The sequence below is a fragment of the Oryctolagus cuniculus genome, chromosome 1 (assembly GCF_964237555.1).
Source record: "Oryctolagus cuniculus chromosome 1, mOryCun1.1, whole genome shotgun sequence".
Taxonomy (NCBI): Eukaryota; Metazoa; Chordata; class Mammalia; order Lagomorpha; family Leporidae; genus Oryctolagus; species Oryctolagus cuniculus.
In genome coordinates, this window is record NC_091432.1 from 86364079 (window position 1) to 86425026 (window position 60948).

A 60948-nucleotide genomic window follows, 5' to 3' on the forward strand; every position below is an offset into this window, starting at 1 on the left:
CCCAAGAGGCGGCTGTTGTCCCCCTCTGCACACACCGATGCTGGCGCCGAGGCTCCGCCCCTGCCCAGTGATGGGGCTTCAGAGGTCAGTGCTACTCAGAGCCCTGAACGCCCGTTTCCTGCCAAGGCTTCGGGATGTTGCTGCGCCCCGGATCTTCAACCCTTGGGGCCCCCGCTGGATCCCGATGCACCCGGGCCCCTGCCTGCTCTCCTTGGACAGCATCACCGTGGGTCTCCCTGACGTGGTGCCGCTGACTCCTCCCAGCACCAGCGTGCAGCCATTCAGAAGCTTCTGCAGGGACACTGCTGGGGACTGGGCGTCTCCTGGGAATCAGGCAGAGGAGGGGGTGGTGCGCCGCACTTGCGCCTCCAGAACCTTGGCTGCGTCTGTGCTTGCCCCCGGCCCTGGTGTGCCTGATGCTAGTCCCCTCTGGCTCAAGCCACAGGGAGGCGCTTTCTGGTGGCATGAGCCAAGTTCAGCACCAGTGAACGCTCTTCAGCCCCTGAGCCCTTGACCATCTGCTCTGTGACTGTGCAGCGGCCCCTGACCCTCAGAACCTGTAAAGTTCCCAGCCACGGGAGCATTCGTCCTGGCCTGTCCCCACTGGAGACCTAGTACCTGACTGGCATTTCTGATTTCTGCCTGTTATGCATTCCTCGTGCAAAGAGAAACGAGAACTCCTTGGCGTGTTTTTCAACTTAAATTGTATATGAAGCAGAGTAGATGAAAGGTAGTCAATGATTGTATTTTTGTATTCTTGTTGCTGAAGTTGTTTTAATTGCTCAAATAAACTTCACTGAATGAATTTAGTCTAAGTTTTTTCTCTAAGCTGGTTTAAAAAAGAAAATGTAGGAATAAGCTTATCTTAGCAATGCAGTCAGAACAAAAGGGATAGGATCAAGTACTCATGAATGCCAATGGCAGCTGACAAAATTCAAGCCTAGGTAGGCCTTGTTTCAAAACATACCACCACGAGGAAGCTGCATACCCTCTGAAGATGCAGACTTTTTATTTAGTTACTATTTAGTACCAAAGTCAGCATTTTACTGAAGAAGAAATACTTGATACATGTCTAGCAAAATATATAGAATTTAGAGGCATCCCTAATACAAAATGAAGGTTATATGTGCAGGAAGGCAGGTGGCAAAATGTATTTTATTGTTGCAGTTGGTAGAAACGGAATAGCAGGACAACCCGGGGTGGGGAGAGTCTCGTCTTCCTTTTCTCCCCTGATCTTCACCCTAAGAGGGATTCTTGGCTGCCCAGAATTACAGCCCCAGACTCTTTAGTAAAATGTTCACGGGCATGTCGGCCACGAGGAAGCAGATGATAAGTTTATTTTTTTTAAAGATTTAGTTATTTGCTTGAAAGTCAGTGTTAAACAGAGAGAGAAGGAGAGGCAGACAGAGAGACAGAGAGAGAGAGAGAGAGAGGTCTTCCATCTGCTGGTTTACTCCCCAATTGGCCACAAGGGCCAGAGCTGCGCCGCTCCAAAGCCAGGAGCCAGGAGACTCTTCCAGGTCTCCCACGGCTCCACGGCTACGCAGGGGCCCAAGCACTTGGGCCATCTTCACTGCTTTCCCAGGCCACAGCAGAGTGCAGGATTGGAAGTTTAGCACCCTGGACTCAATTGGCGCCCATATGGGATGCTTGCAGGACTGGCAGTGGCTTTCACCGGCTATGCCACAGCAGTGTCCCTGCATATGCAAATCGGAATGACATACCACTACACTCTCACTCGATTGGACAACACTCCAAAGTTGATACTCATCCAGAGCTTGACAAAGTGAAAAGTGTAAATTGTCCTCCTAGGCAGAGAGTGTTTCAACTGATACAAACTTGGGCAGAACAGTTTGAATGGTCAAGTGTGCATTCACATACACGTTTTCCAAGATGTGTCCTTCTCTTTTTGAAAGATGTATTCATGCATTCGAAAGGCAGAGTTAGAGAGAGGCAGTGATCCTCTGGTTCACTCCCTAATGGCCTCAACCTCCAGAGCTGAGACGATCCTAAGCCAGGAGCCAGGAGCCAGGAGCCAGGAGCTGCTTCTGCGTCTCCCATGTGGGTGCAGTCCTGGGGCCATCCTCTGTGGCATACCCAGGTACAATAACAGGGAGCTGGACCTGATGAGGAGTAGCCCGGACTGGAACCAGCACCCATGTGGGATGCTGGCCCCATAGGTCCTAGACATCGGCTTTACCCGCTGTGCCACAGCGCCGGCCCCTTCCACAGAGCTTTGAAGTACACTTGAATGAGGCTGCTGCCAGCACATGACATGCTGGTTGACAATACACATTTTTATGAATAGAATGAGCACACTGAAATTAGAATGAAAAATGAATACATACATTAGAAATAGTTGTTTATCGTCAAGTACTGCGTGCATAAGACACTATTTCAATGCGTTTTCATTAATTTAATAAGAATGTAGCGGATGTATCAAATTGCACATATTAATGTGATTCTGTGTGATGTCTTGATGCATGTGTACATTGTGTAATAGCTATTCATGGGACTGGTGCTATGGCCTAGCGGGCAACACCACCACCTGCAATGGCAGCATCCCATATGGGTGCCAGTTAGAGTCTCAGTGCTGGGTAGTTAGCCGCATACCATAATCACTTTTTGTCTTTTTTTTTTTTAAAAAAAAAAAAAACAGGTTTTTGGTATGTAGTCACATATACAACTTCTGTTTATTAAGTGGTGTTCTTTTAATTTATTTGAAAGGCAGAGTGACCGAGAGAGGGGAAGAAACAGAGCAAAGAGGAGATCTTCCAGGGAGGCTAGCAGGGAGCTGCACTGGAAACAGAGCAGCCAGGAGTCCCGCACAGCTGTGGGCTGCTGGAGCCCTAAGTGGAGGCAACACAGCCTCGGCTCCACCTTCTTCACTTTAGTCCTTTCCTACTGAACTCACTTGAATCCTTTCTACCGAATGCGTCTTTTTCTTAACTATGAAGGATCTTCTAAAAGTTGCTAGAAATGTATTAAGAGGCTGGCGCCGAGGCTCACTTGGCTAATCCTCTGCCTGTGGTGCTGGCAGCCCCGGTTCTAGTCCCAATTGGGGCGCCGGATTCTGTCCCAGTTGCTCATCTTCCAGTCCAGCTCTCTGCTGTGGCCCAGGAAGGCAATGGAGGATGGCCCAGGTCCTTGGGCCCTGCACCCACATGGGAGACCAGGAGGAGGCACCTGGCTCCTGGCTTGGGATCGGCACAATGTGCCAGCCGCAGCGGGATGGCCATGGCAGCCATTTGAGAGGTGAAACAACAGAAGGAAGACCTTTCTCTCTCTCTCTGTCTCTCTCTCTCTCTCTGTCTAACTGTGCCTGCCTTCCTATAAATAAATGAATAAAGAAAGAAAGAAAAAGAAAAAAAGGAAATGTATTAAGAAAATCCATGTTTCTATATCAATTTTAACACTAAAATAATTGTATTTTTAAAAGGAATTTTGCAAATCTTTGAAAAGGACTTTTGTGTAAAATGTCCCCTTAGGGGCCTGTAGGGTGAGAGAAAGGATTAGTTCACACCCTACAGGGCTGACCTCCCATAGTGCATGTTCTGGCCACTCCCCTTCCACTCCAGCTTTCTGCCACTGCACCTGGGAAAGCTGTGGGAATGGCCCAAGTACTCCAGCCCCTGCCCCTCTTGGGGGAGACCAGGATGGAATTCCTGGCTCCTGGGCTCAGCCTGGCCCAGCCCTGCCTGTGGCTCCCAGCTGGGGAGGGAGCCAGCAGATGCAAGACAGGTTGTTGTCACTCTTCCTTCCCAATGAAGCTTTTCACAAAGTACCCGCTCCATTCGTTTGATATTCGTGTTGCTCCCTGGGATTTCTTTGGTTGTATCTGTCAAGGTTGCCTGTCCCCAACACTTGATTTTCCACTCTGATGTTCCTTTGAGTTTGGCTACAAATGTCAACGCAAAGGGTGGGGCAAAATGAAGCTGGCCTGTCAGACAGAAACCCAGCTCTGGGATTTCCTGAGCTGAGGGCTGATTGGATTCGAACCTGGCCCAGGTATAAAGCCGGAAGGAAGCGCGGAGAGATGGAGCCTCCTTGCGACTGCAGCGGCCACGGGAAACCACCTCTCTCTGAGTCCTAGAGTGTGTTCACCTGGATCAGGATTTCGTCCACGGCAGGTAGCTCAATTTCTTATTCTGTTAGGCCATATTTGGTGCCTGTGCTTTTGAGAAAGTCCTTATGCCAAAAGCGTTGAAGACTCCATTTCAACTTTAAAAACGTCTTTGGGAGACGTTTATTAATGCCACCTATGTTATCCTAATATGCTTTATGTGCGTTGTCTCTCTGTTCTCTTCATGGTTCTCCATGTACTCTTCTGTAGGAGAATTCACAGATTTTTTCAAACATGTATTTATTTTTTGAGTGGCAGGGTTAAGACAGAGAGATGGAGAGACGGGGAAAGAGGTCTTCCCTCCTTGGGTTCTGCTATGACATTGACAAGCCTGGAAAAGAGACCTTCTCATTTCTCCACATTTCGATCTCTGTTAGGGCTTCCCATAGAAAGGAAACCACGTAGCAAATCAGCAGAGAGGGGCAGGCCGCTCTAGCTTAGGTGGTTAATCCTCCGCCTAGGGGCCAGCATCCCCAATGGGCTCTGATTGGAGTTCCAACGGCTCTGCTCTCAACCCTGCTCGCTGAGATGGCCTGGGAAAGCAGTGGAAGGAGATCCAAGTGCTCTGACCCACTGTACCCACGGGGGATGCAGAAGCAGCTCCAGGTTTGGATGGGCCCAGCTCTGGCTGTTGAGGCCATTTGGGGAGTGAACAGGCAGATGGAAGACCTCCCTCTCTCACTCTCTCTCTCTCTGTGTGTGTGTGTGTGTGTGTGTGTGTGTGATTCTGCCTGTGAAATGAATGAATCCATCTTTACTAAAGAGAGACTACGTAGAGAAGACCCTCTGGGGGAAATTCTAGGGGGACGATCTAGAACACACCTGGGGACTCAGAGTCGCCCACTTTCCTGTCTTGCAGCCATGACGCCTGAGAGCTCCGGCCCCCAGAACCCCAGCTGCCACATCATGACATTCTACCCAACCATGGAGGAGTTTATGGACTTCAACCAATTTATCGCTCAGATGGAATCTCAGGGTGCACACCGAGGAGGCCTGGCCAAGGTCATCCCACCCAAGGAGTGGAGGGCCAGACAGAGCTACGACGACATGGATGACATCTTGATAGCCCGCCCCCTCCAGCAGAAGGCCTATGGTGGGGCAGGTGTCTTCACTCAGTTCCACAGAAAGAGGAGAGCCATGAGCCTGAGACAGTATCGCCAGCTGGCCACCAGCACAAAATACCAGACCCCAGCGCACCTGACTTTCGAAGAGTTGGAGCAAAAGTACTGGAAGACCCGTGTCTACGATGCCCCGATCTACGGCGCTGGCATCAGCGGCTCTCTGTTTGATGAAAACACGGCACACTGGAACCTCAGGCGCCTGGGCTCGCCTCTGGACCTGCTGGCGCAGGAGTGCGGCGTCGTCATCGAGGGCGTCAACACGCCCTACCTGTACTTTGGCATGTGGAAGACCACGTTCGCCTGGCACACGGAGGACATGGACCTGTACAGCATCAACTACCTGCACTTCGGGGAGCCCAAGACGTGGTACGCGGTGCCCCCGGAGCACGGGCGGCGCCTGGAGCGCCTGGCCGGGCAGCTGTTCCCGGGCAGTTCCCGCAGCTGCCAGGCCTTCCTGCGGCACAAGGTGGCCCTCATCTCGCCCAGCGTCCTGCGGCAGAACGGCATCCCCTTCCGCCGCGTCACTCAGCAGGCTGGCGAGTTCATGGTGACCTTTCCTTACGGCTACCACGCGGGCTTCAACCACGGCTTCAACTGCGCCGAAGCCATCAATTTCGCCACCCCGCGCTGGATCGACTATGGCAAAGTGGCCTCCCAGTGCAGCTGCGGGGAGGCCAGGGTCACCTTTGACATGGACCCCTTCGTTCGTATCCTGCAACCCGAGCGCTACGAGCTGTGGAAACGCGGGCAAGACCGTGGCGCTGTGGCCCTCCCGGAGCCCATGGGCCAAACAAGCCAGGATCCACACACTAGCCGGGAGCCAGGCACCAGCCAGACGCTTCTCACCAGCCAGGGGCCAAGCCTCAGCCAGGAGCCACGCAGCAGTGAGGAACCTCACAGCAGCCAGGAGCTTCTCACCAGCCAGGGGCCAAGCCTCAGCCAGGAGCCAGGCACCAGTGAGGAGCCATGCAGCAGCCAGAAATCACGCCGCTGCCTGAAGCCGCGCCCCAGCCACGCGTTGTGCACCAGCCAGGAGCTGACGGCCTGTAGGCAGGATCGCGGGCTCTGGAGGGCTGCCCTGGGCCTCAGGCAGCTTTCCTCGCCCCAGGCTAGGTCCACTGGGCCTGTGCCGGCCTCTGGTAGCACCCGTCGAGCTGCTCCTGTGGGCCCCGGATCTCAGTTGGCTCTGGGCCGCAGCAGTGATGTCACACTGCACACTGACGTTCACAGGTCCAGGCAGCCCAGCCTGGCCTGGTTACCGACTCCAGCTCTGTCTGCCGAGGCTGTGCGCCTGTCAGCTGCCAGACCTAGTCGTGGTCGTGGTCGGCGTCCTCGGCCACTGGCAGCTGAGGAGCCCAGCCTGGAGGTTCCACCCAAGAGGCGGCTGTTGTCCCCCTCTGCACACACCGATGCTGGCGCCGAGGCTCCGCCCCTGCCCAATGATGGAGATTTGGAGGTCAACACTAAGTAGAGTCCTGAGTGCCCATTTCCTGCCAAGGCTTCGGGATGTTGCTGCGCCCCGGATCTTCAACCCTTGGGGCCCCCGCTGGATCCCCATGCCCCGATGCACCCGGGCCCCTGCCTGCTCTCCTTGGACAGCATCACCGTGGGTCTCCCTGACGTGGTGCCGCTGACTCCTCCCAGCACCAGCGTGCAGCCATTCAGAAGCTTCTGCAGGGACACTGCTGGGGACTGGGCGTCTCCTGGGAATCAGGCAGAGGAGGGGGTGGTGCGCCGCACTTGCGCCTCCAGAACCTTGGCTGCGTCTGTGCTTGCCCCCGGCCCTGGTGTTCCTGATGCTAGTCCCCTCTGGCTCAAGCCACAGGGAGGCGCTTTCTGGTGGCATGAGCCAAGTTCAGCACCAGTGAACGCTCTTCAGCCCCTGAGCCCTAGACCATCTGCTCTGTGACTGTGCAGCGGCCCCTGACCCTCAGAACCTGTAAAGTTCCCAGCCACGGGAGCATTCGTCCTGGCCTGTCCCCACTGGAGACCTAGTACCTGACTGGCATTTCTGATTTCTGCCTGTTATGCATTCCTCGTGCAAAGAGAAACGAGAACTCCTTGGCGTGTTTTTCAACTTAAATTGTATATGAAGCAGAGTAGATGAAAGGTAGTCAATGATTGTATTTTTGTATTCTTGTTGCTGAAGTTGTTTTAATTGCTCAAATAAACTTCACTGAATGAATTTAGTCTAAGTTTTTTCTCTAAGCTGGTTTAAAAAAGAAAATGTAGGAATAAGCTTATCTTAGCAATGCAGTCAGAACAAAAGGGATAGGATCAAGTACTCATGAATGCCAATGGCAGCTGACAAAATTCAAGCCTAGGTAGGCCTTGTTTCAAAACATACCACCACGAGGAAGCTGCATACCCTCTGAAGATGCAGACTTTTTATTTAGTTACTATTTAGTACCAAAGTCAGCATTTTACTGAAGAAGAAATACTTGATACATGTCTAGCAAAATATATAGAATTTAGAGGCATCCCTAATACAAAATGAAGGTTATATGTGCAGGAAGGCAGGTGGCAAAATGTATTTTATTGTTGCAGTTGGTAGAAACGGAATAGCAGGACAACCCGGGGTGGGGAGAGTCTCGTCTTCCTTTTCTCCCCTGATCTTCACCCTAAGAGGGATTCTTGGCTGCCCAGAATTACAGCCCCAGACTCTTTAGTAAAATGTTCACGGGCATGTCGGCCACGAGGAAGCAGATGATAAGTTTATTTTTTTTAAAGATTTAGTTATTTGCTTGAAAGTCAGTGTTAAACAGAGAGAGAAGGAGAGGCAGACAGAGAGACAGAGAGAGAGAGAGAGAGAGGTCTTCCATCTGCTGGTTTACTCCCCAATTGGCCACAAGGGCCAGAGCTGCGCCGCTCCAAAGCCAGGAGCCAGGAGACTCTTCCAGGTCTCCCACGGCTCCACGGCTACGCAGGGGCCCAAGCACTTGGGCCATCTTCACTGCTTTCCCAGGCCACAGCAGAGTGCAGGATTGGAAGTTTAGCACCCTGGACTCAATTGGCGCCCATATGGGATGCTTGCAGGACTGGCAGTGGCTTTCACCGGCTATGCCACAGCAGTGTCCCTGCATATGCAAATCGGAATGACATACCACTACACTCTCACTCGATTGGACAACACTCCAAAGTTGATACTCATCCAGAGCTTGACAAAGTGAAAAGTGTAAATTGTCCTCCTAGGCAGAGAGTGTTTCAACTGATACAAACTTGGGCAGAACAGTTTGAATGGTCAAGTGTGCATTCACATACACGTTTTCCAAGATGTGTCCTTCTCTTTTTGAAAGATGTATTCATGCATTCGAAAGGCAGAGTTAGAGAGAGGCAGTGATCCTCTGGTTCACTCCCTAATGGCCTCAACCTCCAGAGCTGAGACGATCCTAAGCCAGGAGCCAGGAGCCAGGAGCCAGGAGCTGCTTCTGCGTCTCCCATGTGGGTGCAGTCCTGGGGCCATCCTCTGTGGCATACCCAGGTACAATAACAGGGAGCTGGACCTGATGAGGAGTAGCCCGGACTGGAACCAGCACCCATGTGGGATGCTGGCCCCATAGGTCCTAGACATCGGCTTTACCCGCTGTGCCACAGCGCCGGCCCCTTCCACAGAGCTTTGAAGTACACTTGAATGAGGCTGCTGCCAGCACATGACATGCTGGTTGACAATACACATTTTTATGAATAGAATGAGCACACTGAAATTAGAATGAAAAATGAATACATACATTAGAAATAGTTGTTTATCGTCAAGTACTGCGTGCATAAGACACTATTTCAATGCGTTTTCATTAATTTAATAAGAATGTAGCGGATGTATCAAATTGCACATATTAATGTGATTCTGTGTGATGTCTTGATGCATGTGTACATTGTGTAATAGCTATTCATGGGACTGGTGCTATGGCCTAGCGGGCAACACCACCACCTGCAATGGCAGCATCCCATATGGGTGCCAGTTAGAGTCTCAGTGCTGGGTAGTTAGCCGCATACCATAATCACTTTTTGTCTTTTTTTTTTTTAAAAAAAAAAAAAACAGGTTTTTGGTATGTAGTCACATATACAACTTCTGTTTATTAAGTGGTGTTCTTTTAATTTATTTGAAAGGCAGAGTGACCGAGAGAGGGGAAGAAACAGAGCAAAGAGGAGATCTTCCAGGGAGGCTAGCAGGGAGCTGCACTGGAAACAGAGCAGCCAGGAGTCCCGCACAGCTGTGGGCTGCTGGAGCCCTAAGTGGAGGCAACACAGCCTCGGCTCCACCTTCTTCACTTTAGTCCTTTCCTACTGAACTCACTTGAATCCTTTCTACCGAATGCGTCTTTTTCTTAACTATGAAGGATCTTCTAAAAGTTGCTAGAAATGTATTAAGAGGCTGGCGCCGAGGCTCACTTGGCTAATCCTCTGCCTGTGGTGCTGGCAGCCCCGGTTCTAGTCCCAATTGGGGCGCCGGATTCTGTCCCAGTTGCTCATCTTCCAGTCCAGCTCTCTGCTGTGGCCCAGGAAGGCAATGGAGGATGGCCCAGGTCCTTGGGCCCTGCACCCACATGGGAGACCAGGAGGAGGCACCTGGCTCCTGGCTTGGGATCGGCACAATGTGCCAGCCGCAGCGGGATGGCCATGGCAGCCATTTGAGAGGTGAAACAACAGAAGGAAGACCTTTCTCTCTCTCTCTGTCTCTCTCTCTCTCTCTGTCTAACTGTGCCTGCCTTCCTATAAATAAATGAATAAAGAAAGAAAGAAAAAGAAAAAAAGGAAATGTATTAAGAAAATCCATGTTTCTATATCAATTTTAACACTAAAATAATTGTATTTTTAAAAGGAATTTTGCAAATCTTTGAAAAGGACTTTTGTGTAAAATGTCCCCTTAGGGGCCTGTAGGGTGAGAGAAAGGATTAGTTCACACCCTACAGGGCTGACCTCCCATAGTGCATGTTCTGGCCACTCCCCTTCCACTCCAGCTTTCTGCCACTGCACCTGGGAAAGCTGTGGGAATGGCCCAAGTACTCCAGCCCCTGCCCCTCTTGGGGGAGACCAGGATGGAATTCCTGGCTCCTGGGCTCAGCCTGGCCCAGCCCTGCCTGTGGCTCCCAGCTGGGGAGGGAGCCAGCAGATGCAAGACAGGTTGTTGTCACTCTTCCTTCCCAATGAAGCTTTTCACAAAGTACCCGCTCCATTCGTTTGATATTCGTGTTGCTCCCTGGGATTTCTTTGGTTGTATCTGTCAAGGTTGCCTGTCCCCAACACTTGATTTTCCACTCTGATGTTCCTTTGAGTTTGGCTACAAATGTCAACGCAAAGGGTGGGGCAAAATGAAGCTGGCCTGTCAGACAGAAACCCAGCTCTGGGATTTCCTGAGCTGAGGGCTGATTGGATTCGAACCTGGCCCAGGTATAAAGCCGGAAGGAAGCGCGGAGAGATGGAGCCTCCTTGCGACTGCAGCGGCCACGGGAAACCACCTCTCTCTGAGTCCTAGAGTGTGTTCACCTGGATCAGGATTTCGTCCACGGCAGGTAGCTCAATTTCTTATTCTGTTAGGCCATATTTGGTGCCTGTGCTTTTGAGAAAGTCCTTATGCCAAAAGCGTTGAAGACTCCATTTCAACTTTAAAAACGTCTTTGGGAGACGTTTATTAATGCCACCTATGTTATCCTAATATGCTTTATGTGCGTTGTCTCTCTGTTCTCTTCATGGTTCTCCATGTACTCTTCTGTAGGAGAATTCACAGATTTTTTCAAACATGTATTTATTTTTTGAGTGGCAGGGTTAAGACAGAGAGATGGAGAGACGGGGAAAGAGGTCTTCCCTCCTTGGGTTCTGCTATGACATTGACAAGCCTGGAAAAGAGACCTTCTCATTTCTCCACATTTCGATCTCTGTTAGGGCTTCCCATAGAAAGGAAACCACGTAGCAAATCAGCAGAGAGGGGCAGGCCGCTCTAGCTTAGGTGGTTAATCCTCCGCCTAGGGGCCAGCATCCCCAATGGGCTCTGATTGGAGTTCCAACGGCTCTGCTCTCAACCCTGCTCGCTGAGATGGCCTGGGAAAGCAGTGGAAGGAGATCCAAGTGCTCTGACCCACTGTACCCACGGGGGATGCAGAAGCAGCTCCAGGTTTGGATGGGCCCAGCTCTGGCTGTTGAGGCCATTTGGGGAGTGAACAGGCAGATGGAAGACCTCCCTCTCTCACTCTCTCTCTCTCTGTGTGTGTGTGTGTGTGTGTGTGTGTGTGATTCTGCCTGTGAAATGAATGAATCCATCTTTACTAAAGAGAGACTACGTAGAGAAGACCCTCTGGGGGAAATTCTAGGGGGACGATCTAGAACACACCTGGGGACTCAGAGTCGCCCACTTTCCTGTCTTGCAGCCATGACGCCTGAGAGCTCCGGCCCCCAGAACCCCAGCTGCCACATCATGACATTCTACCCAACCATGGAGGAGTTTATGGACTTCAACCAATTTATCGCTCAGATGGAATCTCAGGGTGCACACCGAGGAGGCCTGGCCAAGGTCATCCCACCCAAGGAGTGGAGGGCCAGACAGAGCTACGACGACATGGATGACATCTTGATAGCCCGCCCCCTCCAGCAGAAGGCCTATGGTGGGGCAGGTGTCTTCACTCAGTTCCACAGAAAGAGGAGAGCCATGAGCCTGAGACAGTATCGCCAGCTGGCCACCAGCACAAAATACCAGACCCCAGCGCACCTGACTTTCGAAGAGTTGGAGCAAAAGTACTGGAAGACCCGTGTCTACGATGCCCCGATCTACGGCGCTGGCATCAGCGGCTCTCTGTTTGATGAAAACACGGCACACTGGAACCTCAGGCGCCTGGGCTCGCCTCTGGACCTGCTGGCGCAGGAGTGCGGCGTCGTCATCGAGGGCGTCAACACGCCCTACCTGTACTTTGGCATGTGGAAGACCACGTTCGCCTGGCACACGGAGGACATGGACCTGTACAGCATCAACTACCTGCACTTCGGGGAGCCCAAGACGTGGTACGCGGTGCCCCCGGAGCACGGGCGGCGCCTGGAGCGCCTGGCCGGGCAGCTGTTCCCGGGCAGTTCCCGCAGCTGCCAGGCCTTCCTGCGGCACAAGGTGGCCCTCATCTCGCCCAGCGTCCTGCGGCAGAACGGCATCCCCTTCCGCCGCGTCACTCAGCAGGCTGGCGAGTTCATGGTGACCTTTCCTTACGGCTACCACGCGGGCTTCAACCACGGCTTCAACTGCGCCGAAGCCATCAATTTCGCCACCCCGCGCTGGATCGACTATGGCAAAGTGGCCTCCCAGTGCAGCTGCGGGGAGGCCAGGGTCACCTTTGACATGGACCCCTTCGTTCGTATCCTGCAACCCGAGCGCTACGAGCTGTGGAAACGCGGGCAAGACCGTGGCGCTGTGGCCCTCCCGGAGCCCATGGGCCAAACAAGCCAGGATCCACACACTAGCCGGGAGCCAGGCACCAGCCAGACGCTTCTCACCAGCCAGGGGCCAAGCCTCAGCCAGGAGCCACGCAGCAGTGAGGAACCTCACAGCAGCCAGGAGCTTCTCACCAGCCAGGGGCCAAGCCTCAGCCAGGAGCCAGGCACCAGTGAGGAGCCATGCAGCAGCCAGAAATCACGCCGCTGCCTGAAGCCGCGCCCCAGCCACGCGTTGTGCACCAGCCAGGAGCTGACGGCCTGTAGGCAGGATCGCGGGCTCTGGAGGGCTGCCCTGGGCCTCAGGCAGCTTTCCTCGCCCCAGGCTAGGTCCACTGGGCCTGTGCCGGCCTCTGGTAGCACCCGTCGAGCTGCTCCTGTGGGCCCCGGATCTCAGTTGGCTCTGGGCCGCAGCAGTGATGTCACACTGCACACTGACGTTCACAGGTCCAGGCAGCCCAGCCTGGCCTGGTTACCGACTCCAGCTCTGTCTGCCGAGGCTGTGCGCCTGTCAGCTGCCAGACCTAGTCGTGGTCGTGGTCGGCGTCCTCGGCCACTGGCAGCTGAGGAGCCCAGCCTGGAGGTTCCACCCAAGAGGCGGCTGTTGTCCCCCTCTGCACACACCGATGCTGGCGCCGAGGCTCCGCCCCTGCCCAATGATGGAGATTTGGAGGTCAACACTAAGTAGAGTCCTGAGTGCCCATTTCCTGCCAAGGCTTCGGGATGTTGCTGCGCCCCGGATCTTCAACCCTTGGGGCCCCCGCTGGATCCCCATGCCCCGATGCACCCGGGCCCCTGCCTGCTCTCCTTGGACAGCATCACCGTGGGTCTCCCTGACGTGGTGCCGCTGACTCCTCCCAGCACCAGCGTGCAGCCATTCAGAAGCTTCTGCAGGGACACTGCTGGGGACTGGGCGTCTCCTGGGAATCAGGCAGAGGAGGGGGTGGTGCGCCGCACTTGCGCCTCCAGAACCTTGGCTGCGTCTGTGCTTGCCCCCGGCCCTGGTGTTCCTGATGCTAGTCCCCTCTGGCTCAAGCCACAGGGAGGCGCTTTCTGGTGGCATGAGCCAAGTTCAGCACCAGTGAACGCTCTTCAGCCCCTGAGCCCTAGACCATCTGCTCTGTGACTGTGCAGCGGCCCCTGACCCTCAGAACCTGTAAAGTTCCCAGCCACGGGAGCATTCGTCCTGGCCTGTCCCCACTGGAGACCTAGTACCTGACTGGCATTTCTGATTTCTGCCTGTTATGCATTCCTCGTGCAAAGAGAAACGAGAACTCCTTGGCGTGTTTTTCAACTTAAATTGTATATGAAGCAGAGTAGATGAAAGGTAGTCAATGATTGTATTTTTGTATTCTTGTTGCTGAAGTTGTTTTAATTGCTCAAATAAACTTCACTGAATGAATTTAGTCTAAGTTTTTTCTCTAAGCTGGTTTAAAAAAGAAAATGTAGGAATAAGCTTATCTTAGCAATGCAGTCAGAACAAAAGGGATAGGATCAAGTACTCATGAATGCCAATGGCAGCTGACAAAATTCAAGCCTAGGTAGGCCTTGTTTCAAAACATACCACCACGAGGAAGCTGCATACCCTCTGAAGATGCAGACTTTTTATTTAGTTACTATTTAGTACCAAAGTCAGCATTTTACTGAAGAAGAAATACTTGATACATGTCTAGCAAAATATATAGAATTTAGAGGCATCCCTAATACAAAATGAAGGTTATATGTGCAGGAAGGCAGGTGGCAAAATGTATTTTATTGTTGCAGTTGGTAGAAACGGAATAGCAGGACAACCCGGGGTGGGGAGAGTCTCGTCTTCCTTTTCTCCCCTGATCTTCACCCTAAGAGGGATTCTTGGCTGCCCAGAATTACAGCCCCAGACTCTTTAGTAAAATGTTCACGGGCATGTCGGCCACGAGGAAGCAGATGATAAGTTTATTTTTTTTAAAGATTTAGTTATTTGCTTGAAAGTCAGTGTTAAACAGAGAGAGAAGGAGAGGCAGACAGAGAGACAGAGAGAGAGAGAGAGAGAGGTCTTCCATCTGCTGGTTTACTCCCCAATTGGCCACAAGGGCCAGAGCTGCGCCGCTCCAAAGCCAGGAGCCAGGAGACTCTTCCAGGTCTCCCACGGCTCCACGGCTACGCAGGGGCCCAAGCACTTGGGCCATCTTCACTGCTTTCCCAGGCCACAGCAGAGTGCAGGATTGGAAGTTTAGCACCCTGGACTCAATTGGCGCCCATATGGGATGCTTGCAGGACTGGCAGTGGCTTTCACCGGCTATGCCACAGCAGTGTCCCTGCATATGCAAATCGGAATGACATACCACTACACTCTCACTCGATTGGACAACACTCCAAAGTTGATACTCATCCAGAGCTTGACAAAGTGAAAAGTGTAAATTGTCCTCCTAGGCAGAGAGTGTTTCAACTGATACAAACTTGGGCAGAACAGTTTGAATGGTCAAGTGTGCATTCACATACACGTTTTCCAAGATCTGTTCTTCTCTTTTTGAAAGATGTATTCATGCATTCGAAAGGCAGAGTTAGAGAGAGGCAGTGATCCTCTGGTTCACTCCCTAATGGCCTCAACCTCCAGAGCTGAGACGATCCTAAGCCAGGAGCCAGGAGCCAGGAGCCAGGAGCTGCTTCTGCGTCTCCCATGTGGGTGCAGTCCTGGGGCCATCCTCTGTGGCATACCCAGGTACAATAACAGGGAGCTGGACCTGATGAGGAGTAGCCCGGACTGGAACCAGCACCCATGTGGGATGCTGGCCCCATAGGTCCTAGACATCGGCTTTACCCGCTGTGCCACAGCGCCGGCCCCTTCCACAGAGCTTTGAAGTACACTTGAATGAGGCTGCTGCCAGCACATGACATGCTGGTTGACAATACACATTTTTATGAATAGAATGAGCACACTGAAATTAGAATGAAAAATGAATACATACATTAGAAATAGTTGTTTATCGTCAAGTACTGCGTGCATAAGACACTATTTCAATGCGTTTTCATTAATTTAATAAGAATGTAGCGGATGTATCAAATTGCACATATTAATGTGATTCTGTGTGATGTCTTGATGCATGTGTACATTGTGTAATAGCTATTCATGGGACTGGTGCTATGGCCTAGCGGGCAACACCACCACCTGCAATGGCAGCATCCCATATGGGTGCCAGTTAGAGTCTCAGTGCTGGGTAGTTAGCCGCATACCATAATCACTTTTTGTCTTTTTTTTTTTTAAAAAAAAAAAAAACAGGTTTTTGGTATGTAGTCACATATACAACTTGTGTTTATTAAGTGGTGTTCTTTTAATTTATTTGAAAGGCAGAGTGACCGAGAGAGGGGAAGAAACAGAGCAAAGAGGAGATCTTCCAGGGAGGCTAGCAGGGAGCTGCATTGGAAACAGAGCAGCCAGGAGTCCCGCACAGCTGTGGGCTGCTGGAGCCCTAAGTGGAGGCAACACAGCCTCAGCTCCACCTTCTTCACTTTAGTCCTTTCCTACTGAACTCACTTGAATCCTTTCTACTGAATGCGTCTTTTTCTTAACTATGAAGGATCTTCTAAAAGTTGCTAGAAATGTATTAAGAGGCTGGCGCCGAGGCTCACTTGGCTAATCCTCTGCCTGTGGTGCTGGCAGCCCCGGTTCTAGTCCCAATTGGGGCGCTGGATTCTGTCCCAGTTGCTCATCTTCCAGTCCAGCTCTCTGCTGTGGCCCAGGAAGGCAATGGAGGATGGCCCAGGTCCTTGGGCCTGCACCCACATGGGAGACCAGGAGGAGGCACCTGGCTCCTGGCTTTGGATCGGCACAATGTGCCAGCCGCAGCGGGATGGCCATGGCAGCCATTTGAGAGGTGAAACAACAGAAGGAAGACCTTTCTCTCTCTCTCTGTCTCTCTCTCTCTCTCTGTCTAACCGTGCCTGCCTTCCTATAAATAAATGAATAAAGAAAGAAAGAAAGAAAAGAAAAAGAAAAAAAGGAAATGTATTAAGAAAATCCATGTTTCTATATCAATTTTTAACCCTAAAATAATTGTATTTTTAAAAGGAATTTTGCAAATCTTTGAAAAGGACTTTTGTGTAAAATGTCCCCTTAGGGGCCTATAGGGTGAGAGAAAGGATTAGTTCACACCCTACAGGGCTGACCTCCCATAGTGCATGTTCTGGCCACTCCCCTTCCACTCCAGCTTTCTGCCACTGCACCTGGGAAAGCTGTGGGAATGGCCCAAGTACTCCAGCCCCTGCCCCTCTTGGGGGAGACCAGGATGGAATTCCTGGCTCCTGGGCTCAGCCTGGCCCAGCCCTGCCTGTGGCTCCCAGCTGGGGAGGGAGCCAGCAGATGCAAGACAGGTTGTTGTCACTCTTCCTTCCCAATGAAGCTTTTCACAAAGTACCCACTCCATTCGTTTGATATTCGTGTTGCTCCCTGGGATTTCTTTGGTTGTATCTGTCAAGGTTGCCTGTCCCCAACACTTGATTTTCAACTCTGATGTTCCTTTGAGTTTGGCTACAAATGTCAACGCAAAGGGTGGGGCAAAATGAAGCTGGCTGTCAGACAGAAACCCAGCTCTGGGATTTCCTGAGCTGAGGGCTGATTGGATTCGAACCTGGCCCAGGTATAAAGCCAGAAGGAAGCGCGGAGAGATGGAGCCTCCTTGCGACTGCAGCGGCCACGGGAAACCACCTCTCTCTGAGTCCTAGAGTGTGTTCACCTGGATCAGGATTTCATCCACGGCAGGTAGCTCAATTTCTTATTCTGTTAGACCGTATTTGGTGCCTGTGCTTTTGAGAAAGTCCTTATGCCAAAAGCGTGAAGACTCCATTTCAACTTTAAAAACGTCTTTGGGAGACGTTTATTAATGCCACCTATGTTATCCTAATATGCTTTATGTGCGTTGTCTCTCTGTTCTCTTCGTGTTTCTCCATGTACTCTTCTGTAGGAGTATTCACGGATGTTTTCAAACATGTATTTATTTTTTGAGTGGCAGGGTTAAGACAGAGAGATGGAGAGACGGGGAAAGAGGTCTTCCCTCCTTGGGTTCTGCTATGACATTAACAAGCCTGGAAAAGAGACCTTCTCATTTCTCCACATTTCGATCTCTGTTAGGGCTTCCCATAGAAAGGAAACCACGTAGCAACTCAGCAGAGAGGGGCAGGCCGCTCTAGCTTAGGTGGTTAATCCTCCGCCTAGGGGCCAGCATCCCCAATGGGCTCTGATTGGAGTTCCAACGGCTCTGCTCTCAACCCTGCTCCCTGAGATGGCCTGGGAAAGCAGTGGAAGGAGATCCAAGTGCTCTGACCCACTGTACCCACGGGGGATGCAGAAGCAGCTCCAGGTTTGGATGGGCCCAGCTCTGGCTGTTGAGGCCATTTGGGGAGTGAACAGGCAGATGGAAGACCTCCCTCTCTCACTCTCTCTCTGTGTGTGTGTGTGTGTGTGTGTGCATGTGTGTGATTCTGCCTGTGAAATGAATGAATCCATTTTTACTAAAGAGAGACTACGTAGAGAAGATCCTCTGGGGGAAATTCTAGGGGGACGATCTAGAACACACCTGGGGACTCAGAGTCGCCCACTTTCCTGTCTTGCAGCCATGACGCCTGAGAGCTCCGGCCCCCAGAACCCCAGCTGCCACATCATGACATTCTACCCAACCATGGAGGAGTTTATGGACTTCAACCAATTTATCGCTCAGATGGAATCTCAGGGTGCACACCGAGGAGGCCTGGCCAAGGTCATCCCACCCAAGGAGTGGAGGGCCAGACAGAGCTACGACGACATGGATGACATCTTGATAGCCCGCCCCCTCCAGCAGAAGGCCTATGGCGGGGCAGGTGTCTTCACTCAGTTCCACAGAAAGAGGAGAGCCATGAGCCTGAGACAGTATCGCCAGCTGGCCACCAGCACAAAATACCAGACCCCAGCGCACCTGACTTTCGAAGAGTTGGAGCAAAAGTACTGGAAGACCCGTGTCTACGATGCCCCGATCTACGGCGCTGGCATCAGCGGCTCTCTGTTTGATGAAAACACGGCACACTGGAACCTCAGGCGCCTGGGCTCGCCTCTGGACCTGCTGGCGCAGGAGTGCGGCGTCGTCATCGAGGGCGTCAACACGCCCTACCTGTACTTTGGCATGTGGAAGACCACGTTCGCCTGGCACACGGAGGACATGGACCTGTACAGCATCAACTACCTGCACTTCGGGGAGCCCAAGACGTGGTACGCGGTGCCCCCGGAGCACGGGCGGCGCCTGGAGCGCCTGGCCGGGCAGCTGTTCCCGGGCAGTTCCCGCAGCTGCCAGGCCTTCCTGCGGCACAAGGTGGCCCTCATCTCGCCCAGCGTCCTGCGGCAGAACGGCATCCCCTTCCGCCGCGTCACTCAGCAGGCTGGCGAGTTCATGGTGACCTTTCCTTACGGCTACCACGCGGGCTTCAACCACGGCTTCAACTGCGCCGAAGCCATCAATTTCGCCACCCCGCGCTGGATCGACTATGGCAAAGTGGCCTCCCAGTGCAGCTGCGGGGAGGCCAGGGTCACCTTTGACATGGACCCCTTCGTTCGTATCCTGCAACCCGAGCGCTACGAGCTGTGGAAACGCGGGCAAGACCGTGGCGCTGTGGCCCTCCCGGAGCCCATGGGCCACACAAGCCAGGATCCACACACTAGCCGGGAGCCAGGCACCAGCCAGCCGCTTCTCACCAGCCAGGGGCCAAGCCTCAGCCAGGAGCCAGGCACCAGTGAGGAGCCATGCAGCAGCCAGAAATCACGCCGCTGCCTGAAGCCGCGCCCCAGCCACGCGTTGTGCACCAGCCAGGAGCTGACGGCCTGTAGGCAGGATCGCGGGCTCTGGAGGGCTGCCCTGGGCCTCAGGCAGCTTTCCTCGCCCCAGGCTAGGTCCACTGGGCCTGTGCCGGCCTCTGGTAGCACCCGTCGAGCTGCTCCTGTGGGCCCCGGATCTCAGTTGGCTCTGGGCCGCAGCAGTGATGTCACACTGCACACTGACGTTCGCAGGTCCAGGCAGCCCAGCCTGGCCTGGTTACCGACTCCAGCTCTGTCTGCCGAGGCTGTGCGCCTGTCAGCTGCCAGACCTGGTCGTGGTCATGGTCGGCGTCCTCGGCCACTGCCAGCTGAGGAGCCCAGCCTGGAGGTTCCACCCAAGAGGCGGCTGTTGTCCCCCTCTGCACACACCGATGCTGGCGCCGAGGCTCCGCCCCTGCCCAGTGATGGAGCTTCAGAGGTCAGTGCTACTCAGAGCCCTGAACGCCCGTTTCCTGCCAAGGCTTCGGGATGTTGCTGCGCCCCGGATCTTCAACCCTTGGGGCCCCCGCTGGATCCCCATGCCCCGATGCACCCGGGCCCCTGCCTGCTCTCCTTGGACAGCATCACCGTGGGTCTCCCTGACGTGGTGCCGCTGACTCCTCCCAGCACCAGCGTGCAGCCATTCAGAAGCTTCTGCAGGGACACTGCTGGGGACTGGGCGTCTCCTGGGAATCAGGCAGAGGATGGGGTGGTGCGCCGCACTTGCGCCTCCAGAACCTTGGCTGCGTCTGTGCTTGCCCCCGGCCCTGGGGTGCCTGATGCTAGTCCCCTCTGGCTCAAGCCACAGGGAGGCGCTTTCTGGTGGCATGAGCCAAGTTCAGCACCAGTGAACGCTCTTCAGCCCCTGAGCCCTTGACCATCTGCTCTGTGACTGTGCAGTGGCCCCTGACCCTCAGAACCTGTAAAGTTCCCAGCCACGGGAGCATTCGTCCTGGCCTGTCCCCACTGGAGACCTAGTACCTGACTGGCATTTCTGATTTCTGCCTGTTATGTATTCCTCGTGCAAAGAGAAACGAGAACTCCTTGGCGTGTTTTTAAACTTAAATTGTATATGAAGCAGAGTAGATGAAAGGTAGTCAATGATTGTATTTTTGTATTCTTGTTGCTGAAGTTGTTGTAATTGCTCAAATAAACTTCACTGAATGAATTTAGTGTAAGTTTTTTCTCTAAGCTGGTTTAAAAAAGAAAATGTAGGAATAAGCTTATCTTAGCAATGCCGTCAGAACAAAAGGGATAGGATCAAGTACTCATGAATGCCAATGGCAGCTGACAAAATTCAAGCCTAGGTAGGCCTTGTTTCAAAACATACCACCACGAGGAAGCTGCATACCCTCTGAAGATGCAGACTTTTTATTTAGTTACTATTTAGTACCAAAGTCAGCATTTTACTGAAGAAGAAATACTTGATACATGTCTAGCAAAATATATAGAATTTAGAGGCATCCCTAATACAAAATGAAGGTTATATGTGCAGGAAGGCAGGTGGCAAAATGTATTTTATTGTTGCAGTTGGTAGAAATGGAATAGCAGGACAACCCGGGGTGGGGAGAGTCTCGTCTTCCTTTTCTCCCCTGATCTTCACCCTAAGAGGGATTCTTGGCTGCCCAGAATTACAGCCCCAGACTCTTTAGTAAAATGTTCACGGGCATGTCGGCCACGAGGAAGCAGATGATAAGTTTATTTTTTTTAAAGATTTAGTTATTTGCTTGAAAGTCAGTGTTAAACAGAGAGAGAAGGAGAGGCAGACAGAGAGAGAGAGAGAGAGGTCTTCCATCTGCTGGTTCACTCCCCAATTGGCCACAAGGGCCAGAGCTGCGCCGCTCCAAAGCCAGGAGCCAGGAGACTCTTCCAGGTCTCCCACGGCTCCACGGCTACGCAGGGGCCCAAGCACTTGGGCCATCTTCACTGCTTTCCCAGGCCACAGCAGAGTGCAGGATTGGAAGTTTAGCACCCTGGACTCAATTGGCGCCCATATGGGATGCTTGCAGGACTGGCAGTGGCTTTCACCGGCTATGCCACAGCAGTGTCCCTGCATATGCAAATCGGAATGACATACCACTACACTCTCACTCGATTGGACAACACTCCAAAGTTGATACTCATCCAGAGCTTGACAAAGTGAAAAGTGTAAATTGTCCTCCTAGGCAGAGAGTGTTTCAACTGATACAAACTTGGGCAGAACAGTTTGAATGGTCAAGTGTGCATTCACAGACACGTTTTCCAAGATCTGTTCTTCTCTTTTTGAAAGATGTATTCATGCATTCGAAAGGCAGAGTTAGAGAGAGGCAGTGATCCTCTGGTTCACTCCCTAATGGCCTCAACCTCCAGAGCTGAGACGATCCTAAGCCAGGAGCCAGGAGCCAGGAGCCAGGAGCCAGGAGCCAGGAGCCAGGAGCCAGGAGCTGCTTCTGCGTCTCCCATGTGGGTGCAGTCCTGGGGCCATCCTCTGTGGCATACCCAGGTACAATAACAGGGAGCTGGACCTGATGAGGAGTAGCCCGGACTGGAACCAGCACCCATGTGGGATGCTGGCCCCATAGGTCCTAGACATCGGCTTTACCCGCTGTGCCACAGCGCCGGCCCCTTCCACAGAGCTTTGAAGTACACTTGAATGAGGCTGCTGCCAGCACATGACATGCTGCTTGACAATACACATTTTTATGAATAGAATGAGCACACTGAAATTAGAATGAACAATGAATACATACATTAGAAATAGTTGTTTATCGTCAAGTCCTGCGTGCATAAGACACTATTTCAATGCGTTTTCATTAATTTAATAAGAATGTAGCGGATGTATCAAATTGCACATATTAATGTGATTCTGTGTGATGTCTTGATGCATGTGTACATTGTGTAATAGCTATTCATGGGACTGGTGCTATGGCCTAGCGGGCAACACCACCACCTGCAATGGCAGCATCCCATATGGGTGCCAGTTAGAGTCTCAGTGCTGGGTAGTTAGCCGCATACCATAATCACTTTTTGTCTTTTTTTTTTTTTTTTTTTAAAAAAACAGGTTTTTGGTATGTAGTCACATATACAACTTGTGTTTATTAAGTGGTGTTCTTTTAATTTATTTGAAAGGCAGAGTGACCGAGAGAGGGGAAGAAACAGAGCAAAGAGGAGATCTTCCAGGGAGGCTAGCAGGGAGCTGCACTGGAAACAGAGCAGCCAGGAGTCCCGCACAGCTGTGGGCTGCTGGAGCCCTAAGTGGAGGCAACACAGCCTCGGCTCCACCTTCTTCACTTTAGTCCTTTCCTACTGAACTCACTTGAATCCTTTCTACCGAATGCGTCTTTTTCTTAACTATGAAGGATCTTCTAAAAGTTGCTAGAAATGTATTAAGAGGCTGGCGCCGAGGCTCACTTGGCTAATCCTCTGCCTGTGGCGCTGGCAGCCCCGGTTCTAGTCCCAATTGGGGCGCTGGATTCTGTCCCAGTTGCTCATCTTCCAGTCCAGCTCTCTGCTGTGGCCCAGGAAGGCAATGGAGGATGGCCCAGGTCCTTGGGCCTGCACCCACATGGGAGACCAGGAGGAGGCACCTGGCTCCTGGCTTTGGATCGGCACAATGTGCCAGCCGCAGCGGGATGGCCATGGCAGCCATTTGAGAGGTGAAACAACAGAAGGAAGACCTTTCTCTCTCTCTCTGTCTCTCTCTCTCTCTGTCTAACCGTGCCTGCCTTCCTATAAATAAATGAATAAAGAAAGAAAGAAAGAAAAGAAAAAGAAAAAAAGGAAATGTATTAAGAAAATCCATGTTTCTATATCAATTTTTAACCCTAAAATAATTGTATTTTTAAAAGGAATTTTGCAAATCTTTGAAAAGGACTTTTGTGTAAAATGTCCCCTTAGGGGCCTGTAGGGTGAGAGAAAGGACTAGTTCACACCCTACAGGGCTGACCTCCCATAGTGCATGTTCTGGCCACTCCCCTTCCACTCCAGCTTTCTGCCACTGCACCTGGGAAAGCTGTGGGAATGGCCCAAGTACTCCAGCCCCTGCCCCTCTTGGGGGAGACCAGGATGGAATTCCTGGCTCCTGGGCTCAGCCTGGCCCAGCCCTGCCTGTGGCTCCCAGCTGGGGAGGGAGCCAGCAGATGCAAGACAGGTTGTTGTCACTCTTCCTTCCCAATGAAGCTTTTCACAAAGTACCCGCTCCATTCGTTTGATATTCGTGTTGCTCCCTGGGATTTCTTTGGTTGTATCTGTCAAGGTTGCCTGTCCCCAACACTTGATTTTCAACTCTGATGTTCCTTTGAGTTTGGCTACAAATGTCAACGCAAAGGTGGGGCAAAATGAAGCTGGCTGTCAGACAGAAACCCAGCTCTGGGATTTCCTGAGCTGAGGGCTGATTGGATTCGAACCTGGCCCAGGTATAAAGCCGGAAGGAAGCGCGGAGAGATGGAGCCTCCTTGCGACTGCAGCGGCCACGGGAAACCACCTCTCTCTGAGTCTTAGAGTGTGTTCACCTGGATCAGGATTTCGTCCACGGCAGGTAGCTCAATTTCTTATTCTGTTAGGCCATATTTGGTGCCTGTGCTTTTGAGAAAGTCCTTATGCCAAAAGCGTTGAAGACTCCATTTCAACTTTAAAAACGTCTTTGGGAGACGTTTATTAATGCCACCTATGTTATCCTAATATGCTTTATGTGCGTTGTCTCTCTGTTCTCTTCGTGTTTCTCCATGTACTCTTCTGTAGGAGTATTCATGGATTTTTTCAAACATGTATTTATTTTTTGAGTGGCAGGGTTAAGACAGAGAGATGGAGAGACGGGGAAAGAGGTCTTCCCTCCTTGGGTTCTGCTATGACATTAACAAGCCTGCAAAAGAGACCTTCTCATTTCTCTACATTTCGATCTCTGTTAGGGCTTCCCATAGAAAGGAAACCACGTAGCAACTCAGCAGAGAGGGGCAGGCCGCTCTACTTAGGTGGTTAATCCTCCGCCTAGGGGCCAGCATCCCCAATGGGCTCTGATTGGAGTTCCAACAGCTCTGCTCTCAACCCTGCTCCCTGAGATGGCCTGGGAAAGCAGTGGAAGGAGATCCAAGTGCTCTGACCCACTGTACCCATGGGGGATGCAGAAGCAGCTCCAGGTTTGGATGGGCCCAGCTCTGGCTGTTGAGGCCATTTGGGGAGTGAACAGGCAGATGGAAGACCTCCCTCTCTCACTCTCTGTGTGTGTGTGTGTGTGTGTGTGTGTGATTCTGCCTGTGAAATGAATGAATCCATCTTTACTAAAGAGAGACTACGTAGAGAAGATCCTCTGGGGGAAATTCTAGGGGGACGATCTAGAACACACCTGGGGACTCAGAGTCGCCCACTTTCCTGTCTTGCAGCCATGACGCCTGAGAGCTCCGGCCCCCAGAACCCCAGCTGCCACATCATGACATTCTACCCAACCATGGAGGAGTTTATGGACTTCAACCAATTTATCGCTCAGATGGAATCTCAGGGTGCACACCGAGGAGGCCTGGCCAAGGTCATCCCACCCAAGGAGAGGAGGGCCAGACAGAGCTACGACGACATGGATGACATCTTGATAGCCCGCCCCCTCCAGCAGAAGGCCTATGGCGGGGCAGGTGTCTTCACTCAGTTCCACAGAAAGAGGAGAGCCATGAGCCTGAGACAGTATCGCCAGCTGGCCACCAGCACAAAATACCAGACCCCAGCGCACCTGACTTTCGAAGAGTTGGAGCAAAAGTACTGGAAGACCCGTGTCTACGATGCCCCGATCTACGGCGCTGGCATCAGCGGCTCTCTGTTTGATGAAAACACGGCACACTGGAACCTCAGGCGCCTGGGCTCGCCTCTGGACCTGCTGGCGCAGGAGTGCGGCGTCGTCATCGAGGGCGTCAACACGCCCTACCTGTACTTTGGCATGTGGAAGACCACGTTCGCCTGGCACACGGAGGACATGGACCTGTACAGCATCAACTACCTGCACTTCGGGGAGCCCAAGACGTGGTACGCGGTGCCCCCGGAGCACGGGCGGCGCCTGGAGCGCCTGGCCGGGCAGCTGTTCCCGGGCAGTTCCCGCAGCTGCCAGGCCTTCCTGCGGCACAAGGTGGCCCTCATCTCGCCCAGCGTCCTGCGGCAGAACGGCATCCCCTTCCGCCGCGTCACTCAGCAGGCTGGCGAGTTCATGGTGACCTTTCCTTACGGCTACCACGCGGGCTTCAACCACGGCTTCAACTGCGCCGAAGCCATCAATTTCGCCACCCCGCGCTGGATCGACTATGGCAAAGTGGCCTCCCAGTGCAGCTGCGGGGAGGCCAGGGTCACCTTTGACATGGACCCCTTCGTTCGTATCCTGCAACCCGAGCGCTACGAGCTGTGGAAACGCGGGCAAGACCGTGGCACTGTGGCCCTCCCGGAGCCCATGGGCCAAACAAGCCAGGATCCACACACTAGCCGGGAGCCAGGCACCAGCCAGACGCTTCTCACCAGCCAGGGGCCAAGCCTCAGCCAGGAGCCAGGCACCAGTGAGGAACCTCACAGCAGCCAGGAGCTTCTCACCAGCCAGGGGCCAAGCCTCAGCCAGGAGCCAGGCACCAGTGAGGAGCCATGCAGCAGCCAGAAATCACGCCGCTGCCTGAAGCCGCGCCCCAGCCACGCGTTGTGCACCAGCCAGGAGCTGACGGCCTGTAGGCAGGATCGCGGGCTCTGGAGGGCTGCCCTGGGCCTCAGGCAGCTTTCCTCGCCCCAGGCTAGGTCCACTGGGCCTGTGCCGGCCTCTGGTAGCACCCGTCGAGCTGCTCCTGTGGGCCCCGGATCTCAGTTGGCTCTGGGCCGCAGCAGTGATGTCACACTGCACACTGACGTTCGCAGGTCCAGGCAGCCCAGCCTGGCCTGGTTACCGACTCCAGCTCTGTCTGCCGAGGCTGTGCGCCTGTCAGCTGCCAGACCTGCTCGTGGTCGTGGTCTTGGTCGTAGTCGTGGTCGTGGTCGGCGTCCTCGGCCACTGCAAGCTGAGGAGCCCAGCCTGGAGGTTCCACCCAAGAGGCGGCTGTTGTCCCCCTCTGCACACACCGATGCTGGCGCCGAGGCTCCGCCCCTGCCCAGTGATGGAGCTTCAGAGGTCAGTGCTACTCAGAGCCCTGAACGCCCGTTTCCTGCCAAGGCTTCGGGATGTTGCTGCGCCCCGGATCTTCAACCCTTGGGGCCCCCGCTGGATCCCCATGCCCCGATGCACCCGGGCCCCTGCCTGCTCTCCTTGGACAGCATCACCGTGGGTCTCCCTGACGTGGTGCCGCTGACTCCTCCCAGCACCAGCGTGCAGCCATTCAGAAGCTTCTGCAGGGACACTGCTGGGGACTGGGCGTCTCCTGGGAATCAGGCAGAGGATGGGGTGGTGCGCCGCACTTGCGCCTCCAGAACCTTGGCTGCGTCTGTGCTTGCCCCCGGCCCTGGTGTGCCTGATGCTAGTCCCCTCTGGCTCAAGCCACAGGGAGGCGCTTTCTGGTGGCATGAGCCAAGTTCAGCACCAGTGAACGCTCTTCAGCCCCTGAGCCCTTGACCATCTGCTCTGTGACTGTGCAGCGGCCCCTGACCCTCAGAACCTGTAAAGTTCCCAGCCACGGGAGCATTCGTCCTGGCCTGTCCCCACTGGAGACCTAGTACCTGACTGGCATTTCTGATTTCTGCCTGTTATGTATTCCTCATGCAAAGAGAAACGAGAACTCCTTGGCGTGTTTTTAAACTTAAATTGTATATGAAGCAGAGTAGATGAAAGGTAGTCAATGATTGTATTTTTGTATTCTTGTTGCTGAAGTTGTTGTAATTGCTCAAATAAACTTCACTGAATGAATTTAGTGTAAGTTTTTTCTCTAAGCTGTTTTAAAAAAGAAAATGTAGGAATAAGCTTATCTTAGCAATGCCGTCAGAACAAAAGTGATAGGATCAAGTACTCATGAATGCCAATGGCAGCTGACAAAATTCAAGCCTAGGTAGGCCTTGTTTCAAAACATACCACCACGAGGAAGCTGCATACCCTCTGAAGATGCAGACTTTTTATTTAGTTACTATTTAGTACCAAAGTCAGCATTTTACTGAAGAAGAAATACTTGATACATGTCTAGCAAAATATATAGAATTTAGAGGCATCCCTAATACAAAATGAAGGTTATATGTGCAGGAAGGCAGGTGGCAAAATGTATTTTGTTGTTGCAGTTGGTAGAAACGGAATAGCAGGACAACCCGGGGTGGGGAGAGTCTCGTCTTCCTTTTCTCCCCTGATCTTCACCCTAAGAGGGATTCTTGGCTGCCCAGAATTACAGCCCCAGACTCTTTAGTAAAATGCTCACGGGCATGTCGGCCACGAGGAAGCAGATGATAAGTTTATTTTTTTTAAAGATTTAGTTATTTGCTTGAAAGTCAGTGTTAAACAGAGAGAGAAGGAGAGGCAGACAGAGAGAGAGAGAGAGAGGTCTTCCATCTGCTGGTTCACTCCCCAATTGGCCACAAGGGCCAGAGCTGCGCCGCTCCAAAGCCAGGAGCCAGGAGACTCTTCCAGGTCTCCCACGGCTCCACGGCTACGCAGGGGCCCAAGCACTTGGGCCATCTTCACTGCTTTCCCAGGCCACAGCAGAGTGCAGGATTGGAAGTTTAGCACCCTGGACTCAATTGGTGCCCATATGGGATGCTTGCAGGACTGGCAGTGGCTTTCACCGGCTATGCCACAGCAGTGTCCCTGCATATGCAAATCGGAATGACATACCACTACACTCTCACTCGATTGGACAACACTCAAAAGTTGATACTCATCCAGAGCTTGACAAAGTGAAAAGTGTAAATTGTCCTCCTAGGCAGAGAGTGTTTCAACTGATACAAACTTGGGCAGAACAGTTTGAATGGTCAAGTGTGCATTCACATACATGTTTTCCAAGATCTGTTCTTCTCTTTTTGAAAGATGTATTCATGCATTCGAAAGGCAGAGTTAGAGAGAGGCAGTGATCCTCTGGTTCACTCCCTAATGGCCTCAACCTCCAGAGCTGAGACGATCCTAAGCCAGGAGCCAGGAGCCAGGAGCCAGGAGCCAGGAGCCAGGAGCTGCTTCTGCATCTCCCATGTGGGTGCAGTCCTGGGGCCATCCTCTGTGGCATACCCAGGTACAATAACAGGGAGCTGGACCTGATGAGGAGTAGCCCGGACTGGAACCAGCACCCATGTGGGATGCTGGCCCCATAGGTCCTAGACATTGGCTTTACCCGCTGTGCCACAGCGCCGGCCCCTTCCACAGAGCTTTGAAGTACACTTGAATGAGGCTGCTGCCAGCACATGACATGCTGGTTGACAATACACATTTTTATGAATAGAATGAGCACACTGAAATTAGAATGAAAAATGAATACATACATTAGAAATAGTTGTTTATCGTCAAGTACTGCGTGCATAAGACACTATTTCAATGCGTTTTCATTAATTTAATAAGAATGTAGCGGATGTATCAAATTGCACATATTAATGTGATTCTGTGTGATGTCTTGATGCATGTGTACATTGTGTAATAGCTATTCATGGGACTGGTGCTATGGCCTAGCGGGCACACCACCACCTGCAATGGCAGCATCCCAAATGGGTGCCAGTTAGAGTCTCAGTGCTGGGTAGTTAGCCGCATACCATAATCACTTTTTGTCTTTTTTTTTAAAAAAAAAAAACAGGTTTTTGGTATGTAGTCACATATACAACTTGTGTTTATTAAGTGGTGTTCTTTTAATTTATTTGAAATGCAGAGTGACCGAGAGAGGGGAAGAAACAGAGCAAAGAGGAGATCTTCCAGGGAGGCTAGCAGGGAGCTGCATTGGAAACAGAGCAGCCAGGAGTCCCGCACAGCTGTGGGCTGCTGGAGCCCTAAGTGGAGGCAACACAGCCTCAGCTCCACCTTCTTCACTTTAGTCCTTTCCTACTGAACTCACTTGAATCCTTTCTACTGAATGCGTCTTTTTCTTAACTATGAAGGATCTTCTAAAAGTTGCTAGAAATGTATTAAGAGGCTGGCGCCGAGGCTCACTTGGCTAATCCTCTGCCTGTGGTGCTGGCAGCCCCGGTTCTAGTCCCAATTGGGGCGCTGGATTCTGTCCCAGTTGCTCATCTTCCAGTCCAGCTCTCTGCTGTGGCCCAGGAAGGCAATGGAGGATGGCCCAGGTCCTTGGGCCTGCACCCACATGGGAGACCAGGAGGAGGCACCTGGCTCCTGGCTTTGGATCGGCACAATGTGCCAGCCGCAGCGGGATGGCCATGGCAGCCATTTGAGAGGTGAAACAACAGAAGGAAGACCTTTCTCTCTCTCTCTGTCTCTCTCTCTCTCTCTGTCTAACCGTGCCTGCCTTCCTATAAATAAATGAATAAAGAAAGAAAGAAAGAAAGAAAGAAAAGAAAAAGAAAAAAAGGAAATGTATTAAGAAAATCCATGTTTCTATATCAATTTTTAACACTAAAATAATTGTATTTTTAAAAGGAATTTTGCAAATCTTTGAAAAGGACTTTTGTGTAAAATGTCCCCTTAGGGGCCTGTAGGGTGAGAGAAAGGATTAGTTCACACCCTACAGGGCTGACCTCCCATAGTGCATGTTCTGGCCACTCCCCTTCCACTCCAGCTTTCTGCCACTGCACCTGGGAAAGCTGTGGGAATGGCCCAAGTACTCCAGCCCCTGCCCCTCTTGGGGGAGACCAGGATGGAATTCCTGGCTCCTGGGCTCAGCCTGGCCCAGCCCTGCCTGTGGCTCCCAGCTGGGGAGGGAGCCAGCAGATGCAAGACAGGTTGTTGTCACTCTTCCTTCCCAATGAAGCTGTTCACAAAGTACCCGCTCCATTCGTTTGATATTCGTGTTGCTCCCTGGGATTTCTTTGGTTGTATCTGTCAAGGTTGCCTGTCCCCAACACTTGATTTTCAACTCTGATGTTCCTTTGAGTTTGGCTACAAATGTCAACGCAAAGGGTGGGGCAAAATGAAGCTGGGCTGTCAGACAGAAACCCAGCTCTGGGATTTCCTGAGCTGAGGGCTGATTGGATTCGAACCTGGCCCAGGTATAAAGCCGGAAGGAAGCGCGGAGAGATGGAGCCTCCTTGCGACTGCAGCGGCCACGGGAAACCACCTCTCTCTGAGTCCTAGAGTGTGTTCACCTGGATCAGGATTTCATCCACGGCAGGTAGCTCAATTTCTTATTCTGTTAGGCCATATTTGGTGCCTGTGCTTTTGAGAAAGTCCTTATGCCAAAAGCGTTGACGACTCCATTTCAACTTTAAAAACGTCTTTGGGAGACGTTTATTAATGCCACCTATGTTATCCTAATATGCTTTATGTGCGTTGTCTCTCTGTTCTCTTCGTGTTTCTCCATGTACTCTTCTGTAGGAGTATTCACGGATTTTTTCAAACATGTATTTATTTTTTGAGTGGCAGGGTTAAGACAGAGAGATGGAGAGACGGGGAAAGAGGTCTTCCCTCCTTGGGTTCTGCTATGACATTAACAAGCCTGCAAAAGAGACCTTCTCATTTCTCTACATTTCGATCTCTGTTAGGGCTTCACATAGAAAGGAAACCACGTAGCAAATCAGCAGAGAGGGGCAGGCCGCTCTAGCTTAGGTGGTTAATCCTCCGCCTAGGGGCCAGCATCCCCAATGGGCTCTGATTGGAGTTCCAACGGCTCTGCTCTCAACCCTGCTCCCTGAGATGGCCTGGGAAAGCAGTGGAAGGAGATCCAAGTGCTCTGACCCACTGTACCCACGGGGGATGCAGAAGCAGCTCCAGGTTTGGATGGGCCCAGCTCTGGCTGTTGAGGCCATTTGGGGAGTGAACAGGCAGATGGAAGACCTCCCTCTCTCACTCTGTGTGTGTGTGTGTGTGTGTGTGTGTGTGTGATTCTGCCTGTGAAATGAATGAATCCATCTTTACTAAAGAGAGACTACGTAGAGAAGATCCTCTGGGGGAAATTCTAGGGGGACGATCTAGAACACACCTGGGGACTCAGAGTCGCCCACTTTCCTGTCTTGCAGCCATGACGCCTGAGAGCTCCGGCCCCCAGAACCCCAGCTGCCACATCATGACCTTCTACCCAACCATGGAGGAGTTTATGGACTTCAACCAATTTATCGCTCAGATGGAATCTCAGGGTGCACACCGAGGAGGCCTGGCCAAGGTCATCCCACCCAAGGAGTGGAGGGCCAGACAGAGCTACGACGACATGGATGACATCTTGATAGCCCGCCCCCTCCAGCAGAAGGCCTATGGCGGGGCAGGTGTCTTCACTCAGTTCCACAGAAAGAGGAGAGCCATGAGCCTGAGACAGTATCGCCAGCTGGCCACCAGCACAAAATACCAGACCCCAGCGCACCTGACTTTCGAAGAGTTGGAGCAAAAGTACTGGAAGACCCGTGTCTACGATGCCCCGATCTACGGCGCTGGCATCAGCGGCTCTCTGTTTGATGAAAACACGGCACACTGGAACCTCAGGCGCCTGGGCTCGCCTCTGGACCTGCTGGCGCAGGAGTGCGGCGTCGTCATCGAGGGCGTCAACACGCCCTACCTGTACTTTGGCATGTGGAAGACCACGTTCGCCTGGCACACGGAGGACATGGACCTGTACAGCATCAACTACCTGCACTTCGGGGAGCCCAAGACGTGGTACGCGGTGCCCCCGGAGCACGGGCGGCGCCTGGAGCGCCTGGCCGGGCAGCTGTTCCCGGGCAGTTCCCGCAGCTGCCAGGCCTTCCTGCGGCACAAGGTGGCCCTCATCTCGCCCAGCGTCCTGCGGCAGAACGGCATCCCCTTCCGCCGCGTCACTCAGCAGGCTGGCGAGTTCATGGTGACCTTTCCTTACGGCTACCACGCGGGCTTCAACCACGGCTTCAACTGCGCCGAAGCCATCAATTTCGCCACCCCGCGCTGGATCGACTATGGCAAAGTGGCCTCCCAGTGCAGCTGCGGGGAGGCCAGGGTCACCTTTGACATGGACCCCTTCGTTCGTATCCTGCAACCCGAGCGCTACGAGCTGTGGAAACGCGGGCAAGACCGTGGCGCTGTGGCCCTCCCGGAGCCCATGGGCCACACAAGCCAGGATCCACACACTAGCCGGGAGCCAGGCACCAGCCAGACGCTTCTCACCAGCCAGGGGCCAAGCCTCAGCCAGGAGCCACGCAGCAGTGAGGAACCTCACAGCAGCCAGGAGCTTCTCACCAGCCAGGGGCCAAGCCTCAGCCAGGAGCCAGGCACCAGTGAGGAGCCATGCAGCAGCCAGAAATCACGCCGCTGCCTGAAGCCGCGCCCCAGCCACGCGTTGTGCACCAGCCAGGAGCTGACGGCCTGTAGGCAGGATCGCGGGCTCTGGAGGGCTGCCCTGGGCCTCAGGCAGCTTTCCTCGCCCCAGGCTAGGTCCACTGGGCCTGTGCCGGCCTCTGGTAGCACCCGTCGAGCTGCTCCTGTGGGCCCCGGATCTCAGTTGGCTCTGGGCCGCAGCAGTGATGTCACACTGCACACTGACGTTCGCAGGTCCAGGCAGCCCAGCCTGGCCTGGTTACCGACTCCAGCTCTGTCTGCCGAGGCTGTGCGCCTGTCAGCTGCCAGACCTGGTCGTGGTCGTGGTCTTGGTCGTAGTCGTGGTCGTGGTCGGCGTCCTCGGCCACTGCAAGCTGAGGAGCCCAGCCTGGAGGTTCCACCCAAGAGGCGGCTGTTGTCCCCCTCTGCACACACCGATGCTGGCGCCGAGGCTCCGCCCCTGCCCAGTGATGGAGCTTCAGAGGTCAGTGCTACTCAGAGCCCTGAACGCCCGTTTCCTGCCAAGGCTTCGGGATGTTGCTGCGCCCCGGATCTTCAACCCTTGGGGCCCCCGCTGGATCCCCATGCCCCGATGCACCCGGGCCCCTGCCTGCTCTCCTTGGACAGCATCACCGTGGGTCTCCCTGACGTGGTGCCGCTGACTCCTCCCAGCACCAGCGTGCAGCCATTCAGAAGCTTCTGCAGGGACACTGCTGGGGACTGGGCGTCTCCTGGGAATCAGGCAGAGGATGGGGTGGTGCGCCGCACTTGCGCCTCCAGAACCTTGGCTGCGTCTGTGCTTGCCCCCGGCCCTGGGGTGCCTGATGCTAGTCCCCTCTGGCTCAAGCCACAGGGAGGCGCTTTCTGGTGGCATGAGCCAAGTTCAGCACCAGTGAACGCTCTTCAGCCCCTGAGCCCTTGACCATCTGCTCTGTGACTGTGCAGTGGCCCCTGACCCTCAGAACCTGTAAAGTTCCCAGCCACGGGAGCATTCGTCCTGGCCTGTCCCCACTGGAGACCTAGTACCTGACTGGCATTTCTGATTTCTGCCTGTTATGTATTCCTCGTGCAAAGAGAAACGAGAACTCCTTGGCGTGTTTTTAAACTTAAATTGTATATGAAGCAGAGTAGATGAAAGGTAGTCAATGATTGTATTTTTGTATTCTTGTTGCTGAAGTTGTTGTAATTGCTCAAATAAACTTCACTGAATGAATTTAGTGTAAGTTTTTTCTCTAAGCTGGTTTAAAAAAGAAAATGTAGGAATAAGCTTATCTTAGCAATGCAGTCAGAACAAAAGGGATAGGATCAAGTACTCATGAATGCCAATGGCAGCTGACAAAATTCAAGCCTAGGTAGGCCTTGTTTCAAAACATACCACCACGAGGAAGCTGCATACCCTCTGAAGATGCAGACTTTTTATTTAGTTACTATTTAGTACCAAAGTCAGCATTTTACTGAAGAAGAAATACTTGATACATGTCTAGCAAAATATATAGAATTTAGAGGCATCCCTAATACAAAATGAAGGTTATATGTGCAGGAAGGCAGGTGGCAAAATGTATTTTGTTGTTGCAGTTGGTAGAAACGGAATAGCAGGACAACCCGGGGTGGGGAGAGTCTCGTCTTCCTTTTCTCCCCTGATCTTCACCCTAAGAGGGATTCTTGGCTGCCCAGAATTACAGCCCCAGACTCTTTAGTAAAATGCTCACGGGCATGTCGGCCACGAGGAAGCAGATGATAAGTTTATTTTTTTTAAAGATTTAGTTATTTGCTTGAAAGTCAGTGTTAAACAGAGAGAGAAGGAGAGGCAGACAGAGAGACAGAGAGAGAGAGAGAGAGAGAGAGAGAGAGAGAGAGGTCTTCCATCTGCTGGTTCACTCCCCAATTGGCCACAAGGGCCAGAGCTGCGCCGCTCCAAAGCCAGGAGCCAGGAGACTCTTCCAGGTCTCCCACGGCTCCACGGCTACGCAGGGGCCCAAGCACTTGGGCCATCTTCACTGCTTTCCCAGGCCACAGCAGAGTGCAGGATTGGAAGTTTAGCACCCTGGACTCAATTGGCGCCCATATGGGATGCTTGCAGGACTGGCAGTGGCTTTCACCGGCTATGCCACAGCAGTGTCCCTGCATATGCAAATCGGAATGACATACCACTACACTCTCACTCGATTGGACAACACTCAAAAGTTGATACTCATCCAGAGCTTGACAAAGTGAAAAGTGTAAATTGTCCTCCTAGGCAGAGAGTGTTTCAACTGATACAAACTTGGGCAGAACAGTTTGAATGGTCAAGTGTGCATTCACATACACGTTTTCCAAGATCTGTTCTTCTCTTTTTGAAAGATGTATTCATGCATTCGAAAGGCAGAGTTAGAGAGAGGCAGTGATCCTCTGGTTCACTCCCTAATGGCCTCAACCTCCAGAGCTGAGACGATCCTAAGCTAGGAGCCAGGAGCCAGGAGCTGCTTCTGCATCTCCCATGTGGGTGCAGTCCTGGGGCCATCCTCTGTGGCATACCCAGGTACAATAACAGGGAGCTGGACCTGATGAGGAGTAGCCCGGACTGGAACCAGCACCCATGTGGGATGCTGGCCCCATAGGTCCTAGACATCGGCTTTACCCGCTGTGCCACAGCGCCGGCCCCTTCCACAGAGCTTTGAAGTACACTTGAATGAGGCTGCTGCCAGCACATGACATGCTGGTTGACAATACACATTTTTATGAATAGAATGAGCACACTGAAATTAGAATGAAAAATGAATACATACATTAGAAATAGTTGTTTATCGTCAAGTACTGCGTGCATAAGACACTATTTCAATGCGTTTTCATTAATTTAATAAGAATGTAGCGGATGTATCAAATTGCACATATTAATGTGATTCTGTGTGATGTCTTGATGCATGTGTACATTGTGTAATAGCTATTCATGGGACTGGTGCTATGGCCTAGCGGGCAACACCACCACCTGCAATGGCAGCATCCCATATGGGTGCCAGTTAGAGTCTCAGTGCTGGGTAGTTAGCCGCATACCATAATCACTTTTTGTCTTTTTTTTTTTTTTTTTAAAAACAGGTTTTTGGTATGTTGTCACATATACAACTTGTGTTTATTAAGTGGTGTTCTTTTAATTTATTTGAAAGGCAGAGTGACCGAGAGAGGGGAAGAAACAGAGCAAAGAGGAGATCTTCCAGGGAGGCTAGCAGGGAGCTGCATTGGAAACAGAGCAGCCAGGAGTCCCGCACAGCTGTGGGCTGCTGGAGCCCTAAGTGGAGGCAACACAGCCTCGGCTCCACCTTCTTCACTTTAGTCCTTTCCTACTGAACTCACTTGAATCCTTTCTACCGAATGCGTCTTTTTCTTTACTATGAAGGATCTTCTAAAAGTTGCTAGAAATGTATTAAGAGGCTGGCGCCGAGGCTCACTTGGCTAATCCTCTGCCTGTGGCGCTGGCAGCCCCGGTTCTAGTCCCAATTGGGGCGCTGGATTCTGTCCCAGTAGCTCATCTTCCAGTCCAGCTCTCTGCTGTGGCCCAGGAAGGCAATGGAGGATGGCCCAGGTCCTTGGTCCTTGGGCCTGCACCCACATGGGAGACCAGGAGGAGGCACCTGGCTCCTGGCTTGGGATCGGCACAATGTGCCAGCCGCAGCGGGATGGCCATGGCAGCCATTTGAGAGGTGAAACAACAGAAGGAAGACCTTTCTCTCTCTCTCTGTCTCTCTCTCTCTCTCTGTCTAACCGTGCCTGCCTTCCTATAAATAAATGAATAAAGAAAGAAAGAAAGAAAAGAAAAAGAATAAAAGGAAATGTATTAAGAAAATCCATGTTTCTATATCAATTTTTAACCCTAAAATAATTGTATTTTTAAAAGGAATTTTGCAAATCTTTGAAAAGGACTTTTGTGTAAAATGTCCCCTTAGGGGCCTGTAGGGTGAGAGAAAGGATTAGTTCACACCCTACAGGGCTGACCTCCCATAGTGCATGTTCTGGCCACTCCCCTTCCACTCCAGCTTTCTGCCACTGCACCTGGGAAAGCTGTGGGAATGGCCCAAGTACTCCAGCCCCTGCCCCTCTTGGGGGAGACCAGGATGGAATTCCTGGCTCCTGGGCTCAGCCTGGCCCAGCCCTGCCTGTGGCTCCCAGCTGGGGAGGGAGCCAGCAGATGCAAGACAGGTTGTTGTCACTCTTCCTTCCCAATGAAGCTGTTCACAAAGTACCCGCTCCATTCGTTTGATATTCGTGTTGCTCCCTGGGATTTCTTTGGTTGTATCTGTCAAGGTTGCCTGTCCCCAACACTTGATTTTCAACTCTGATGTTCCTTTGAGTTTGGCTACAAATGTCAACGCAAAGGTGGGGCAAAATGAAGCTGGCTGTCAGACAGAAACCCAGCTCTGGGATTTCCTGAGCTGAGCACTGATTGGATTCGAACCTGGCCCAGGTATAAAGCCGGAAGGAAGCGCGGAGAGATGGAGCCTCCTTGCGACTGCAGCGGCCACGGGAAACCACCTCTCTCTGAGTCCTAGAGTGTGTTCACCTGGATCAGGATTTCATCCACGGCAGGTAGCTCAATTTCTTATTCTGTTAGGCCATATTTGGTGCCTGTGCTTTTGAGAAAGTCCTTATGCCAAAAGCGTTGAAGACTCCATTTCAACTTTAAAAACGTCTTTGGGAGACGTTGATTAATGCCACCTATGTTATCCTAATATGCTTTATGTGCGTTGTCTCTCTGTTCTCTTCGTGTTTCTCCATGTACTCTTCTGTAGGAGTATTCACGGATTTTTTCAAACATGTATTTATTTTTTGAGTGGCAGGGTTAAGACAGAGAGATGGAGAGACGGGGAAAGAGGTCTTCCCTCCTTGGGTTCTGCTATGACATTAACAAGCCTGCAAAAGAGACCTTCTCATTTCTCTACATTTCGATCTCTGTTAGGGCTTCCCATAGAAAGGAAACCACGTAGCAAATCAGCAGAGAGGGGCAGGCCGCTCTAGCTTAGGTGGTTAATCCTCCGCCTAGGGGCCAGCATCCCCAATGGGCTCTGATTGGAGTTCCAACGGCTCTGCTCTCAACCCTGCTCCCTGAGATGGCCTGGGAAAGCAGTGGAAGGAGATCCAAGTGCTCTGACCCACTGTACCCACGGGGGATGCAGAAGCAGCTCCAGGTTTGGATGGGCCCAGCTCTGGCTGTTGAGGCCATTTGGGGAGTGAACAGGCAGATGGAAGACCTCCCTCTCTCACTCTGTGTGTGTGTGTGTGTGTGTGTGTGTGTGTGATTCTGCCTGTGAAATGAATGAATCCATCTTTACTAAAGAGAGACTACGTAGAGAAGATCCTCTGGGGGAAATTCTAGGGGGACGATCTAGAACACACCTGGGGACTCAGAGTCGCCCACTTTCCTGTCTTGCAGCCATGACGCCTGAGAGCTCCGGCCCCCAGAACCCCAGCTGCCACATCATGACCTTCTACCCAACCATGGAGGAGTTTATGGACTTCAACCAATTTATCGCTCAGATGGAATCTCAGGGTGCACACCGAGGAGGCCTGGCCAAGGTCATCCCACCCAAGGAGTGGAGGGCCAGACAGAGCTACGACGACATGGATGACATCTTGATAGCCCGCCCCCTCCAGCAGAAGGCCTATGGCGGGGCAGGTGTCTTCACTCAGTTCCACAGAAAGAGGAGAGCCATGAGCCTGAGACAGTATCGCCAGCTGGCCACCAGCACAAAATACCAGACCCCAGCGCACCTGACTTTCGAAGAGTTGGAGCAAAAGTACTGGAAGACCCGTGTCTACGATGCCCCGATCTACGGCGCTGGCATCAGCGGCTCTCTGTTTGATGAAAACACGGCACACTGGAACCTCAGGCGCCTGGGCTCGCCTCTGGACCTGCTGGCGCAGGAGTGCGGCGTCGTCATCGAGGGCGTCAACACGCCCTACCTGTACTTTGGCATGTGGAAGACCACGTTCGCCTGGCACACGGAGGACATGGACCTGTACAGCATCAACTACCTGCACTTCGGGGAGCCCAAGACGTGGTACGCGGTGCCCCCGGAGCACGGGCGGCGCCTGGAGCGCCTGGCCGGGCAGCTGTTCCCGGGCAGTTCCCGCAGCTGCCAGGCCTTCCTGCGGCACAAGGTGGCCCTCATCTCGCCCAGCGTCCTGCGGCAGAACGGCATCCCCTTCCGCCGCGTCACTCAGCAGGCTGGCGAGTTCATGGTGACCTTTCCTTACGGCTACCACGCGGGCTTCAACCACGGCTTCAACTGCGCCGAAGCCATCAATTTCGCCACCCCGCGCTGGATCGACTATGGCAAAGTGGCCTCCCAGTGCAGCTGCGGGGAGGCCAGGGTCACCTTTGACATGGACCCCTTCGTTCGTATCCTGCAACCCGAGCGCTACGAGCTGTGGAAACGCGGGCAAGACCGTGGCGCTGTGGCCCTCCCGGAGCCCATGGGCCAAACAAGCCAGGATCCACACACTAGCCGGGAGCCAGGCACCAGCCAGACGCTTCTCACCAGCCAGGGGCCAAGCCTCAGCCAGGAGCCACGCAGCAGTGAGGAACCTCACAGCAGCCAGGAGCTTCTCACCAGCCAGGGGCCAAGCCTCAGCCAGGAGCCAGGCACCAGTGAGGAGCCATGCAGCAGCCAGAAATCACGCCGCTGCCTGAAGCCGCGCCCCAGCCACGCGTTGTGCACCAGCCAGGAGCTGACGGCCTGTAGGCAGGATCGCGGGCTCTGGAGGGCTGCCCTGGGCCTCAGGCAGCTTTCCTCGCCCCAGGCTAGGTCCACTGGGCCTGTGCCGGCCTCTGGTAGCACCCGTCGAGCTGCTCCTGTGGGCCCCGGATCTCAGTTGGCTCTGGGCCGCAGCAGTGATGTCACACTGCACACTGACGTTCGCAGGTCCAGGCAGCCCAGCCTGGCCTGGTTACCGACTCCAGCTCTGTCTGCCGAGGCTGTGCGCCTGTCAGCTGCCAGACCTAGTCGTGCTCGTGGTCGGCATCCTCGGCCACTGCAAGCTGAGGAGCCCAGCCTGGAGGTTCCACCCAAGAGGCGGCTGTTGTCCCCCTCTGCACACACCGATGCTGGCGCCGAGGCTCCGCCCCTGCCCAGTGATGGAGCTTCAGAGGTCAGTGCTACTCAGAGCCCTGAACGCCCGTTTCCTGCCAAGGCTTCGGGATGTTGCTGCGCCCCGGATCTTCAACCCTTGGGGCCCCCGCTGGATCCCCATGCCCCGATGCACCCGGGCCCCTGCCTGCTCTCCTTGGACAGCATCACCGTGGGTCTCCCTGACGTGGTGCCGCTGGCTCCTCCCAGCACCAGCGTGCAGCCATTCAGAAGCTTCTGCAGGGACACTACTGGGGACTGGGCGTCTCCTGGGAATCAGGCAGAGGATGGGGTGGTGCGCCGCACTTGCGCCTCCAGAACCTTGGCTGCGTCTGTGCTTGCCCCCGGCCCTGGTGTGCCTGATGCTAGTCCCCTCTGGCTCAAGCCACAGGGAGGCGCTTTCTGGTGGCATGAGCCAAGTTCAGCACCAGTGAACGCTCTTCAGCCCCTGAGCCCTTGACCATCTGCTCTGTGACTGTGCAGTGGCCCCTGACCCTCAGAACCTGTAAAGTTCCCAGCCACGGGAGCATTCGTCCTGGCCTGTCCCCACTGGAGACCTAGTACCTGACTGGCATTTCTGATTTCTGCCTGTTATGTATTCCTCGTGCAAAGAGAAACGAGAACTCCTTGGCGTGTTTTTCAACTTAAATTGTATATGAAGCAGGGTAGATGAAAGGTAGTCAATGATTGTATTTTTGTATTCTTGTTGCTGAAGTTGTTGTAATTGCTCAAATAAACTTCACTGAATGAATTTAGTGTAAGTTTTTTCTCTAAGCTGGTTTAAAAAAGAAAATGTAGGAATAAGCTTATCTTAGCAATGCAGTCAGAACAAAAGGGATAGGATCAAGTACTCATGAATGCCAATGGCAGCTGACAAAATTCAAGCCTAGGTAGGCCTTGTTTCAAAACATACCACCACGAGGAAGCTGCATACCCTCTGAAGATGCAGACTTTTTATTTAGTTACTATTTAGTACCAAAGTCAGCATTTTACTGAAGAAGAAATACTTGATACATGTCTAGCAAAATATATAGAATTTAGAGGCATCCCTAATACAAAATGAAGGTTATATGTGCAGGAAGGCAGGTGGCAAAATGTATTTTGTTGTTGCAGTTGGTAGAAACGGAATAGCAGGACAACCCGGGGTGGGGAGAGTCTCGTCTTCCTTTTCTCCCCTGATCTTCACCCTAAGAGGGATTCTTGGCTGCCCAGAATTACAGCCCCAGACTCTTTAGTAAAATGCTCACGGGCATGTCGGCCACGAGGAAGCAGATGATAAGTTTATTTTTTTTAAAGATTTAGTTATTTGCTTGAAAGTCAGTGTTAAACAGAGAGAGAAGGAGAGGCAGACAGAGAGACAGAGAGAGAGAGAGAGAGAGAGAGAGAGAGAGAGAGAGGTCTTCCATCTGCTGGTTCACTCCCCAATTGGCCACAAGGGCCAGAGCTGCGCCGCTCCAAAGCCAGGAGCCAGGAGACTCTTCCAGGTCTCCCACGGCTCCACGGCTACGCAGGGGCCCAAGCACTTGGGCCATCTTCACTGCTTTCCCAGGCCACAGCAGAGTGCAGGATTGGAAGTTTAGCACCCTGGACTCAATTGGCGCCCATATGGGATGCTTGCAGGACTGGCAGTGGCTTTCACCGGCTATGCCACAGCAGTGTCCCTGCATATGCAAATCGGAATGACATACCACTACACTCTCACTCGATTGGACAACACTCAAAAGTTGATACTCATCCAGAGCTTGACAAAGTGAAAAGTGTAAATTGTCCTCCTAGGCAGAGAGTGTTTCAACTGATACAAACTTGGGCAGAACAGTTTGAATGGTCAAGTGTGCATTCACATACACGTTTTCCAAGATCTGTTCTTCTCTTTTTGAAAGATGTATTCACGTATTCGAAAGGCAGAGTTAGAGAGAGGCAGTGATCCTCTGGTTCACTCCCTAATGGCCTCAACCTCCAGAGCTGAGATGATCCTAAGCCAGGAGCCAGGAACCAGGAGCCAGGAGCCAGGAGCTGCTTCTGCGTCTCCCATGTGGGTGCAGTCCTGGGGCCATCCTCTGTGGCATACCCAGGTACAATAACAGGGAGCTGGACCTGATGAGGAGTAGCCTGGACTGGAACCAGCACCCATGTGGGATGCTGGCCCCATAGGTCCTAGACATCGTCTTTACCCGCTGTGCCACAGCACCGGCCCCTTCCACAGAGCTTTGAAGTACACTTGAATGAGGCTGCTGCCAGCACATGACATGCTGGTTGACAATACACATTTTTATGAATAGAATGAGCACACTGAAATTAGAATGAAAAATGAATACATACATTAGAAATAGTTGTTTATCGTCAAGTACTGCGTGCATAAGACACTATTTCAATGCGTTTTCATTAATTTAATAAGAATGTAGCGGATGTATCAAATTGCACATATTAATGTGATTCTGTGTGATGTCTTGATGCATGTGTACATTGTGTAATAGCTATTCATGGGACTGGTGCTATGGCCTAGCGGGCAACACCACCACCTGCAATGGCAGCATCCCATATGGGTGCCAGTTAGAGTCTCAGTGCTGGGTAGTTAGCCGCATACCATAATCGCTTTTTGTCTTTTTTTTTTTTAAAAAAAAACAGGTTTTTGGTATGTAGTCACATACACAACATCTACTTATTAAGTGGTGTTCTTTTAATTTATTTGAAAGGCAGAGTGACCGAGAGAGGGGAAGAAACAGAGCAAAGAGGAGATCTTCCAGGGAGGCTAGCAGGGAGCTGCATTGGAAACAGAGCAGCCAGGAGTCCCGCACAGCTGTGGGCTGCTGGAGCCCTAAGTGGAGGCAACACAGCCTCGGCTCCACCTTCTTCACTTTAGTCCTTTCCTACTGAACTCACTTGAATCCTTTCTACCGAATGCGTCTTTTTCTTAACTATGAAGGATCTTCCAAAAATTGCTAGAAATGTATTAAGAGGCTGGCGCCGAGGCTCACTTGGCTAATCCTCTGCCTGTGGTGCTGGCAGCCCCGGTTCTAGTCCCAATTGGGGCGCCGGATTCTGTCCCAGTTGCTCATCTTCCAGTCCAGCTCTCTGCTGTGGCCCAGGAAGGCAGTGGAGGATGGCCCAGGTCCTTGGGCCCTGCACCCACATGGGAGACCAGGAGGAGGCACCTGGCTCCTGGCTTGGGATCAGCGCAATGTGCCAGCCGCAGCGGGATGGCCATGGCAGCCATTTGAGAGGTGAAACAACAAGGGAAGGAAGACCTTTCTCTCTGTCTCTCTCTCTCTCTCTCTCTCACTATGTAACTGGCTGCCTGCCAAAAAAAAAAAAAAAAAAAAAAAAAAAAAAAAAAAAAAAAAGAAAGAAAAGAAAAATAAAAAAAGAAATGTATTAAAAAAATCTATGTTTCTATATCAATTTTTAACACTAAAATAATTGTATTTTTGAAAGGAATTTTGCAAAAACTTTGAAAAGGACTTTTGTGTAAAATGTCCCCTTAGGGGCCTGTAGGGTGACAGAAAGGATTAGTTCACACCCTACAGGGCTGACCTCCCATAGTGCTTGTTCTGGCCACTCCCCTTCCTCTCCAGCTTTCTGCCACTGCACCTGGGAAAGCTGTGGGAATGGCCCAAGTACTCCAGCCCCTGCCCCTCTTGGGGGAGACCAGGATGGAATAGCTGGCCCCTGGGTTCAGTTGGCCCAGCTCTGACTATTTTTTAAAAGATTTATTTATTTGTTTTGAAAGACTTATAAAGAGAAAGAAAGAAAGAACTTTCATCTGCTGGTTCACCCCCCAGATGGCCATAATGGCCAGTGCTGGAACAGGCTGAAGCTGGGAGCCAGGTCCTTCATCCAGGTTTCCCACAGGGTGGTAGGGGCCCAAGTACCCGGGTCATACTCTGCTTCTTTTCCTAGATCATTAGTAGGGAGCAGGATGTGAAGTAGTGCAACCAGGACCTGAATCAGTACGTACATGAGATGCCAGTTTTGCAGGTGACAACGTCACCCATTCTGCCACAACACCAGCCCGAGTATGAATTTTTAAACTGAAGTGTTTGTTGTTGCCATGTCATATTTCCAATCCCTTCCCCAAAATTTGGATCTCTACCACAGTTAGATTTTTTTTTTTTCAATGAGAATTGTGTATTTGGGGATTTTGGCTTTCAAGATTTCAGTGTTTGGAATTTCAATCATTTGGGATTGTGACTTTTGGGACTTCAAATTTTAGGGATTTTAGACACCAGGGACTTGATCTTTGGGACTATAGTGTTCAGGATTCTGTGTTTTGGAATTATGATGAGCACTGCTGGAAGGGATGCGCCATGTTCAGAGAACTTGACACTCACATCCATTGCTTGTAGGAATGGAAAAATACATAGCACTCTCCCTTTTTTGGAAATCTAATAAATTGCCTTTATTTCTTTTTTTAAACAACATTTACTGTTCTAATGAGATGTGTATTTAAAGATTTTTTTCTAATGAAACAGTTATTTAAGGAATACAAACTTCATGCATTTCATAAGTACAGCTTTAGGTATATAGTGATTCTTCCCACCGTACCCACCCTCCCACACCATTTTCTGCTCCCTCTCCTATTTCCAGTCTTATTTTTTACTAAGATCTATTTTCAATTAACCTTATACACAGATTAACTCTAGGCTAAGTAAAGAGTTCAACAATTCATATGAAAAAAAAAAAAACTGTCCCTCAATAATTGAGACAAGGGCTGTTCAAAGTCATTGCATCTCAAAGTTGGTTTCACTTCTTTTTTTCTGTTTTGAGAAATTTAATTAACTTTAAAGAGGCACCCAAGAATTATATATTTTCACAAACACTTAGACATAGCTGTGATTTATGAGACATAAGAATATCCTCCACTTAATACATTAAAAGAAAGTAAGACTTTGGGAACAAGTTTTATCATTAATTAAAGAAGCATCTAAGAAGACAAGCACTTGAGTTGGACACTTTGGCATAACTAAAACTTATGAGACTTAAGAATATCCTCTACTTAATACACTAAAACAAAATAAATCTTTGGAAATAAATTTTCTGCTAATTCTCATAATACAACTCTTTGAGGACAGAGGTCCTGCATGGGAAGTTAGTGCACAGTGATTCCTGTTGTGTTAACACTCTTATGTATGATGTCAGTAATCACCCAAGGCTCCTGACATGAGCTGACTAGACTATGGAAGCCTTTTGAACCCACAAACTTGGTCAGTATTTAGACAAGGTAATAAACTAAGTGGAAGATCTCTTCTTCCTTCAGAGAAAAAAGTACATCCTTCTTTGAAGACCACTTCTTTCCACTGGGGTCTCACCCACAGAGGTCCTTCAAGTAAGAAAATTTTTGCCACAGTATCTTGGCTTCCATGCCTGAAATGCTTTGTGGACTTTTCCGTCAAACCAGAATGCCTTAAGGGTTGATTCTGAGGCCAGGGTGCTACTTAAAGCAATTATCATTCTATGAGTCACAGTATGGACTGCTTTCCATGTTGGAGCAGTCACCCCTTTTTAATTCTATTTATTATTATTACCAAATATTTAAGCCTATTTACATGATCACTTTAACACTTTATCCTATCTATATGAGCACTTTAACACTTAATCCTATCCATATGAACATTTAAAATGCTATTATTACTGCCCAGCTATAGAGGATTTGGAGTTCCATGGCTAGTTTTTAAAATGTACCCTTAGAGATAAGTACACAGGAATGTATGCAGAACTACACAGCTTTACAGTTACAAACTTCACGTATTTCATAATTACAACTTTGGAAACATGGTGCTTCTTCCCACCATGCCCGCACTCCCCCTCACATTCCCACCCCTCTTCCTCCTCTGTCTCTTATTCTTAATCTGATTTTTTACTAAGATCTATTTTTTTCTAACTTTTTTTTTTTTGACAGATAGAGTTAGACAGTGAGAGAGAGAGAGAGAGAGAGACAGAGAGAAAGGTCTTCCTTCCGTTGATTCACCCCACAAATGGCCACAATGGCCGGAGCTATGCCAATCCGAAGCCAGGAGCCAGGCACTTCCTCCTGGACTCCCATGCAGGTGCAGGGGCCCAAGCACTTGGGTCATCCTTCACTGCCTTCGCAGGCCACAGCAGAGAGCAGGACTGGAAGAGGAGCAACTGGGACTAGAACCCAGCACCCATATGAAATGCCAGTGCCACAGGTGGAGGATTAACCAAGTGAGCCACGGTGCCAGCCCCTAAGGTCTATTTTCAATTAACTTTATACACATATAATTAACTCTGTTAGGTAAAGAGTTCAACAAATAGTATGAAAGAAAAGGCTGTTCCTCAAGATTCAAGACAATTGCTGTTCAAAGACATTGCTTCTCAAAATGTCAATTTCACTTGTATAGATTAGTTTTCAGGTGCTTTATTAGTTAACATAGATCAGGGAGAACATATGATATTTGTCCTTGAGGGACTGGCTTATTTCACTAAGCATAATGTTTTCCAGTTTCATCCATTTTATTGCAAATGAGAGGATTTCATTTTATGTTAATCTCTGCGTAGTATTCCACGATGTACATATCCCATAATTTCTTTATCCAGTCTTCAGTTGACAGGCATTTGAGTTTATTCCATGTCTTAGCTATTGTGAATTGAACTGCAATAAACATGGGGATACAGATAACTCTTTCATATGCTGATTTCATTTCCCTTAGGTTAATTCCCAGGAGTGGGATGGCTGGGTCATATGGTAGGCCTATATTCAGATTTCTGAGGTATCTCCATACTGACTTCCATAGTGCCTTTACCAGTTTACATTCCTATCAACAGTGGATTAGGGTACTTTTCCCCCACATCTTTGTCAGCATTTGTTGTTTGTTGATTTCTGTATGAAAGCCATTCTAACCTCCTTGTGGTTTTGATTTGCATTTCCCTGATGGCTAGTGATCCTGAGCATTTTTTCCTGTGTCTGTTGGCCATTTGGATTTACTCTTTTGAAAAATGCCTGTTTAAGTCCTTTGCCCATATCTTAACTGGGTTGTGTGTTTGGTTGCTGTTGAGTTTCTTGATCTATTTATATATTCTGGTTATTAAACCTTTATCAGTTGTTTATATCAGTTGTATCAGTTGTTTATAGTTTGCAAATAATTTCTCTTATTCTGTCAGTTGCCTCTTCACTTCGCTATTTCTTCTGCAGTACATAAGCTCAATTTGATGTAATCACTTTTGTCAATTTTGTCTTTGATTGCCTGTGCCTCAGGGGTCTTTTCCAAGAACTCTTTGCCTATGCCAATGTCTTGCAAGGTTTTCCCAATGCTCTCTAATAATTTGATAGTATCAGGTCTAACATAGGAGTTTTGCTTCATACTTCTGCTTGTGGAGACCCAGTTTCTCAGCACCATTGTTTAAATAGACTGTCCTTGCTCCTTTGTCAAAGATAAGTTGGTTGCAGATGCTTGGATTGATTTCTGGCATTTCTATTATGTTCCATTGGTCTATTTTTGTTGTTGTTGTTTTTGTATCAGTACTAGGCTGTTTTAATTATAAATGCCTTGTAGTATGTCCTGAAATCTAGTATTGTGATGCCTCCAGCTTTGTTTTTGTTGTATAAGATTTCTTTAGCTTTTCAGGGTCTCTTATGTTTTCATATAAATTTCAGCATCATTTTTTCTTTATCTGAAAAGAATGTATTTTGATTGATAACACATTGAATCTGTATATTGCTTTTGGTGGTATGGACATTTTGATGATACTGACTCTTCTAATCTATGAATATGGAAGATTTTCCCATTTTTTATTATCTTCTTCTATCTCTTTAATATTTTGTAATCCCCATCCTATAGATCTTTGACATTCTTGGTTAAATGTATCTCAAGGTATTTGATACTTTTTGTAGCTATTGTGAACGGGATTAATCTTAGGAGTTCTTTCTCAGTCATGGAATTGTCTGTGTATACAAAGGCTATTGACTTTTGTGTGTTGATTTTATATCCTGCTACTTACCAAACTCTTCTATGAATTCCAATAGTCTCTCTTAGTGGAGTCTTTTGGATCCCCTATATATAGGATCATGTCATCTGAAAATAGGGATATTTTTATTTCCTCCTTTCCAATTTGTATCCCTTTAGTTTCTTTTTCTTGCCTGATGGCTCTGGCTAAAACTTCCAGGACTATAGTGAATAGCAATGATGTGAGTGGGCATCCTTGTCTGGTTCTGAATCTTACTGGGAGTGCTTCCAACTTTTCCCTATTCAATACAATGCTAGTTGTGAATTTGTCATAAATTGCCTTGACTGTATTGAGAAATTTTCCTTCTATACCCAATTTTCTTAGAGTTTTCATCATGAAAGGATGTTGTATTTTATTAAAAGCTTTCTCTGTATCTATTGAGAAAATATTATGGTTTTCTTCAATTTGTTGATGTGATGTACCACATAGATTGATTGCAAATGTTGAGCCATCCCTGAATTCTGGGGATAAATTCCACTTGGTCAGAGTGGATGATCTTTCTGAAGTGTTTTTGTATTTGATTGGATAATATTTTGTTGAGGATATTTGCATCTATGTTCATCAGGGATATTGGCCTGTAGTTCTCTTTTTCTGTTGCATCCTTTCCAGGTTTGGTTATTAAGGTGATGCAGGCTTCATAGAAGGTGGTTAGGAGGATTCCCTCCTTTTTGATTGTTTGGAATAGGTTGAGAAGAACTGGAATTAGTTCTCCTTTAAATGTCTGGTAGAATTCTGCAATGAAGCCATACAGTCCTGGGGTTTTCTTTGTTGGGAGGGTCTTTATTACTGATTCAATCTCTGTATTAACTATTGGTCTGTTTAGATTTTCTATATCTTCATGACTTTATTTTGGTAGATTGTATCTTTCTAGGAATATATCCATTCTTTCTTGGTTTCCTAGTTTGTTGGTATACAGCTCTTTGTAATAATTTCTGATAATTCTTTTTATTTCTGTGGTGTCTATTGTTATATATCTGTTTTCATCTCTAATTTTATTGATTTGGGTCTTTTACTTATCTTTTTCGGTTAGTTTTATCTATGGTGTATCACTTTTGTTTATTTTTTCAAAAAAAAAAACTCAGTTTTTCATTTCACTGATCTTTTGTATTTTTTGCTTCAAATTTGTTTATTTCTTCTCTAATTTTAATTCTTTATTTCTTCCTACTAGTTGTGGGTTTGGTTTGGTTGTTTTGATATTCTAGGTCCTTTGATGTATTGATAGCTCATTTATTTGGTACCTTTCCAATTTCTTCATGTAGGCACCAATTGCTATGAACTTTCCTCTTAACACTGCTTTAGCTATATGCTATTGGTTTCGATATGATGTATTGTCACCTTCATTTGTTTCCAGAAATTTTTTCATTTCTTTTGTAATTTCTTCTATGACCCACTATTCATTCAGGAGTATGCTGTTCAGTCTCCATGTGTTTACATATGTTCTAGGGATTCATGAGTTGTTGATTTCTAGCTTCATTCCATTGTGTCTAGAAGATGCATGAAGTGATTTTGATTTTTTTTGAATTTGCTGAGACTTGCTTTGTGGCCTAGTATATGGTCTATCCTAGAGAATGTTCCATGCACTGATGAGAAGAATGTATACTTTGCCACTGTGGGGTGAAAAGTTCTGTAGATATCCATTAGGTCCATTTGGTCTATAGTGTCAATTAATTCTGTTTCCTTGCTGATTTTCTGTCTGGTTGATCTGTAATCCTGACTTTCAAATAAATAAATAAATAAATCTAAAAAAAAGAGACTTGGACTTTATCTCATCATTCTCTTCTGACCTGTAGGGTTTCTGATGAGAAGTCAGCTGTGAGTCTAATTGGAGAATCTCTTAAAATAATCTGGCATTTCTCTCATGCCAATCTTAGAATCTTTTCTTTATGTTTTATTGTGGAAAATGTGACTACAACGTGTCATGATGAGGGTCTTTTCTGGTCATGTCTGTTCAGAGTTCTATGTGCTTCCTCTACTTGTACATCTGCTTCTTTCTCCAAATTAGGGAAGTTTTCTGTAATTATTTTACTAATTACATTTTCTATTCCTTTCTCTCTCTCCACTTCTTTAGGAACTCCTAAGACCCATATGTTGAGTAGCTTGATAGTATCCCATAGATCTCCAAAACTGTTTTTAAGTTTTCTATTTTCTTCTTGCCTTTTTTTTTTTTTGTCTGACTATAGGATTTCCAAAGATTTGTCTTCTAGATCAGATATTCTTTCTTCTGCCTCATCAAGTGTGCTGTTAAGACTTTCTACCACATTTTTACTTGATCCATCGAATTATTCATTTCTAAAATTTCATTTTGATTTCTTTTTATATTCTCAATTTCCTGGGAAAAATTTTCATTCATGTCATGTATGGTTTTATTTTGTTCACAGATTTGCTTCTGATTTTTTTTGAGTAACTCTATGAATAATTTTTCTAAATTCCATTTCTGGCATTTCCTTCATCTCTTCATTCTCACATTCTAATATTGAAATGTTGTGTTCCTCTAGGAACACACTAGGCATGGTGACTTCCTTATTCTTGCTTCTTGAATTTCAACTGTTATTTTTTGGCATTTGTGGGGTTGAGTTTTAATTTTTTCTTCTGTTGGTTTTTATCTTTGGGGTTATGCTTCTGTGGCTTCATGGAATGTCTGCCCTTTCAGTGAATACCAGGAGGTGTGAGGTGGGTGTGGCCCCAGGGCTGTGGTCAATGCTATAGAGTGAGGCAGGTTTCCAGGGTAACACCCAGGTTGGGCATGGTAGAGCTCCAAAGCTGAATACAGCCCTTTTTGAAAACTATTTGTCAGTGGCTTAGAAACTTGCATACACATCTATTTCTAGCAATTCTATTCCTAGGTATTTAACCTAGTTTGTAATAATCAAGAGTTGTGAATAATCCATGTGCCTCTGAACAGATAAGGAACAACTCAATTATTAAAATATTATTCAGCAATAGAAAGGAATGGACTGCTGGTGTGTAAAACAAAATAGATGGATCTCATGTGTGTCAAGTTGGGCAAAAAAAAAGCCAGATCCAAGTGAAAATATATTGCATGAATCCATTTATATGTGCTCCAACAACAGGCTAAACTAAGCAGCGTCCATGGAAGTTACAAAGTGTTGCCCCTTGGGGAGTGGGGATTGACTGGGAAGTTCTAGGTGTGAGAGAATGCAACGGGGTTGTGGGAATGTCCTGTGTCTCATTCGGGGTGATAGTTGCATGAATATATTCATTTAAAACTCATTGAAGTGAAGACTTAAGATCTATGCTTAAGAAATCTGAATAAGAGCCAACACAGAAGCACATGAAAAAGTGGGATAATAAACATCATAAAGCCAGATCTTTAAAAAAAAAAAAGTATTTATTTATTTGAAAGATAGGGAGTGGAGAGCAAGAGAGATAAGGTGGGGGGGAGAAACTTCTATCAATGGTTCACTCCCCAAATGGCCTCAACGTTCAGGGCTGGGCAGGCCAAAGTCAGGAGCCTAGAAATCCATCCTGATCTCCCACATGGGTGGCAGGAACACAAGCACTTGGGCCATCTTCTGCTTCTTTCCCAAGTGTACTAGCAGGGAGCTGGATCAGAAGTGGAGGTCCTGTGTTATCCGTCACTGAGTGCTGGTGAAGGTGTTCAGGGAGGATCTTCTGCTTTCTCATAATAGCATAATCAGACCTGTGGAGTGAGGTTATAGATGGCTACAGAAGTGCCCATGGTCAGGGGCTGTGTAGGAGATGCTCTGCCTGCCTCCTGTAGGGGCCTCTGATGTAAGACAGATCTTAGGACAGTGGGTTAACTGAAGAAGAAGTGAGACTTGCTGTTGGCCAAGGAAGACAGCCAGTCCTGTGGGTGGCATTCAAGGGGTACAGACAGTTCTGTTGTAGCTGGAGTTATGTCTGTAACACCTGAAGTCAAAAGGTGTCCATATTGATAGTGGAGGACACATGGAAGCAGTTGTTGCTGCTCTTCTGGATTCTCAGGTTGGCTGCCATCTACTGGAGGTACTGTGGTTAAGCGTAGTCCCAAGTGTAGACTGCTTTCTCCTGTGAGCTCTCCTACCACATTGTCTCTGCGACTTGGCATTTCTGCCCTTCTTGGCACTTTGGGGCTCCCATCAGCAAACTGGTATCAAGTGACCTGTTCTAAAATGGTGAGTGTGATGAACTGAGCCACATTTCCCTGGGCCTCAGCCACTCCCTGCATTGTCACCGGGCTGTGAGGCAGCCTTTCCTGGCACGGCTCCAGAGCTGCAGAGGTTTGTCCTCCCTCACCACCAAAGGGATGGTGACTCCCAGCAAAGTCTCACTCCACCAGTCCACTAAAAATGACCTTAAACCCTTGGGATGAGAAATTCTACATAGACGATTACTGTGGATAGTAATAGTCTCTCTTTATTACTTCTTCCCCATTGCCTCCTGCATAGCCTGTTTTTTTTTCTTTTAATGGTGCAGTAAATAAACAATGATGCTGTTGATGTGATTCTATATTTTCTCTCCATTCACAAACCAAACCCATCCACATGCTTGTTATGTATGTTTCATGAGTCCTCTAGATCAAGCACAAGTCCAAAGATATAGTTTTATATTATTTCTATTATTTCTATTTCTATTCTACCATTGCCCTCATCACTATCCCCACACACCTATCCATTACTTTGTTTAAAAAAAATTAATATGCTTTATTTTTAGAGCATTTTACAGCAAAACAGAATAGAAGTAGGTTCCTGTAGACCCCTTCCTGCCACATGTACATAGCCCTCCTCCCATTATCAACATTCTCCCACCACAGTGGTACATTTGTTACCCTTAGTGAACATACATTTTGCCTCATTATCACCCAAAGCCTTTAGTTAACAATAGGGTTCACTCCTGGTGATATACCTTCTAGGGGTTTGGACAAATGTGTGTTTGATGGTAGGTACTCACCCTTATAGTATCACACAGAAAAGTTTCACTGCCTAAAAATGTCTGTGCTCCATCATTAGGTTCCTCCCTAACTCTCAATCTTTTTACTGCTGCCACAATTTTGACTTCTAAAGAATATCATATGGTTGAGATCATATAATATATAATCTTTTGAGATTGGCTTCTTTCACCTCATAATAGTTTAAATTTCCTTTATGTATTGCAGCTTGACAGGTCATTTCTTTTTATTACTAAATATTATACCATTGTATTTTGTTCTACAGTTTATCATTTCATATATTGGAGGACATCTTGGTTGCTTCTACATTTTGGAAATTATGAATACAAATGCTATCTCTATGGACAGGTTTTGTATGGATGAATGTTTTCAATTCATTTGGACAAATATTAGTGTGCTTGATTCCTGGATAAAGCAAATATGGTGAGAGTATGTTTAGTTTTGTAAGAAATTAACAAACTGTCTTATACCATTACTTTTAATTTTTGTTCTCATGATCTACCCACGTATTTGCACAAAAGGTTATCACATTTATTTGCAAATTCCACTTCTTGTCATGTTTGGCCCTGTTGTGTTGTTACTGGGCAAGGCCAAGGTATCATAAACAGTCAGGAACCAGAAGAGCTGATCTTTCTTCAGACTTCCTCATTGGCTTGTTGAGTAAATGTTGGCTCTTATTATTACATATAAGCCCAAATTTGTGAGATGCACAGTAGAAACTGTAGTTAAATGCAACACTTTCTGGTGTACAGGTATTAAGACTCCCCTAAAGTTTACAAAAATGTTTTCAGTTATGGGTTCTGTCTGAATACCTGGCACATGGAATTATTCATAAAGTTTAACCATTACACTCTCTCTTTTTTTGTATGTTTAAGCAGTCCTTTCCATATATTTAGAAATAATTTCACAATATTTATTTCACTGGGTTGTGGCCATATATGGATTCAAAATTTTTTCAGTGTTTGTTTTACCTATCATAACTTTAAATAGAAAACCACTGACAGTTGCTAGGTACTGGTTTCAGAGATAAGTGGGAAGGAAACCAGTTTGAGTTGAACAGAACCTTTGTGAGGAGCAAACTCTGTTCCAGCAGTCTGGCTGACCCCACTCTGCTCAGCATCCTCTCAAACAGAAATACATAGCATTCTCCTATTGCTCCTTGTTGCCACTGTGACCTGTTATGACTACGAGGCATGGCTACCTGCAGTGACTGTTGGGCTAATGCCTGGAGCTCTTCTCACTAATCAGCATTTTCTGGATGTTATGGAGATGAGCATTTTCAGGGAGGAAAAAGTGGGGTCACAAGTAAGCTTTACAGGAAAGGGTGCCCTTATCAGAGGTGACACCCCCAGGAAAATGCTTTATTAGTACTTCTGGGTTTCTTCATTTTCTTACCTCATCTCTAGTACCCTGATATTCAGTACCTTTAGTTCCTAGTTGTCTGGGGTCCATTGCCCTCCAAATAACTATATCCAAGTCGATAGAGCACCTTTTATCAAAATCTTTTTTCTCTGTCCCATCCTTCAGAGCCTCTTCTTGAAAGATTCATATTGTGCCTGTCTGTGTATTACGGGTCCATTCATTCTTTCATTCATTCATCAAATGGTTACTGAGAATATACTGTGTACTAGGTACTGTCTTTGGAATTCAGTACACAGCAGTGAAAAGAAAGTTTTAACTCACTTGTAGTTTGTAGTCTCATTATAAAGAGTAACAAATAGTGGTTAAAGAGTGACAGGAGCTGCTATATTTGACGGGGAAGTCCTCCACAGGATGTGGTGTTCCAGTGAGCCATGTGGATGTGGGAGATAGCCATCATTTTGGGTAGAGTGACAGCAAGTGCAAATGCCCTGAGGAAGGAGCATGTGCCACAGAACAGCCAAGAGGCTGGCATGTGGGAGGAAGGAGTAAGAGCCAAAGCTGGAGTCTAGATGGGGGGAGGGGGGTGGTACAAATGTCTTTACCCATTTAATGCATTCTCTTTCAGAAAACCACTAAGTGGGTGGAGTGGTTGGTGTTTTCAGTAAGATAGGGGTGGAGGAACTGGGGGACAGCAGAGCCTCTGAAAGCAGTCATAACTCACAATCAACGCTCCAGTTAGTTCTCTTTCCAGCTGCAAATCCTATGAAAGCATGAACTATAATCTTTGCTTCTCTGCTGTAGCAGCTAAGGTGTCATGTGTCTGACTCATGCTAGGTACATCATAATTGTGTTGAATTCAACTGGGCTTTAGCAGGTACAGCAGGTACCTGACATTCACTGAGTTAACAACACCTATTTCAGCTGTTTATGAGTAACCCAAAATCAATGATGTGCAAGTCAATCGCTTGGAATTTTGCTGAGGGTCATATTTGAATATGGAGAGAACTATGACACAAGTGTGAGGGGAGGAGACACTTAGTTTCTGTGGAGCTTACAGTAGGAATTCCCTGGAAAAGCAGCTACCAGGAGAGAATTCAGGAATGAGAGCCAGGCAGTAGATTTGGGGTGGGAGGGTATACACAAGAGAACTCTGACTCCAGGTAAGTATGATACGTAAAAAAAGCCTCCACGAGGAGTAGAAATTTGCAAAGATCTCAGGATCCATTCTTTGTGAACGCCAAGGGTGTATTGAATAAGCTTCTCCTACATGGGAAACTCCTTAGCCACTAAATGAACTAACCCTTATTCTCCTGTGATGACTGTTCTTATACGTGATCATCTAGGATTCTAAGGACTTTATTTAACCTACAGTTTATCTCATTGATTGAATCAAATTGATATGATTTATCTTATTTTTTTCTGTATGGTGAGGACGGAGAAAATATTATTGAGCAAATGAAAAATTGAGCAGAGCCATCAATAGAAATGAAAACAGGCTAACATCATTAGAAATAACTATAACAAATAAATTATCCCTACTATGGCATTATTTTTCACATTAATTAATTTTGTTTAAAGATTTATTTATTTATCTGAAAGGCAGACTTACAGAGAGAGAGGGAAGCAGAGAGAGAGAGAGAGATCTTCCATTCCCTGGTTCATTTTCCAAATGGCTGCAATAGCCAGGCAGGACTGAGCCAGGCCAAAGCCAGGAGCTAGGAGCTCCCTTTGGCTCTCCTATGTGGATGCAGGGGCCCAAATACTTAGGCCATCTTCCACTGCATTCCCAGGTCCATTAGCAGGGACTTGGATTGGAAGAGGAGCATCCAGACTTGAGCCAGTGTCCATATGGGATGCTGGTGTCACAAGCAGCAGCTTAACCTGCTATGCCACCACATCTGCCCCACATTAATTAATTTTTAGAATAATATATCCAATTATAAGCTGGAGGTAACTTGAAAAGATAACTTCAAGAGATAACCTGAAGAATCAGAGGATAAATTCTGTCTCTCATTCCATCAAAAGACTCCATTCACTCATTCAACAATTGTTGCTAAGCACTCTCTCCACACTGGGCACTGTGATAGATGCTAAGAATGGAACGTAATCCAGAGTTTGCAGTCTCCTGGGATGGAAACAAAGACAGGTGATTAGGCAATTTCCCTATGGTACCATATTTTACTGGGAAACCATAGAAATGTACCATCTTGAGGGTGCAGCCAGCTTGGAGTACAAGGCCAGAGACACAAGAGCTCTCAGAGCCATTTTATTCCAGCCTTGGGCTCTTGACAACTTTCTTAATCACTTCTTCCCAATTTGGCAATTATTTATGCTTCCCTCCACCCCTTTTTTTCAAAAGATGTTATTTTTGGTGCTGGCTCTGTGGTATAATAGGCTAAGCCTCTCCCTGTGGTGCTGACATCCCATATGGGTGCCAGTTCATGTCCCAGCTACTCCTCTTCCAATCCAGCTCTCTCGTTATGGCTTGGGAAAGCAGTGGAAGATGGCCCAAGTGCTTGGGCCCCTGTACATGGGGGACCAGAAAGAAGCTCCTGGCTCCTGGTGTCAGCCTGGCCCAGCCCTGGCTGTGCGGCCATTTGGGTAATAAACCAGAGGATGAAAGACCTTTCTCTCTGTTTCTCCCTCTCTTTGTCTGTACCTCCCAAATAAATAAATAAATCTTTAAAAATATATTTTATTTGTATTTGTTTGAAGGGAAGAGAGAAGGACAGAAGAAGGACAGAGAGAGAGAGAGAGAGAGAGAGAGAGAGAGGTCTTTCATCCACTGGCTCACTCCCCAAATGCCTGAGCCAAACTGAAGTCAAGAGCCTGGAACTGCATCCAAGTTTCTCAGGTGGGTGGCAAGAAGTCAAGCACTGAGGTCATCACCTACTGCCTCTACAAGGCAATAAACAAGAAGCTGGATCAGAAACTGAGGTACATTCCTGCCACCCACATCAGAGACTCCATTGAGGTTCCTGCCTCCTGGATTCAGCCTGGCCCAGTGCCAGTTGTTGTAGGAATTTGGGGAGTGCACTAGTGGATGGAGGAATCTCTCTCTCTGTCTCTCTCTCACTCTGCCTTTCAAACAAATAAACAGTTTAGAAAGCATAACTTTAGCATACTGTTGGTCAGGGAGAAACACAACAACAGAGTGTAACTATGATTGATGTTTTTATTATCATTTTCATAGTAATATATCACTGCTTTTATTATTTCATGGTACTTTCAGACTTAGAGGTGACAAACCTGCTGTCTTCCCTACTGTGGCCCTTGGAAAGAGACAGAGCATAGAGCTCTAGCGCCTTGTCTCTCAAAGTGTGTCTCAGGCATCCTACAAGCTTGTTAGAAATGCACCAACTCCTGCCCAGATCCGTGACTCAGAGTCTAGATCCCAGGTGAGTCATGGGCAAGTTCAAATCTGAGAAGCACTGCTCTAAGGAGAGCTAGAACTACTTCTAGCACTGTTTCTCAATCCATTGGAATCATATTCGAAACCTCGATGCCTGGTTCCCTACCCTCATCCCCCAGAAATTTTGTTGTAATGGGCTAGAGTACAAAGTGTAGAGGCTCCCTAGGTGGCAGTAACATGCACTCAAGGCTTACAAGCCTACTGCCAGCAATTTGTCCTTGGAGAGTTGGGCTGCAGGGCATGATGGGAGTTTAGTTTCTTCAGCCACAGCCAGTGAAAGTTCTGGTTTGTTTTCCAAAAGCAAGTATAAGGGGACACAAAGAGGACACATTCTTCTCTCCCCACCCCCACCATTCCCCAGTCGTCATTCCAGCCAGCCAGTCATGTGCCAAGGCCCAGTGCCAGCTTCTTGGCCAACGTTCCTGTTTCTCTCTGCTGCAGTTTGCACCGTCAGGCTGTATTGCCTTGCCCTGTCTATCTCACTTGATCACTGTGCTGATCATACTGAGCTTTTCTGCAGTGGGAGTTTGTATTTCTTTAAAATGAGAGTCATCTCACTTCTCCCAGAGGCTACTGGGTTGGAGAATACCAGGAAAGATCTCCACCTCCTCTCATGTCAGACCTTAACCTCGGTGGAAAATCCAAATTCCCAGGAAGTTACCTAAGTGAATGCTGCTGTGAGGATGATGGCACATGTCTCACCGTAAGAGGTAGATGCTCCCAGAGGGGGCAGCTGACTGTTAATGTGGGGATGAGGGTCACGTGGCTGTCATTTACTGACTTTTCATGAGAAGCAGCAAACCTGGAATTTTATGAAAAATCATCCGATTTTTCAATGTTGACAGATAATTCAAGAATTTTAAAAAGCCCTGCAGCCAAAAAAAAAAAAAAATCTCCAGAGGCCAGAGCTGGCTCATGGATCTTGGAGGCATTCCCCATGCTCTAAATAGCTCATTTGAGCTGCCAACTTTCCCCCAAGCAATAGCAGCTAACCTAAATGATCTGTGCTTTGGGCACTGGTGGAAAAGGTAAGAGACACTTGGAATCTTCTGAGTCATGTAGTGAAAGGTTTTTGGTTGAGGGGAGTCGTTCTGGGCATATTAGTTGAATAGACCCTGTGCCATGGGCACACCTTCCATACGGCCAGGCTCAAGCAGGACTTGTTCTATCCTCTATGCATCCTTCAGGGTCTCAGTGGACTCCTGCATGATCTGGAATCAAACAGTGTAGGAGTTGTGTAGAACATGCCGTGTCTCCCTGGGACCACAGAAAGAGGGAAAGCCTGCTGTCCTCCCTCTCCTCCCTCCCGTATCCTCTCCCCTCCCATGCATAACAGACAACCCCATCTTTGACAGAACTCCTTGTTTGATGCTGCCACATCTCTGCTAGTGACCAAACGCTTCTCCCTCAATATTCTCTTTATACAAGATGATGTGACTTGTGTTTGTTACTAATATTAGATTTGCAACAGATGCCCTCATTGTTGGGCCCTGGGCACACACAGGGCAGATTAATAATCCAAAGACAAAGGCCTCAAATGTCCAGAAGTTGCTGCAAGGGATGGGGGCTCACATTCTGTCGGGCAGGGGAAGGGTCGGACCTGTGAGAGACCCAGGGACTGAGCCCAGAGATCCACGTTCATGAAAATGTAAGTAGAATTCCTGGGGTGAGGGAAGAGCGGGTATAAAGCACCAAGAGGAGGCATCTTCATGTGGACACAAGCAGTGATATCCAGAAATGTGCTGAAAATGGCAGTCACCTATCACATCAGAGGCCAAAATTAGGACCCGGGGTAACCAGATAGCAAGATTAAGAGGTCAGTGGGTATTTCTTTCTTTCTCTTTAAAAGTATTTCACAGGAAGTGGTGGGGCAAGGGTAAGAGAGAGAGGGAGAGGCAAAATGAATTCCCATCTTCCAGTTCACTCCCAAATGCCCACACTGGCCAAGACTGGACTCAGACAAAGCTGGGAGCTGAGAACTCAAATCAGGTACCCAATTACTTGAACTATCACTTCTGTCCCCCCAGGGTCTGCATTAGCAGGAAGCTGGATTCAGGAACCAGAGCCAGAAATGAACCCAGGTCATCCATGTGGGATGTGGGTGTTTAAACACCTGTCCCAGTCAGTAGATATTTCAGTGGCTGAGGCCAGTGTCATGGTTCTTTCTGCTCCTTTCCACTTTTCTCAATAATGTATTTGAGACAGACCCGAAGAGGGTAGTTACAAACTGTGAACATTCTGGCTCTAATAAAAAACCCCTAGGACTTTCTTTCCCCCTCTCTTGTCTTTACCATGCCCTCTTTCACTTCTGCAAGATAATCTAAGTGTTTCTCAACAGTCAATGAGTTTTGTTGAGCCCTTGTGAAAGTCAGTGTCATACACTGACAGATAGAAGGTGTCTCCTTGTCTCTGTGACCTCCAACACACTGCTACAGGTAAACAGACATTGTTCTTTAAGATTTATTTATTTTATTTGAAAGTCAGAGTTACACACAGAGAGAAGGAGAGGCAGAGAGAGAGAGAGAGAGAAAGAGAGAGAGAGAGAAAGGTCTTCCATCCTCTGATTTACTCCCCAGTTGGCCGCAACGGCCGGAGCTGCACCGACCCACAACCAGGAACCAGGAGCTTCTTCCGGGTCTCCCACACAGGTGCGGGGGCCCAAGGACTTGGGCCATCTTCCACTGCTTTCTCAGGCCATAGCAGAGAGCAGGATCGGAAGAGGAGCAGCCAGGACTAGAACCGGCACCCATATGAGATGCCAGCACTGCAGGCAGCGGCTTTACCTGCTACTCTACAGTGCCGGCCCCAGACGTTATTTTTAATGAGCATTTTCTTTCCCCGCAGTAGTCCTAGTGCTAGTGCCTTGAAAAATTGCCTGGCTGGCACTTTGGTGTCGGGGGTAAAGCTGCAGCCTACAGTGCCGGCATTCCATATGAGCAACAGTTCGAGTCCCAGATTCTCCACCTTCGATCCAGCTCCCTGCTATAGCCTGGGAAAACAGTGGAAGATGCCCCAAGTCCTTGGGCCCCTGCACCCGCATGGAGATCTGGGAGAAGCTCCTGGCTCCTGATGTCAGTCTGGCCCAGCCCTGGCTGTGCAGCCATTTGGGGAGTAAAACAGAGGATGGAAGATCTCTCTCTTTCTCTCCCTCTCTGTCTGTCTGACTCTGCCTGTCTGACTCTGCCTCTCAGTAACTTTCATATAAATAAATAATCTTAAAAAAAGAAAGAAAGAAAGAAAGAAAAACTGGTCTTGGTTAAAGTCAGTGAATCAAGGTCAGTTGGTCTCAGGATTTTGTCAGGAAAGTTCAATGCTTTAAAGCCCTATCTTGGTTTGGAGTTGAATCATTAAGTGAACTCTGCATCTTGCCCATTTATAAATTATTTAATCTTTCTGCAAATGACAAAAAAAAAAAACTAAAATACTTGCCTAGAAAGTCCAGAATTTCAAAATTGCATTTTCATCCCCAAATCAAAGTCTGGTCATCTGCTT

The 60948-nt window shown here is 49.1% G+C and overlaps 7 protein-coding genes across 7 annotated transcripts in view; all 7 read left to right on the top strand.

Annotated features, from left to right (window-relative positions):
- LOC138846094 (lysine-specific demethylase 4D-like) overlaps positions 1-240 on the top strand; it is a 1911-nt gene extending 1671 nt beyond the window's left edge. The window contains exon 1 of the mRNA XM_070060751.1: positions 1-240. This exon is cut by the window's left edge and continues 1671 nt beyond it. Within this exon, the coding sequence (XP_069916852.1) occupies positions 1-240 (240 nt within the window).
- A 4729-nt stretch (positions 241-4969) lies between these two features.
- Positions 4970-6715, top strand: LOC138846096 (lysine-specific demethylase 4D-like). The gene has a single exon (XM_070060756.1). It carries the CDS (start codon positions 4985-4987, stop codon positions 6713-6715), a length of 1731 nt encoding a protein of 576 aa, XP_069916857.1. The 5' UTR covers positions 4970-4984.
- A 4878-nt stretch (positions 6716-11593) lies between these two features.
- On the top strand, positions 11594-13339 carry LOC138846097 (lysine-specific demethylase 4D-like). The gene has a single exon (XM_070060761.1). It carries the CDS (start codon positions 11609-11611, stop codon positions 13337-13339), a length of 1731 nt encoding a protein of 576 aa, XP_069916862.1. The 5' UTR covers positions 11594-11608.
- A 4885-nt stretch (positions 13340-18224) lies between these two features.
- Positions 18225-20524, top strand: LOC138846099 (lysine-specific demethylase 4D-like). The gene has a single exon (XM_070060769.1). The coding sequence runs from the start codon at positions 18240-18242 to the stop codon at positions 20319-20321; it is 2082 nt and encodes a 693-aa protein (XP_069916870.1). The 5' UTR covers positions 18225-18239; the 3' UTR covers positions 20322-20524.
- A 4264-nt stretch (positions 20525-24788) lies between these two features.
- Positions 24789-26981, top strand: LOC138846100 (lysine-specific demethylase 4D-like). Its single transcript, XM_070060785.1, has one exon. The coding sequence runs from the start codon at positions 24804-24806 to the stop codon at positions 26979-26981; it is 2178 nt and encodes a 725-aa protein (XP_069916886.1). The 5' UTR covers positions 24789-24803.
- Positions 26982-31443: 4462 nt separating this feature from the next.
- LOC138846101 (lysine-specific demethylase 4D-like) lies at positions 31444-33845 on the top strand. Its single transcript, XM_070060795.1, has one exon. The coding sequence runs from the start codon at positions 31459-31461 to the stop codon at positions 33634-33636; it is 2178 nt and encodes a 725-aa protein (XP_069916896.1). The 5' UTR covers positions 31444-31458; the 3' UTR covers positions 33637-33845.
- Positions 33846-38102: 4257 nt separating this feature from the next.
- LOC138843084 (lysine-specific demethylase 4D-like) lies at positions 38103-40485 on the top strand. The gene has a single exon (XM_002708438.5). The coding sequence runs from the start codon at positions 38118-38120 to the stop codon at positions 40269-40271; it is 2154 nt and encodes a 717-aa protein (XP_002708484.3). The 5' UTR covers positions 38103-38117; the 3' UTR covers positions 40272-40485.
- The last annotated feature ends 20463 nt before the right edge of the window (positions 40486-60948 follow it).

What these genes read in the sequence shown, in the direction of transcription:
- LOC138846096 (XM_070060756.1), top strand. Translation starts at nt 4,985, where the DNA reads ATGACGCCTGAGAGCTCCGGCCCCCAGAACCCCAGCTGCCACATCATG.
- LOC138846097 (XM_070060761.1), top strand. Translation starts at nt 11,609, where the DNA reads ATGACGCCTGAGAGCTCCGGCCCCCAGAACCCCAGCTGCCACATCATG.
- LOC138846101 (XM_070060795.1), top strand. Translation starts at nt 31,459, where the DNA reads ATGACGCCTGAGAGCTCCGGCCCCCAGAACCCCAGCTGCCACATCATG.
- LOC138843084 (XM_002708438.5), top strand. Translation starts at nt 38,118, where the DNA reads ATGACGCCTGAGAGCTCCGGCCCCCAGAACCCCAGCTGCCACATCATG.
- LOC138846100 (XM_070060785.1), top strand. Translation starts at nt 24,804, where the DNA reads ATGACGCCTGAGAGCTCCGGCCCCCAGAACCCCAGCTGCCACATCATG.
- LOC138846099 (XM_070060769.1), top strand. Translation starts at nt 18,240, where the DNA reads ATGACGCCTGAGAGCTCCGGCCCCCAGAACCCCAGCTGCCACATCATG.